General features: G+C 39.4%; 2 protein-coding genes across 2 annotated transcripts; both read left to right on the forward strand.

Moving 5' to 3' along the window:
- The first annotated feature begins 26,947 nt into the window (after nucleotides 1–26,947).
- Nucleotides 26,948–30,217, forward strand: LOC122034659 (wall-associated receptor kinase 5-like). Its single transcript, XM_042593979.1, has 3 exons — nucleotides 26,948–27,861; nucleotides 27,944–28,108; nucleotides 29,048–30,217. Exons 1-3 carry the CDS (start codon nucleotides 26,961–26,963, stop codon nucleotides 30,205–30,207), a joined length of 2,226 nt encoding a protein of 741 aa, XP_042449913.1. The 5' UTR covers nucleotides 26,948–26,960; the 3' UTR covers nucleotides 30,208–30,217.
- Nucleotides 30,218–55,470: 25,253 nt separating this feature from the next.
- On the forward strand, nucleotides 55,471–58,468 carry LOC122035264 (potassium channel KAT1-like). The gene is made up of 9 exons (XM_042594679.1): nucleotides 55,471–55,580; nucleotides 55,650–55,865; nucleotides 55,971–56,187; nucleotides 56,253–56,570; nucleotides 56,651–56,989; nucleotides 57,080–57,112; nucleotides 57,776–57,964; nucleotides 58,035–58,260; nucleotides 58,362–58,468. Exons 1-9 carry the CDS (start codon nucleotides 55,471–55,473, stop codon nucleotides 58,466–58,468), a joined length of 1,755 nt encoding a protein of 584 aa, XP_042450613.1.
- The last annotated feature ends 13,621 nt before the right edge of the window (nucleotides 58,469–72,089 follow it).

Below are 72,089 nucleotides of genomic sequence, written 5' to 3' on the forward strand. Positions count from 1 at the left end.
AGTACCTTCCAAGTTAGAACTCTCTACTCATATAGAATTGCTGAATAGGTGAAAACCTATTTTGAAGCATATTCGGATTCGGGTAATCCAGCACATATGTTAAAGAGAGACAATGATAAGTTGGATAGGAGTTCACTTGTTTGTAAGTTATCCTAGATAAACAAAAGTAGGTTTATAGTCTTAAAAATCAGAAGGTCATTGTTAGCATCAATGACTGATTTTTAGAAAAGGACTATATAATGAACCACGTGCTCATAAGTAAATTTGTTCTTAAGGAAATAATAAAGGACATGTCTAACCTAGTACCAACTGTACAAGATGAGATACCACAAGAAAACTGCAACACGTATCACAAATGATACACAATTGCATAAAGTGTCTTGTCATAGTGGGAGGGTTGTTAGGCAACCTAAATAGGTTCATGTTTTGGGAGAGTTTTTGGACTCGATCCCTGAAGGACATAAACATGATCTCCGGACATATGACGAAGCACTCCAAGATAAATATGCAGCATCTTGGCAAAGAGTAATGAATAATAGAATTAGAATATATGTATTCTAATAAAATCTGGAAGCTTATAGAACCACCAAGTGGTGTAAAAGCCTTTGGGTGTAAAAGGTCTATAATAGGAAAAGAGGGATAGACAGGAAGGTTGAAACCTTCAAAGCAATGCTTGATGAAAAGGAAACTTTTTCATGGTAGCCATGCTTAAGTCTATCAGATTCTTTATCTATTTGGCAAGTGGATGTCAAGACAGCATTCCTTAATGGAAGTCTTGAAGAAAGCATCCATATAAAGCAACGGAAGGGTTCATTGCAAAGGGCTAAGAGCATCTTGTGTAAGCTCAATCGATCTATGGAGTGAGGCAAAGCTTCAGGTCTTGGAACATCCGGTTTATCAAAGTAATTCAGACCTATGGATTTATTTAGTAGCCGGATAAGTCTTGTGTATACAAAAGGTGTGATGGAAGCGTGGTGGTATTTCTTGTACTATACGTAGATAACATTTTTGGTAGTTGGAAACAATATCAAAATGTTGTCAGAAGTAAGGGTATGGTTGTCCAAACAATTAGATATAAAGGACTTGGGAGAATGTATATATTCTTGAGATCAAAGTAATAAGGGATCGCAAGAAAAGAATATTTTACTTATCCCAAGCTTCATACATCGGAAAAATCCTTGCTCGTTTTAAAGCATGCAAAACTCCAAGAAAGTTTTCTTACCTTTTCAGGATGGAGTAACTTTATCTAAAGATATGTCTCTGTAGACATTAAAGGAGATAAAGGAAATAAAGGCAGTTCTTTATGCTTCGGCTGTCGGAAGCCTAATGAATGCTATGCACGAGATAAGAAATCTGTTTTGCCAAGGGCATAGTTGGCAGATATCAAAGTAACTCTGGACAAGGACAGTGGACTGCAGTAAAGCATATATTGAAGTACCTTAGATGCACTAGAGATTATATGCTAGCTTACAAGGCAGTTAATTTGGTCCTTGTGGGTTGTATGGATTTTGACTTCCAATCGGATAGGGACAATAATAAGTCAACCTCGGGGTTTTGTGTTTACTTTAGGAGGTAAAGTCATAACTATGGAAGAGTGATAAGCATAGGTGGTTTTCTGGACTCCACCATAGAAGTTTAGTATATGGCAAGCCTCTGAGGTAGCCATAAAAGCTGAATGACTCAATAACCTCAAGATAGACTTAGATATGATTTCTGGTTTGTCCAAAGATTATTACAATTTATTGTAATAATATTGGTGCAAATAAACTCGAAGAAACCATAAGTCTATAAAGGCAAGTAAACAAAATAGAGCGCAAGTACCACCCAATACGAGAAATCGTATAAACGAGGAGAAGTTGTTGCTGCCTAGAATGCATCAGATGATGACCTATAGATCTTTTCACTAAGGTCCTTAAGGCGAGAGCTTTTGATGGACATGTTGAAGGGTTGGGAATCAGATGTATGGCAGCAGATATGGCAGCTTAGTCTTTTAGTATAAGTGGGAGATTGTTAGAGTGTATACTAAAAGCCTAGCTTTTGGTATAAACATTTATCTAGAAATAAGAATCACATTGGTCAAATATCTACATTTATGATAAATGTAGTTATTCAATTAATTTATATTGTAGATAACATGGTATGTGGTGTCACACACAGAGGATCATGTTATCAGTACCTTATAAATTATAAACAGTAACTCACGACCATAATGGAAAGGAACAAACCATTGGAAGGTCGTAGTGTAAATAGGTATTAGTTTATCTTAACTATATAATTACACTAGTACACTTAGAGTGTATTGAGTAGGACCATTTGAGGTCGTTTCTTTTATACTGGCTTTATAAAGAAACAAAGACCTCAGTTATTATGGAAGTGTGTACTCTTAATCCTAATATAATAACAAGCACATATATTTAATATTTATTTCTTTAATTTATCAATGGGTGAGATTTAGTTCGATAAATCAATAAGCCCGATAAGTTGGGAAATGATATCACTTATAGTGTGTGTTGTTGATTATAGAAGGAAACTGTGTCCTAGAGATACTAGGTTGATAATGTCCTCAAGAGGAGCTCATAAAGATTGTCATGTTAAACCCTGCAGGTGGACTTAGTCCGACATGATAATAAGGACGAGTGGTACTACTCTTGGACTTAGATATTAATTAAATGAGTTGTCAGTAACTCACTTAATTAGTGGACATTCGATATCTTAAACACAGGGAGACTAACACGCTCATAATAAGAAGGAGCCCAAAAATGTAATTTGGGATTGGTGCGGTAGTTCAATAATAGTTCTCTAGTGGAATGAATTATTATTGATAAAATTAAGTTGTGTGTTCGGGGCGAACACGGGATGCTTAATTTTATCGGGAGACCAAAACCAATTCCTCCTCTCGGTCCCTATCGTAGCCTCTTATTTATAGAGTACTATACCCACCTTCATACCCATGTTATAGGGGTCGGCCAAGCTAGCTTGAGGATCAAGCTAGGGCCGGCCAAACCATTGGTTCATGGGTGGCCGGCCCTAGCTTGAACCCAAGCTTAGGTGGCCGGCCCTATTTAATTTAAAAAGAATTTTAATTTTAAAATTTTCTTATGTGAAAGATATAATTTATTGAAGAGATTAAAAATTAAAATATCTCTTTTATAAGTCTCTACAAAAGATTAAAGAAAGAGATTAAATCTCTTTCCTTATTTGTAGATTAGAAAGGATATTTTATTTCTCTTCTTTATAAATTATTCACATGTTGAAAAATTAAAATTATAGAAATTTCTTTTTAACCAATCATAAAGGATTAAAATTATTGGAGAAATTTTTATAAAATTTCTGGAGACAAATTAGGAAGTTTTAATTAATTAAAACTCTCCTTGTTTTGTTTTTTAAAGTGGCCGGCCATTGTGTTTAAAAGAAGAAAATTGTTTTAATTAAAATAATTTTTCTTTACATGGAAAAAGAATTAAGGAAATTTTGTAATTAAATTTCCTAATTTGCCTAGGCCAAGGAATATAAAAGAAGAGGTGAGGGTGCCTTCATGGTAACAACCTCTATTATTTTCCTCCCTCTTTTCCTTGGTGTGGTGGTCGGCCCTCTACCTTTCTTCTTCTCTTTTTGGTGGCGAAACTTATCTCTTACTTGGAGTTCTTGTGGTGGCCGGATACTACTTGGAGAAGAAGAAGAAGAAGGAGAGAAAGCTTGTATCCCTTGGAGTTTGGTTGGTGTTTTGTTCTTCGTCCTTGGTGAAGCTTCTTTGTGATTGGCCGAACCTAGCTAGAAGAAGAAGAAGGTGCTTGGTGGTTTCTCATCTCGGAAGATCGTTGCCCACACAACGTCCGAGGTTAGAAGAGGAATACGGTAGAAGATCAAGAGGTTTTTCTACAAGGTATAACTAGTAAATTTTATTTCCGCATCATGCTAGTTATTTATGGAAATAATACCAAATACAAGAGGCTTACGTTCTAGAATTTCGAATATGTTTTTTCGAAGTTGTGTTCTTTTGTTTCTTTCTTTTCCTTGTGATTTGATTGTTCTCTTTGGTTAACCTAAAATTATTTTAGGAAATTAAATATTAGCTTTCTATTAAAGGTTTTGTCTAGTCGGTGGTGGTTGCTCCCATATCCAAGAAGGTCATGTGCCTCGCCACGTCAGTACTGGGAACCTTTTATGGAAATTAATATTTAATGGAATTAATAACTTAAGGAGACTTGGGTCGAACGTGTTAAGTTCCGCAGGAGATCCAAGTCAAAACCTAAAAGAACAAATAGATTAAGTTTTGGATCAAACGTGTTAAGTTCCGCAGGCGATCCAAAATTTAATTTAAAAGAACACATGGTAGCTAGGAAAAGGTTCAGACCTTTGTACAAAATTTTTGTACAGTGGAACCTATAGGTTTTCCGAGTAGCAACCAACAATGACATCATATTTTACATTCATATTTGTTATGAATCATATGTCATATCATACATGCATCATTATTTATGATAGTTTTTCTTCTGAAAAATATTTATTTTGATATATGTCATAATCATTTCGATGCATTATTTTAATTTTTTAAAATTAAAGATAATAGCATAAATTGTCATCCTTGGTTGAATGATCAAAGTTTAAATGTCTAGTTAGAAATGCATGACTTCTTAGTTTAGGAAAAACCTTTGTTACTGATCCGGTGATAAGGATGGAGGACCCCCTTTCTGAAGGAAGTCAAAGCCACGTGGCGACCCAAGGCCAAGAGGCCGATCGGGAAAGAAGTGCCGATCGGCCTAGAGGAATATAAGCAGAGGCACAGAGCCCGACGAGTTGGGTTTCCGACGCTCAGGGTGAAGAAGCTTGCCTGGCCGAGCGGACGGTCCGCTCAGCATAGGCATAAAGCAACAACTGACAGGCGCAGCCGAGCACACGAGCTAGACTCTCCTAAGAAGATTCGTACTTAGGGCCGGTCGGACGTAACGGTACGATCGAACGGCTGGACCCTCGCCCTAAACAGAAGACAAGAACAAAGAAACATCCTCTGACAGTAGGCATATTCGGAGGACAAGCCATGTACGGAATCTTAGACCGGAATGTTCTAATGTCCCATCATGGAGGTGCTCGGACTGTAGCAGTATGGCGTCAGGCATGCTCTTCTGACAAGCTCATGCTGGGGTATGGGCTGAGGACACGTATTCGTCTCGATATGTGTGCATGAGCTCCTTCCCAGCCCTATATAAGGAGTCTTGCACTTCATCGGAGGTACGCATGCTAGCATATTCGAAGCCACTTCTTTGCTGCCCACTTACCTGACTTGAGCGTCGGAGGATCGTCGCCGGGAACCCCTTCCCGGCCCGATTTCTTTGCAGGTTCATCGGAGCGCCGTGCGACCGGCCGGAGATCTACGTCAGCAACTCGGAGAGCGCCACGTGCCCAGCGTCCGTTGATTCACCTTTCGGACAGGATCAATTTGGCGCCGTCTGTGGGAAAAGCTCCTGCATCCGATCGGAAGCAATGGACGAAGCTGGACGATCGCACTCAGTGATGCTCTCCACAGAGGAGCTCGATGCTCTGATCGAAACTAGAGCAGCCAAGCTAGTGGAACAACAAAGGCAGAAGTCGCAAGCCGAGCGAATGGAGCAACAAGCGACGTCCGCATCGGGAGGCCGAGCGGAAGCACCCGCGGCCACAGTTCCATTTCATCGGGCCCTATTTCGTACTCCTCCTGAAGCCGCAGCAGTTAATCGTGATCGAGGATCTTTATCAGATGAAGTGCCAAGACGAGATAGCAGAAAAGGCAAGGCTCCCCGAGCGGATGCCTCGCCCGAACGGATCAACCGTCAATTCTCAGAGGCCATCCTGCGAGACCCTCTGCCGAAGCACTATGTGCCTCCAACAATCGGTGAATACAACGGAACCACCGACCCGGACGATCATTTGGGCAAGTTCGACAACACCGCTACCCTTCATCAGTACACGGATGGAGTGAAGTGTCGAGTTTTTCTTACCACCCTCTCGGGATCGGCTCAACGGTGGTTTCGGAGACTTCCGGACGGATCCATCACAAGTTTTAAAGACTTTCGAACGACCTTCCTCCACCATTTTGCGAGCAGTCGGCGCTACCAGAAGACTAGCGTGAGCTTATTCGCCATCAAGCAAGAGCCCAGAGAGTCGCTCAGAGCTTATATCCAGTGATTCAAACAGGTGGCCATGGACATTCCAACGGCCACCTCCGAGACGATGATGAACACATTTACGCAAGGCCTCGTGGACGGGGATTTCTTTCGCTCGCTCATTCGGAAGCCGCCCCGAGACTACAATCATATGCTACACCGGGCTAATGAATATATCAATGTGGAGGAAGCCCAGGCGGCCCGGAGGAAGAAAGCTCCAACTGAGCGTCCACCACCTTCCGAGCGGAAGCCGCACACTGCTCATCACCCGCCCAGAGGACCTAGGGCCGAAGCAATCCGCTCCCCCTATACTAGGTCCCAGGTGCAAGAGGTAGCTGCCGAACGGCCCAAGCAAAAGAAGAGATGGACCCCAATGTTCTGCTCATTCCACCGGACGGACACGCATAACACCAGAGATTACCGAAGTCTTCCTCTAATCTCCCACCCCATTCCCCGGAGTGGCGGCCGTCGATCGCCATCATCCGACAGGCGACAAAGACCTCGTGAAGCCGAGCAGACGAAACTCGACAAGCGACAAAGACAGACTCCCGAGCGGCGTCATACTCCGAGGCGTGAAGACAATCCCCGGAGGTCTAGGGAGCTGCCAAGGTCATCCGCTCGGGAAGAAGAAAATAGAAGCAACACTTCCCGAGGAGAAATCAATATTATTGCTGGGGGCCGACCGGGGGCGACTCCAACCGAGCAAGGAAAGCGAGCGTAAGACAGCTCCAGATCCATGCGGTCGGCTGCAGCCAAGAACGGGCGAGCGGACCCGAAATCAGCTTCGGGTCCAAGGACTTGGAGGGAGTCGAAGTGTCGCATGACGATGCTCTCCTCATCAAAGCGGTAATAGCCAACTACACTATTCACCGCGTTTTCATTGATATAGGAAGCTCGGTCAATATCATATTCAAAAAAGCCTTCGATCAATTATAAATTGATCGAGCCAAGCTGCTGCCCATGACAACCCCCTCTATGGGTTTACGGGCAACGAAGTTCTGCCGGTCGGACAGATCCAGCTAGCGATTTCGCTGGGAGAGGAGCCGCTCAGAAGGACACGAACAGCAAATTTCGTCGTGGTCGACTCTCCTTTAGCATACAACGTCATTTTGGGGCGACCGGCGCTCAGCGAGTTCCGAGCGGCCGTCTCCACCTTCCACCAGAAAATCAAGTTCCCGATCGAAGACAAAGTGGGAGAAGTACGAGGAGATCAACTGGCAGCTCGGCGATGATACGTCGAGATGGTACGAGCTGAAGCTAATGCCGCCCGGAAGACGCCACGGATCGAGGTGAACGCTATAACAGAAAAAACCTCCCTCATTTGTTTATGAAGAAAAAGAGGAAGTGCAGATTCACCCAACCCGACCGGAGGCCACCACATTCATTGCGGCCGACCTGGAGGCAAGCCAGAAAGAGGAAGTGATCAAATGTCTCCAGAGAAACTGTGATGTCTTCGTCTGGTCGACGCATGAGTTGCACGGAATTTCACCGAGTATAGCGCAGCATAAGCTCCACGTCCGACCGGACGCTCGGCCAGTAAAGCAAAAAAAAAGGGATTTCAGCGTTGAACAGAATGTCATCATCCAAGCGGAGGTTGAGAAGCTCCTAGAGGTCGGCCATATACGCGAGGTTCAATTCCTGAGCTGGCTGGCGAACGTAGTATTAGTCTCCAAGCCGGGCAACAAGTGGAGAGTGTGCATAGATTTTCGGGATCTCAACAAAGCTTGCCCGAAGGATTTTTATCCTCTGCCTCGGATCGATCAACTGGTGGACTCCACAGCTGGCTGCGAATTGATATGTATGCTCGACGCTTATCAAGGCTATCATCAAGTGTCGCTCGCCCGAGAAGATCAGGAGAAAGTCAGCTTCGTTATAGCCGACGGTACTTACTGCTACAATGTGATGCCGTTCGGACTGAAGAACGCTGGAGCAACTTACCAGCGCTTGATGAACCAAAGTGTTCAAGGAACAGATCAGACGCAATTTGGAAGTATACGTGGACGATATTCTCATCAAATCCGTCCGATCGGCAGATCTCTTTAAAGACATGGAGGAGACTTTCCGAACGCTGAGGAGGTATGGAGTTAAGCTCAACCCTCAGAAATGTCTGTTTGGAGCAAAGGGCGGGCGTTTCTTGGGCTACATAGTGACCGAGCGGGGCATCGAGGCAAATTCCAGCAAAGTGAAAGCACTACAAGATATACCGCCCTCAAGAAATCTAAGGGAAGTGCAGCGCTTAACCGGTCGGATAACTGCTTTGTCCAGATTCATCTCCAAGACTGCCGACCGGAGCCTACCTTTTTTCAAAATCCTGCGCAAAGCCACTAAGTTTCACTGGGACGAAGAATGCAATTGGGCGTTCGAAGATCTGAAAACATACTTGAACTCTCTGCCTGTGCTAGCCAAGCCAGCTATGGGTGAGCCACTTTGTATCTATTTATCTTCAACTGAGCAAGCAGTCGGCTCGGCACTACTAAGAGCGAGCGGAGAAGAACCTGTATATTTTCTAAGTCATATTTTAAAATATGCTGAATCTCGCTACACTGGACTCGAGAAGCTGGCTTTTGCTTTGGTCCTCGCCGCTCGGCGCCTCCGTCCCTATTTCTTGGCTCATACTACATCGTCCGGACGAATAGTCCATTGGGAAGAGTGCTGTTGAATCCAGAAGCGTCCGGACGGCTCATCAAATGGACCACGGAGTTGAGCGAATTTGACATTCAATATCAACCCCGCTCGGCGATAAAGGCGCAGTCCTTGGCAGATTTTATCACCGAAGTACAAAGGCCAGAGCCCGAAGCTATGTGGAAATTATTTGTGGACGGATCGTCCACCCGGCTCGGTAGCGGGATTGGCGTGCTATTGCTCTCTCCACAAGAAGAAAAGATGCACTTATCCGTCCGGATGGATTATAGAGCTACAAATAACGAAGCAGAGTATGAGACCCTTATAGCCAGCTTACAAGCCGCCCCACATGTGGGAGCCGGACGGGTGACGCTGCATTCAGACTCTAAGTTGGCCGCTTAGCAACTCTCTGGTACTTTTGAGATTAACAACGCTCGGCTCAAACTCTACGCTGAGGCCTTTGAAAAGCTCAAGGCCAATTTCAGAGAAGTCATTATCCAGAAGATACGCCGAGCGGAAAAACAGGCTGTAGATGAGTTAGCCAAACTCGCAAGTTCAATAACGCCGGTCACATCCAGCAGCCAATTGAGCAAGTATCTTTGGTGGCGCACGTCGACCGGATGGAGGGCCTCGAGTTTACGAGCGACTGGAGAACAGCCATCATGGAGTTTCTTCGATCGGGGGCAACACCATCCGATCGGGAAGCAACCCAGCAATTAAGGAGGAGAGCCGGTCGGTTCACACCATTGGAGACCAACTCTATAAGAAGACTTTCTCTAGCCCGCTGTTGAAATGCGTGAGCTCGGAAGACGCGGCGTATATCCTCCAAGAAGTGCACCAAGGATCATGCGAAGGGCATCCGGGCGGACGATCGCTGGTTAAGAAGATCCTGCTGGCCGGATACTTTTGGCCAACCCTGCAAGCTGATGCCACTCGGACCTTCGCGACGTGCCTTTCTTGCCAAAAGTACCATAACTTCTCCCACCGACCGGCGGAGGAAATGAAGGTAGCCACCGTGTCCTGCCCGTTCGACCAATGGGGAATGGATATTGTGGGTCCGTTTCCTATGGCGACCGGGCAGCGGAAATTTCTACTAGTGGCAGTCGATTATTTTTCTAAATGGGTGGAAGCAGAGCCGCTAGCCAAGATCACCGAGCAGATGGTCAAGAAGTTTATCTGGCAACACATCATCTGCCGGTTCGGCGTCCCCCGTCGGCTTGTTTCCGATAACGGCCGGCAATTCGCGGGAAAGTTGCTTGAAGATTGGTGCAAAAGCTATGGCATCGAGCAACACTTCACGTCCGTGGCATATCCCCAAAGCAATGGTCAAGCCGAAGTAGCCAACCGGGAAATTCTTCGCATTCTGTGTGCTCGGCTCGACCATTTGGGAGGAAGCTGGGTGGATGAAGTGCCGAGCATCCTATGGGCCATCCGAACGACCCTGAAGGAGGGAACGGGCGTGACACCATTCCACTTAGTCTATGGTGGCGAAGCTGTCATTCCGGTCGAAGTCGGCGTCGAGTCCATCCGGATCCAGAATTATGGTGATGATAACGCCGAGAGGAGGAACATGGAGCTGGATTTGGTCGATGAAGAGCGTGCCAAGGCGTCCGTCCGGCTGATGGTGTACCGGCAAAGAATGAAACAGAACTACAATCGGCGCATGATCCCTAGGGCATTCCAAGTTGGTGACCTTGTCTGGAAGAAAGTAAAGTCGGTCGGCGACGTCGGCAAGCTGGAGGCTCCTTGGGCGGGCCCCTTCAAAGTCATTGAAAAGCTCCGCTCGGGTGCTTATTATTTGGAGGATGAAGACGGACGACGGTTAGATCGACCTTGGAGCGCGAATCATCTCCAGCCGTACCGAGCTGGGTGAGAGGTGCGCTGATGTAATTTTATATATGTTTTGGTCGCCTTTGTCCTTGTAGTGCAGGAAGCAGAAATTATGAAAGGATGGCAAATACCTTAGCCGAAGGGCAGTGTCAAAATTAGCCTTGAAGACCGTCGAGCTCCGACGTAAAAATCGAGAGACGAGCCGGCGTCTATAAACCCTCCGAGCGGAAGACTGTCGAGCTCCGACGTTAAAAATCGAGAGACGAGTCGGCGTCTATAAACCCTCCAAGCGGAAGACCGTCGAGCTCCGACGTTAAAAATCGAGAGACGAGCCGGCGTCTATAAACCCTCCGAGCGGAAGACCGTCGAGCTCCGACGTTAAAAATCGAGAGACGAGCCGGCGTCTATAAACCCTCCGAGCGGAAGACCGTCGAGCTCCGACGTTAAAAATCGAGAGACGGGCCGACGTCTATAAACCCTCCGGCGGAAGACCGTCGAGCTCAGGCGTTAAAATCGAGAGACGGGCGGGCGTCTATAAACCCTCCGAGCGGAAGACCGTCGAGCTCCGACGTTAAAAATCGAGAGATGAGCCGGCGTCTATAAACCCTCCGAGCGGAAGACCGTCGAGCTCCGACGTTAAATATCGAGAGACGGACCGGCGTCTATAAACCCCTAGGTCGGAAGACCGTCGAGCTCCGACGTTAAATATCGAGAGACGGACCGACGTCTATAAACCCCCCGGTCGGAAGACCGTCGAGCTCCAACGTTAAAAATCGAGAGACGAGCCGGCGTCTATAAACCCTCCGAGTGGAAGACCGTTGAGCTCCGACGTTAAATATCGAGAGACGGACCGGCGTCTATAAACCCCCCGGTCGGAAGACTGTCGAGCTCCGACGTTAAATATCGAGAGACGGACTGGCGTCTATAAACCCTCCGGTCGGAAGACCGTCGAGCTCCGACGTTAAATATCGAGAGACGGACCGACGTCTATAAACCCCCCGGTCGGAAGACCGTCGAGCTCCGACGTTAAAAATCGAGAGACGAGCCGGCGTCTATAAACCCTCCGAGCGGAAGACCGTCGAGCTCCGACGTTAAATATCGAGAGACGGACCGGCGTCTATAAACCCCCCGGTCGGAAGACCGTCGAGCTCCGACGTTAAATATCGAGAGACGGACCGGCGTCTATAAACTCCCCGGTCGGAAGACCGTCGAGCTCCGACGTTAAATATCGAGAGATGGACCGGCGTCTATAAACCCTCCAATCGGATAGTTTCACGCATCGCACGACTCCGTGGTAATAAGCGACCAACGACAGATCCTGCTCTTAAGATAAGAATGAGGCCAACGCACGGCCCGGCGGCCCGCTTATCAAAAATAATGTTCACATGGCCAAACGCTGTTCACTTGCCAAACGGTCTCGCGGCCGAGGGCATTTTCGTAAACAATCGATTCAAACTCGAGTTGGAATGGTGAGCTGAACGGCTAACTCATAAAGAATACTTTAGCGTAAAGATGGAAAAAATGCTGGCCAAAACAAAAGTTAGTGGAGGGATACTGGTCGAGCAACCAAATGACAAACAAAAATAGGATTCATTTTCGCCAAATGATGGGCAAACAAAAGTAGTTATAGCAAAAATATTTGTCCCGAACGGCGAGAATACAAAAATGTAACCACTCCTCACGCCTCAAAATCAAAAAGGGCGTCAGGGATAGAGCCCATTATGACAGCCAGATCTTCTGGGGGGATGGACAGCTCGGCTGGTAGGTGGCCCTTAGTCTTGAAATAATCAACCGCCACATTGATAGCCTCTTCAAAAGTTAGAGATAGCTTGTCACTGAACTTCTCACCAAATTCGTCCGAGCGGACGAAAGCTTTTCGCACTTCAACCGAGCGGCTGGGCTCCCCATCTTGATATTCTTTGAGCGTGGCTCTGGAAGCGTCAAGGGCAGCCTGGAGATCTTTCAAATCCCCTTCAGATTTGGCCCGTTCAGCCGAGCGGCTCTCCCGTTCGGTGGTCAGTAGGTCGTCCAAGTCCCTCACGCGTTGTTCCAGCCCTCGGTTTTCCACCTTCATCAAGTCCATATCGTCGATGGCCTTGAGCTTCCGGCTGGTCGCGAGCTTTATTTCCTTATCACGTTGCTTGACCAGAGCCTTGAGCCGAGCCACCTCACTCGCCCGGTCAGAAGATCGTTGCTGTTCGGCTTCCAAGAGCTTCTTGGCTTTCTCCAGAGCAGCTGTGGACTGTCTGCTTTCCCCCGAGGTTTTGAGCTTTTTCAGCTCGTCCTCCAGCTCGGCTAGGCGATTGCTGATGGCGATCTGCTCCACCCAGTCCTGTGAACGGATGTGATCAAGTTAAAAGCTAAGCCAAATTAACCAACAAGACAAAGGATATACCCCAGTCGCCTGCTGCAGATTGCTGTCGCTTAGCTGGCTGGGGTCATAAGCGCGACGCGGATCCGAGCGTCCTCCCAGACTTTGGCTAGCGGCCCGGTGAGGGTGATCTGCTGTTCGGGAACCGATGGCCGATCAGCGGCCAGTAAGTATTCCTCCGAGGGAAACCGAAGGACAGTTTTAATCGCCCTCGGGCCGCTCGGATCATCCTGGGACGTAGCAGCTTGGCCAGAGGGATCACCGGTCGAGACCGGACGGTCGCCTAGTCGCCTAAGGCGACGCAAGGTCCGAGAAGTGGAAGGCTGTGCCTCGGAGAGGGTCAGTGGTAAGTCAAGATGAGTCGGAGTGTGCTCTAAGGAGACCGCCCCAGAGACCACGGGAGCATCGTCACCCCGCTCGGAACTCTGCTCGTTGGATGGGGTTGGCTGAGGGACTTGCTCTTGCCTCCTGCGTTTTCGGGCCACCAGAGGAACTTCATCAGCCGATCGGCCCTCTTCCTCGGCTTGAGCAGAGGAGGTGATATCGCCCACGGCCTCGTTGGGGGAAACAGGGACGGCTAAAGCTTCAGGGACACTTTGAGTCCCTTCACCCCCTTTATCTGTTGAGCCGACCAAGATAAGCCCCCGTTCGGCGACCTCCTTGTTCTTCGCTGCTTCAATTTCAGCAGCTTTCAACTTAAGCCGCTCGGTAGCCTTGGCACGCCACATGACTTCAGCTACAGAAACGAAGAATAAATCAGTTAGAACAAAAGAAAAGGGGTGATAAGAATGCTTACTCATGCTATAAGACAGATCAGCTTGGACGGGGGACAAGCCAAATATATACATTACTCCCGGGAGGAGTAGCTTGTCGATATTGTAGCGCTGGCCGACCAGTTGGTTGGCCGCATGAAGATACGCCGGATGGCTCTTGAATTTGCCAAGTCCCGGTTGGTTCGGCACCGCTGTCTGCCACATGGTTCGGAAGGCCGGCAGTTCGGGAAGACGCAGATAGAAAAAATGCTCCTTCCAGTGCTTATTGGAGGTCGGCATGTTTTTAAAAAGAATAAAGCCTGCCCTAGATTGGAAAAGGAAAGTTCCCCACTCGGATTGTTTCGGGTAGAAGAAATAGTGGAAGATTTTTGGATCCAGTGGGATGTCATTCAGCTTAAAGAGAATTATCACCCCGCTCAGCAGCCTAATGGAGTTCGGAACTAGCTGGCCGAGCGGGATACGAAAATAGTTGCATACTTGAAGGAGGAACTGGTGAGGAGGAAATCGCAGCCCGGTCAAAAATTGGTCCCGGAAAAAACAAATCGTGTCGGTCGGTGGGTCATGGGGTCGATCGGAAGGAGTAGCTAAAACTATTTCATGGTCAGTAGGGATCTCATATGTCCGAACAAGACGTAGGGCGTCTTCCTCGTCAAAATGGCTCTCCATGGTCATACACCAAAGACCAGGAGCGCCAACTGATGGTCGAGAGGTACTCGCCATAGTTGAAAAGAAACAGGAGGCAAAAAAGAAAATCGGGAAGCAAATGGAGGGCGACGATAAAATGAATAGGACAGACAATGAAAAAAGGCGAGGGATGTAGTAATAAAGCTTACGAAGGAAAAGATGATTGAAGAAGGAGGCTGTGGAGGCGCCAGCAAGTCGAAGAACAAGATCACCGGAGCAAAGACAGTAGCAGAAACTCTGAGCACGAAGAAACGAGAATGCGGCGGAGAGGAGAGGATTAAGTTTTATAGGGTGGGGGCCGAGCGGCCTCCACCGTCGGATTCAGATCGCAAAAAACAAAGTTTCCATCAGACCATCCATTTCAAATGGTGGCTGTCCCATCAAAGGTAATGCCACTGCCGTACGCTGATGATAGCTAGTCCGCCACGTGTCGGTCGGACACAGGGCGCATTTAAGAAAAGCGTGCTCAGCTTTAATTATAAAGATTTGGCATAAATTCCAACGTGATATCGAAGAAGGCATCCATGGAATAACGTCGAACGGGCATGACAGAAAAGAAGAGCCGAGCGGAAGAGCATTCCATGGGCTGGTTCAACGAGCGTTATTCAATCAGACCGGCGGTCCAGTCAGTCGGACTTCGCCTCCTTCGACTAGACTTGAAGAGGAGGCAAGTGATCCGGTGATAAGGATGGGGGACCCCCTTTTCTGAAGGAAGTCAATGTCACGTGGCGACCCAAGGCCAAGAGGCCGATCGGGAAAGAAGTGCCGATCGGCCTAGAGGAATATAAGCAGAGGCACAGAGCCCGACAAGGAGTTGGGTTTCCGACGCTCAGGATGAAGAAGCTTGCCTGGCCGAGCGGACGGTCCGCTCAGCATAGGCATAAAGCAGCAACTGACAGGCGCAGCCGAGCACACGAGCTAGACTCTCCTAAGCAGATTCGTACTTAGGGCCGGTCGGACGTAACGGTACGATCGAACGGTTGGACCCTCGCCCTAAACAGAAGACAAGAACAAAGAAACATCTTCTGACAGTAGGCATATTCGGAGGACAAGCCATGTACGGAATCTTAGACCGGAATGTTCTAATGTCCCATCATGGAGGTGCTCGGACTGTAGCAGTATGGCGTCAGACATGCTCTTCTGACAAGCCCATGCTGGGGTATGGGCTGAGGACACGTATTCGTCTCGATATGTGTGCATGAGCTCCTTCCCAGCCCTATATAAGGAGTCTTGCACTTCATCAGAGGTACGCATGCTAGCATATTCGAAGCCACTTCTTTGCTGCCCACTTACCTGACTTGAGCGTCGGAGGATCGTCGCCGGGAACCCCTTCCCGGCCCGATTTCTTTACAGGTTCGTCGGAGCGCCGTGCGACCGGCCGGAGATCTACGTCAGCAACTCGGAGAGCGTCACGTGCCCAGCGTCCGTTGATTCAGCTTTCGGACATGATCAGTTACATCTCACAAAAATCATAAGGTTGACTTCTTTGTGTATTGAGACACATTAGATACAAGTGAGATGTTAGAAAGATGAACAAAACTCAAGATATTGATTTAGTGCATCTTTTTGGAGTTTTAGCATCATCAAAACATAAGATTATGTAAAGTCACATGGGGAAAGCAATTGCACAAGTTATGTGCATTTAGTCCAAAAATCTTGGTTGGAAATTTATTTTTGAAAATAATTTCAAAATCATTTTGAAAAATCTTGGTGAAGTCTATCTTTTGATAGTAATCACCATTGATTAGTTAGATACAAAGTAGAGTGAAACATTGAAGTTTTTCAAGGTTTTCCAATTTTATATCAATCTTTGAAAATGAGAGTTATTTTTATAGTCAACTAATTTTTGTTGATAGTATATGACATAAGGAATGTCTATGTAAAATTTCATAATTTTTTGATAATCGTAGAATTATTTATGAGTTTATAAAATTGAATCTGAAATTGAATTCAAAAAAATAAAAAACTCCAATCGATCAGGTGATAGATTGGGACATGTCAATCGGTTGGGTGATTGATTGATAATAGGATTTTGATGAGCAAAGCCCTATGGATCGATTAACTGATCTATTAAGGTGGCAGTAATTGATTGAAACTCAATTTCAATCGATTAAGGTATGTCAGAATTGATTGGTAGTTGAAACCAATTTATTAGGAAGGCTATTTTTGGTTTGAGTGGTCTTATTTTAGTTCATTAAGCCACGTTTAGTAAAGTTAACCATCCCTAACCCTAATAAATGCATTGATAAGTATTTAAGGGTAATTTTTCTTACTGAAAACAAGAAAAAAATGGTTAAAGGGGGATAATTTGAAGTTTAGGAGGAGATTTGGATTTGATGTTGAATTTTCAACCTCAAAACTTCAATTTTAGATTTCCTAAAGGTTTAGAAACTCCAAGTCATTGTTGGTGCAATGATAGAAGTTTGGAGCATGTTTTGAGGGGGAATTTCTCTTTAAAAGCATGATTTATTATATATAAGGATGAAAAAATAATAGAAAGTAGGGAACCTCGAGGATGAGCATTGAAAACAATGGAGGATTGAAAATCTTCATTGTGATTGAGTTATGCTCAAGGTTGAGCATAAGATACAATGAAAGGTATGAGCCTTTCATTGAGTTCTTTTAACAAAATTGACTCTTAATGTAAAGAGTTTTTGATGTGTGTCAAAGGGAGAGAAAATGTGGAGTTTAAGTTAGAAACTCACATTCATGCATTTGGCATGGGAATTGGGCTAAACTAACTTAAACATATTGTTAAACATCAGAAAGGGAGAGATTACTGGAATATTATTGGTGTAATCATCCCTGGGTTAAGGTTGACCAGTTTGACTAAGCTCGAGTGGATTCGAACTTGAGTTTCGATGTTTGGACAATATGTTTGAAAAATATCTGGAAGAAGTCAAGTAGGTAGCGGAGGACCGAATACTTTACTCGCAAAGTCCTAACTCGAGGATTAGACAAGGGTAAAGTTCTAACTGGAGGTTAGGAAAGATAAAGTCCTAACTGGAGGTTAGGCAAGGTAAAATCCTAACTGGAGATTAGGTAAAATCCTAACTGGAGGTTAGGCAATGGAAAGTCCAAGTGGGTCAAGGAGAACCGTACGTTGGCAAAGGTAAGTCCTAACTATGATTAGGTAAAGGAAAGTCTAAGTGGGTCAAGGAGGAGTGCACATTGACAAAGAAAGTCCTAATTACGGTTAGACAAAGGAAAATCCAAGTGGGTGAAGGAAGACCGCACGTTAGCAAAGGGAATTTCACGTGGGTCAAGGAGGACCACACGTTGGCAAAAGAAGTCCTAACTGTGGTTAGGCAAAGGAAAGTTTATGTGGGTCAAGGAGGACTGCACGTTGGTAAAGGAAAGTCCAAGTGAGTTAAGGAGGACCGCACATTGGCAAGAGGAAAGTTCTAATTGTGGTTAGGCAAGGAGAAAATCTAAGTGGGTCAAGGAGTGTTGGAGGATCGGTGGCCGGCTTGAAGGGGGGTTGGATAGCTAGGCCACCCCCAAATCGATTTCTTCTCTACAATACGTTAGTTTGCGCAAGCGGAAATATATAAACTAAAATAAAGAAACACAAACAAGAATACAAATGCTAACACGCTCGATGTAACGTGGTTCGGCGATTGCTTGCTCCTACTCCACGACGTGTCCTTGAGGTGGACGAGCCCTTGATCCTTTGGTGGATCAGTCCCCGGCAATCTCCGGCTAAAGCTTCTCCTTCTCGGTGGAGCAAACCTCTCACAAGAGCACTCTTCCTCTTTACAAGATGGAGTTATAATTAGGAGGAAGAGAATTGTCTTGGGAGCTTTGGGCAAGATTCAGAAGGTTTACAATGAGTATCAGTAACCTACTCAATGCCCCAAAGCTCCCCTTAAATAAGAGGAAAGAGTTGATCATCAATCAACTCAAACCCTGATACCAGTCGACTGGTCCATGTACCAGTCGGCTGGTGCTAGCCGTTAGGCAACACCAACGGCTCTCTTTAGAGCCCGTTTTCTGCCAACGGTCATGTACCAGTCGACTGGTCTTAGGACCAGTCGACTGGTCCCCTTAGTCGACAAGCACAGAATGCTTCTGTGCATTCTGTGAAGCTGGATCAGTCGACTGGTCCCAGTACATTCACTCCTCTCATCCTTTCCGGAGTTGCCTTTGAAGTCCTCTTCCTCGGCCTTCGTCCCTCAGATGCACCCGAGCCCGCGGCTCCTCTCCGTGCCATCCTTCACGCTGCCTTGAAGTCCACTTCCTTCGGCCCCACTCCATTGCTCCTCGTCCGCGCGGTCCCTCGGATGTCTTCCACACCATCCTTCACCGACTCAACGATCCGAGCCCTTGGATGAGCTTCCCACACTTGGCCGCACCAAGTTCTCATGTGTTCCACAAAGTCCTGCAAGACTCAAACACATATCAAATACATATGAAAGCCTAACTTAAACTCTTTGACACACACATCAAAACCTAGGTCGATTGCACCAACAATCTCCCCATTTTTGATGTGTGGCAATATGTTTAAGTTAGGCATAAATAACAACTTTGAAAAGTACAAGCAATATGTAAATATGAAGCATAAAACCCAAGCTCCCCCTTAACACATGCTCTTAATCTTAACTTTCAAAGATTTGCACCCAAGTAGATTTCTAACTTAAACCTACCCATTTCTCCCCCTTTGACACCATCAAAAATATTGTACCAGACACGTACACATACTATGGTATCAGTTCTAACCAAATTTGAACCGAAAATTTGATTTTAAAGACCAACAGAATGCTGAAAGGCTGGTACCAGTCGACTGGTATCTGCACCAGTCGACTGGCACAAACTGAACATCAATTTCAGCCTACGGCAGCCAACTTCAGAAATCCATAAAAAATTCCAGAAAATTCGAAAAATCATGAAATTTTGAACACATATTCCTTATAATGTTCTTTAACTAAGAAAAATATGTTTTCATGAAAGGTCAACCTATTTTAAAAAATTTTGACCAAGTTTCAAAAATATCGAAAACATGCAAGTTTGTATCAATTTCAAGCTCAGTTTTGAAATCATATGTTTTAAAATAGATAGACCACAGTAAATAACACATAGAATTATTTTCAAAACATTTTAAATGTCCAACTATGATCTATGGGCAAGATGTCCATTAATTAAACATTTGCTTTCCCCATAGTTGGTCTATGATCACTAAAAATTGATACATTTCATAACTCATCAAAATGCCATAAGCATATGTGAATTATTTGTATCATCCTAGTATCTCACATTTATTGTTAGAAAATAATGCAAGTCATTGTGAGATAAAGATAATCTCTACTTAGCCCTTTTTATCATGAATTTCTATCAAGGCTAAGTACTCCCCCTTAAGGTCTCAAGTCAACCAAAAAAAATTGGAATTATGATTTCTATGGTTGACTTGACCTAAAATCCTCTAACCCTTGAGGATTGATTTTGGCACCCAATAGAAGTTCTCTCTAATTGGGTTGACCAAGTACTCCTTAGGGATCCATTTCCTATCTATGGTCTTTCTCTTTGATTTCCCCCTAGCAAGTAGACAATGATAAGTCTTTTCATTATTGGGTTCATTGTATCCTAGCCCATTTTTCTTAAAACTTGCCCTTTGGCTCCCAATAATCATGTTTAAGGTATTTGAGCCAATTTCAAATTTTCTAAGGGCATTGGTAAGGTATTCTACTTTTTCCCTTAATTTCCTATTTTCCTCTTCTAAACATGAATCATTTGAACTTGTAGAGGAAGCATGCAAATCATCATCCCTAATAGGCATGGATTCTAATTTTTCTTTAAGCATGCAAATGTCATGTTTCAAAGACTTGTTTTTCCTTTTTGCCTCGAACAAGTCATCATTTGTGCTTGAAATAATTTTAACTAAGATATGGGGAGGAAGATTATGTACCTCACTTACCGAGAAGTCCGAATCCGAAGTTTGAACTCCCCCTTCACTTGAGCTCCCCTCTTCATCTTCACTTGAGCTCCTTCCTTCTTCTTGCTCGGATGAGGTGGAGGCTACATCATCAATTCCCATTAGAGCAAAATTGACTACATGGTGCTCCTCTTCCTCCGATGATGATGATGGATCATCCCATGTTGCTTTTAGGTTATGAGCCTTCTTCCCCTTTTCTTTTGTCTTCTCCTTCTTCTTCTTCCCTTCCTTCTTTTTCAAGAGAGGACAATCATCTCTTATGTGTCCTTCTCCTTGGCAATTGTAGCAAATTATCTTCCTTGTCCTACTTTTGCTTCTTGAGCTTTTCCTATCACGAGATTTGTTAGAAGAAAAGGATTTAAATGCCTTTCTCATTCTCCTTACCATATATGCCTCTTGATCGCTATCCATTGAGGCACTTGATTCTTCGGAGTCGGAAGATGGTGGTGATGAAGATTTCTTCTTCTTTCCCTTTCCCTTGTTTGCCACAAGGGCTACTCCTCTTGATTTATGAGCTTCTCCATCTAATCCTTCAACTCTTGTTTCGTGAAGCTCCATTGTTGAGAAGAGTTCATCTAGAGAGGATTTCTCTAGGTCCTTTGATATGTAGTATGAATCTACAATGGAGCTCCAAGTTGTGGTTCTTGGGAAAGCATTTAGGGCTTTTGTCATCATGTCTCGATTTGAGAGTGTCTCACCTACACTTGTTAGTCCATTAATAATTTCTTTAATTCTAGAATGTAAAGTTGATACCTTTTCTCCTTTCTCAAGTTTGATATTGTTGAGTTGAGTTCGAAGGAGGTCTCTTCTTGCCAATTTTGCTTTCGATGTCCCTTCGTGAAGCTCCACTAGCTTTTCCCATAATTCCTTGGCGCTTGAGTAGCTTCCAACCCTTGTTATTTCTTGTTGGGGAAGAACATTATGTAGATGATGGATTGCCTTGGCATTTGCTAGATGCTCTTCTTTTTGCCTTTTGGTCCATCTTGTTATGTCGATTGTCTCATTGTGTTCATCCTTGGGCTCTTCAAAACCACTCCTCATGATTAGCATAATGTCAAAATCGGTATTAAAGAATACCTCCATTCTCCTCTTCCACCAAGAGAAGTCTCCTTCGAATTTGGGTGGATGAATGTTTGAGCCGGCCATTTGATGATGTTGTTCTTCTTGGCGATTAGTCCGTTGAAGAGCTTCCTTGCTCTGATACCAATTGTTGGAGGATCGGTGGCCGGCTTGAAGGGGGGTTGGATAGCTAGGCCACCCCCAAATCGATTTCTTCTCTACAATACGTTAGTTTGCGCAAGCGGAAATATATAAACTAAAATAAAGAAACACAAACAAGAATACAAATGCTAACACGCTCGATGTAACGTGGTTCGGAGATTGCTTGCTCCTACTCCACGACGTGTCCTTGAGGTGGACGAGCCCTTGATCCTTTGGTGGATCAGTCCCCGGCAATCTCCGGCTAAAGCTTCTCCTTCTCGGTGGAGCAAACCTCTCACAAGAGCACTCTTCCTCTTTACAAGATGGAGTTAGAATTAGGAGGAAGAGAATTGTCTTGGGAGCTTTGGGCAAGATTCAGAAGGTTTACAATGAGTATCAGTAACCTACTCAATGCCCCAAAGCTCCCCTTAAATAAGAGGAAAGAGTTGATCATCAATCAACTCAAACCCTGACACCAGTCGACTGGTCCATGCACCAGTCGACTGGTGCTAGCCGTTAGGCAACACCAACGGCTCTCTTTAGAACCCGTTTTCTGCCAACGGTCATGTACCAGTCGACTGGTCTTAGGACCAGTCGACTGGTCCCCTTAGTCGACAAGCACAGAATGATTCTGTGCATTCTGTGAAGCTGGATCAGTCGACTGGTCCCATGACCAGTCGACTGGTCCCAGTACATTCACTCCTCTCATCCTTTCCGGAGTTGCCTTTGAAGTCTTCTTCCTCGGCCTTCGTCCCTCAGATGCACCCGAGCCCGCGGCTCCTCTCCGTGCCATCCTTCACGCTGCCTTGAAGTCCACTTCCTTCGGCCCCACTCCATTGCTCCTCGTCCGCGCGGTCCCTCGGATGTCTTCCACACCATCCTTCACCGACTCAACGATCCGAGCCCTTGGATGAGCTTCCCACACTTGGCCGCACCAAGTTCTCATGTGTTCCACAAAGTCCTGCAAGACTCAAACACATATCAAATACATATGAAAGCCTAACTTAAACTCTTTGACACACACATCAAAACCTAGGTCGATTGCACCAACAAGGAGGACCGCACTTGGTGATCGAAAGTCCAATAGAAAGTTAGCACGAGATGGAAAGTCCAAGTAGGTCAAAGGTTGACTGGACACTTAGTAAAAAGTCTCAACAAGTCACGGTTGACCGGATATTGGGCAAAGGAACCCTAAACTGAGATTAAGTGAGTTAGGGTTAGAGCAATTGATTGGGTAATCGATTGTCCCAAGTTTAATCAATTAGTGGATTGATTGGAAGCGTTGTCTTATGGAGGCACAGTGAATTGATTGGGTAATTGATTCAGCCGAAAGCCAATCGATTAGGTAATCAATTGAAGCGAATTTCACTAGAACAGAGAGGCACTGAATCGATTAGCTAATCGATTCAGCCCTCTTCAATCGATTGGGTAATCAATTAAGGTGGGATTTTTGACGAAGCATGGTAGCTTCCTCGCGAGGAGTTTAATCAATTAGGTAATCGATTGGGAGAAATTAGAGAACGCACAGTAGGCTTCGTATTGATTAGGTGATTGATTGAAGCCATTTAATCAATTGAGAGAAGAAGAAAAGAGTCATTGCAAAGTTTGGACGACTGGATTTGCTTGGATCTGACGTGGCAATCAATTGGAGGTAAGGTCAATCGATTGGGAACCCTAATATGTAGGATTGATTGGAGGTAAGGTCAATTGGAGGAGATCAATTGGAGGTTCCAATTGGGTTCCCAAATCAATAGATCCCTTCTCCACTCTTCACCACCGGTTCTTGGAAGACTTCGAGAGAAGTGTTGCTGTATTTTTAAGTTTACAAGAGACATTTCATGCAACAAAAGATCAAGAAAGTAAGGTTCTCAATTGTATTATGTATTTACATCTTGTTTTCATTATTTTCTTATATGTGAGCTTGTATGAGGTTTCTTCACCTTGGGATTGTTTCCAAGAATGAGTGTTTTTCATAGTGAAGTGTGTGCATTGTATGAATTCTTAGATTAGTCATCTCAAGGAGGTGAATACCAAGTAAATCTTAGTGTTAGCGATTGTTTCAAATTTTTCACTACAAATCATCATTAACGAAGCGATTTGATTTAATCATCCCATTCTATCTCCCAAAATGTTCTAATAGGTCGTAATAGGGATTTAGACTCAAATGGTGTTGCTACTTTGTGTGTATTTATTACCTAGTTTTTTAATCCTCATAATTATATATTTTTTCTAATTTTTAATCTTCTATTTATATGTGTATTGCCTAGTTTTCTAAATAATTTTTATGTGAACCATTGTGTAGAATTATTTTCACTTCAAGTGACTTTGAATGTTATATTCCGTTTAAGGTTATTTCTTGTTATCTTTGCAATTTTTTTAAAAAAAAATTTCTTGCTTTATCATTAAAATTTCAAAATAAATTGGTTTTGTAGAAGCACATTTGTAAATGGTCATTTAGACCACATTTTCTTATAGTGATCCTCCAAGAATGGGTTTCACATAAATATTTTTTTATAAAAATATCATACCATACAAATATAGTTGATAACAATGCTTTTACACTTAATATTTCTCTTTAATATATAAGACCAAAATATATATTCTATTCTTCTAATAAGTTACCTCTAGATCACTTAAAGAATAATATTTTGATTATAAAAAAAGGAATTGAAATCGTTAGGAGGCATTATACATGAATAAAATTTTTAAATTATTTTTAAAAAATCTATAGAACCTCAAGAGGATTTTAAGAAATACCTTAAATCACACTTGGATAAATGTCACATCAGTACTGAGTCGTGTATATTTGTCTGATATATACGATTCGCTGGTTCCAATTAATTGAATTATTATAATTTTGCTGTTGTGTGTTCGGAATGAGAACGTATGCATGAATCATGATCAATGACGCATATGCATTTAAGTCATCTATGGCACATAGAAAATTCGACGAGATAGAAATTAAATACCAATAATGGTGACACTGTCTGTCAAATTTGATTGTCCCTACGCCCATAAGTATTTGTCACTGCGTGGATAATAAGGATGGTATGTTCTTACGTGAGGTGCACGAGTCCAACTTGACTTGGTCATTTGAGACGTGCGACAGTTGAGACATAAAATATTATTTTATTGTATAAGATCTTGAGTCGAAATTTGGTATATGTTTAAATATGTCTTTTTTTATGTCTTAATTATCTCCTACCCATAACATCATATTTGATATAATTATTCTCTTCTAGTGACTAACACATGAAATATTACTATCAATAAAATCTAAGGTTCGAATCTCGATAAAATCGAGGAAATATCTCCCTTATGTGCTAGTCATTATTCCAAAGGCTAGTAGCCATCCGTGATTTACCTCCTCTGTATTGACCTTGGGACGGATTGACGGGGGCACTGAAGACGAACGTATTTACCTTTTTTATCATCAATATTTGATGTAATTTTCATACCAAAAAAATATAATTTCAGTTCCAATCTGCCCACATCATATGATATTTAAAAAAATATTTAGTAGAATATCCCATTTTTCTTATTCATACACTGTGTATTTATATAAATTTGACATTATTTTTATTTTTATTAATTTTATATAACTTTTCATTATAAAAAAATAATACAATATTTAAAATATAATAATAATTATATAAACAAATAGTGTATCAAAATTATATTTAGATAATTAAAAATAATAATTTATATAATTTAACAGTATGTTTTGTTATTTAACTAAAAATTAAATTTGGAAACAATTATTCATCAAATACTCCAACTTATTTTATATTAGCTTTTAATTTCTATTTCTAAATACTTCATACTTTAGCTTCTCACTAACTTCAAAATAATCTCTATAAGAATTACTTTTAAATAAGTAAAAGCTCTCTCAAACACTTCCTTAATTATAAGGATCAGCGTAGTATGCATTTATGAAATATGTACTTATTAAATGTTTACTTCTTGAATTTATTAAATAGTCATAAGTATCTATGAATTTTTAGGCTATGTTTACCTCAAGGAGTGGACGATGGATGGATGAAATAAATCTATGGGCATGAGAAAGAATGAAAAGAGAAAGAAATTTTTTCCTCTTCATGCTTGTTTACCTTAACTACGGAAGGTGAGTACATGCGGCGTAATTTTTATAATTGAAAAAGGATACATGCGTTATTTTTTGGATATATGATGTAATTTTATGAGTTAAAAAGGGTACATGCGTCATTTTTTTTACATGGGAAGTAATTTTTTGAATGAAAATGAGTACATGCGTTATTTTTTTTCTATCTATTGTTTTCTGTCAGATTTTAAGATGGTCGATTTTAGCTCTAAAATTATTTGTAAATGGATTTCGTTTTTATTTCCTTTAAAAATTTTAGGGGGTGTTTGGTTGATGAGTTTAGGAATAAAGGAATGGAATGATAGTAAAAGATAGTGTTTGGATTGTGGGTTTGGGAATGATATTTTGAGAATGATTACTAGATTTATGGGAATCAACCAAATCCATATAACTTAATGAGTTTCATTTCCATTTCTATTCTCATTCTCATTCCACCCTACTATCAAACTCATACCCATAGTCATTCCCATTATTTAACCAAACGTCCCCTTAATAAAGTAAATAATGAAAACTATTTTACTATAAAAAGTTTTCCTTAGTTTTACTTTTCACTTTTCCAAATAACCAGAGCATATTAAGGTTCAAACCAAGTTTAAATGGATCGGATATCCACAAATGCTTAATTATAATAGAGCACTAACTATTATATATCATCCCAAATTAATTAGGATTAATATTATTTAATTATTCTCATGGTCAACTATTCTAGATGATGATTAGTATTTAACGAATGTATTTTATATATTCGGCGCAGGAAGTTATACGTTGACATGGACTTATCGATCAATTGAGTCGGGGCCGGGATATATAGAGATTGATGATAACTCATGTCTCAATCTAGTTAATTAGTAGTTGCAACCATATATATAAACAGGGAGAAAAACAAGATGAGAGGTTGTAATCATGTATATGAGCCACAAGCAATGTGGAAAGATTAGCTAGACCAATTCAAAAGATAACAACTGTACATGAAGAATCTGACAAAGTTGATTGAGTCTAACACGGTAGTACGTAGTGACTGATTATATAGATATTAAAATTTTGAATTAGTAAATATGCAAGTATATATATAAGTTTTAATAATAAGAATTGAATGAGCATTTATGAAAAGACAATAGGAAGGATAATGAGGCTTCCATTCCCCGAGATAGAAATTGGACACCAAGAATATTGCGGTACTAGCTACTTGCCAACTTGCAGTAGTCAAGTCAATAAATATCTGTCTATATATGCCTCTGCATGGATAATGAGGATGGCATTGGCTTATTGATCAACTAATTCATTAGAAGCTATGCATTCAGCTACACCAGCAATCGCCATGTCTTTGTTCCTCTCCCAAATGTTACTACTGCCGCTGTTGCTACTTGCAGTTGCACCTGCTGTGCCTGACAGCGGATGCCAAACGAGATGCGGCGACGTGGAGATCCCTTACCCCTTCGGCATCGGCACAAACTGTTCCAGAGAAGGCCAAGCTTATATCTGCAACATCACAGAAAGTGGCCTCCAGAAGCCATTCGCTGGCAATGTTGAGGTCCTCAATATTTTGTTGGAGATGGGCCAAGTGCGCATGCTCAACCCCGTATCCTCGGCCTGCTACAGTCCAAATTACAACAATGTCAATTACAACCGCTGGAGGTTGAATCTGGAAGGCACCCCATATAGGTTCTCTAATCTCCTCAACAAGTTCACCGCCATCGGCTGCGATACCCTTGCCTACATAATCGACGACCACTGGAGCAGTATCAGCTACCAGAGTGGCTGTGTGTCCATGTGCCGTGATGAAGAGAGCATCGTCAGTGACTCCTGCTCCGGCATGGGTTGCTGCCAGACTTCCATACCCAAGAATCTCAGATACTATAGAGTCTGGTTTGATGGGAATTTCAACAACGCGGATACTTGGAGATTTAGCAATTGCAGCTACGCCGCCTTGTTGGAGGCCGATTGGTTCCAATTTAATACATCTTACATCACCACGAGCCAATTGATGCAAATTAACGGTGATGGCAGGGTGCCGGTAGTCTTGGACTGGGCCATCGGCCACGAGACGTGCGAGGTAGCAAGTCACAACCTGAGTTCTTATGCCTGCATCAGCAATAACAGCGCGTGCATCGACTCTTCCAATGGTCCTGGTTATCTTTGCAACTGTTCGACAGGATACCAAGGCAATCCATACGTCTCCAACGGATGCCAAGGTCCGTCGTGCACGTCTATACCAATCGATTTAATTATTCTGCTTTGCTTAATGCTACTGTATCTTTTGCCCTTCAATTTTAGACATCGATGAGTGCAATCAACAATCAAATCCATGCTCAGATGGAATCTGCCAGAACCTGCCCGGTAATTATAGTTGTCACTGCCCCGAAGGCACGCACGGTGACGCTTACAATGGAACATGCACCCCAAATCAGAAGCTTTCCTTGGCGGTGAAAGCGGTTATAGGTAAGGTTCTTTCTCTCTTTCCAAGTCCCTAACGTATCAATCAATCCTTCAGCGCTTTTTTGTTCATCTTTTGATCCACTCAAAAATATGATTAAGATAAGATATCATGATTCATGAGTGATCCTCTCTATAGTCTCCTCGGGGCGGTGCGATGATTAAGATATGGGATGTTACCACATGAGGTCTTGGGGTCGAAACTCGACGTGACTGAGCATAACCTCCCCCATACCTTGACCATTTGCACTAATGGCTAGTAGTCATCCGTGATTTACCTCCTCCGTGTTGGCCTAGGGACGGGTTGACGGGGGCGTTTGGGGCGAGCGAATCGCCTTTTGTCACATGAGTGATCCTCTCTATATATTAGCAGCTCTGGTCCTTCTACCCGGGGCGGAAAAAAAAAGGTCCAAAATAAATTTGGGCCCCAACTACTCAAGGCCCCAATTACATGCCTAAAAAGATAAAAGTAAAAATATCAAAAGATTCTGAAATATGAATTTGGGTCCAACCCCAATTACATGTCTATAATACATAATACTAAAAAAAAAATTTAGGTCCTCTCAAATTATGGGCTCAGGGTCATCGCCCAGTGCCATCTTCCTCCAAGGCCGGCCTTGTATATTAGCAGTAGAAAAAGAAGAGAATGAATATGTCCAATTTTCATGTCTTGTAGCTTTGAAATCCACCAACTGAGGTTGGGTTTACATAGCTGGAAATACAGGAGGGAGAGGGAATTAGAAAACGTACAAAAACAAAATAAATAGCACATAGAACATGAATCACTCATTCACTCTCCTACCTTTCCATCCAACTAAAGCACCAAACAGAAAACAAAAGGTTACGTTAAATATCTGTGAAAGAATAATAAATTACAGCATCTTAATTTTCATTGGTTTTATTTAGTTTGGATGCTCACGTTATGCGATGTTCATGGTTTCACAGGCACCTCCATCAGCTTGATTTTCTTACTAGTATTTGGCATGTGCATCTGTATGATTTATCAGAGAAGAAAACTTATCCAGTCGAGGAAAAGATATTTCAGTGAACATGGGGGCATGCAATTACGGGAAGAGATGAGACTACAAAGTCTTGCATTTAGGATCTTTTCAAAAGAAGAATTAGAGAGGGCGACAAATAGATTTGACAAGAACAGAATCCTTGGGCAAGGCGGCTATGGAACTGTTTACAAAGGAGATATGGGAGACGATCAGTTTGTCGCCATAAAGCAGCCAAAGGTTATAAATGAGAGACAGAAGAAAGAATTTGGAAAGGAAATGCTTATTCTTTCCCAAGTCAACCATAGGAACATAGTCAAGCTCTTGGGCTGTTGTTTGGAAGTGGAGGTTCCCATGTTGGTCTATGAGTTTGTCCCTAATGGTAACTTGTTTGAACTAATCCACAGCAGGAACATAGATAACCTCCCTTTGGCTGTGCGTTTAAACATTGCTCGTGATTCTGCTGATGCTCTTGCTTATTTACACTATTCGGCTTCGCCTCCAATCATTCATGGAGACGTGAAGTCTGCTAACATCCTCCTACATGAAAATTTCACTGCAAAAGTTTCTGATTTCGGAGCTTCGAGGCTAAATCCCAAGGATGAAGAGCAATTTGCTACCTTGGTTCAAGGGACCTGCGGTTACTTGGACCCCGAGTACCTTCAAACATGCAAATTAACTGAAAAAAGTGATGTTTATAGCTTTGGTGTAGTGCTCTTAGAATTACTGACACGAAGGAAGGCAATTTATTTTGGAGAAAATGAAAGAGAAACGAGCCTTGCATCAAACTTTATTTTGGCCAAGAAAGAGGATCGACTCCAGGAACTCTTGGACAATCAAGTGACAAGTGAAGGAGATGCAGAGTTGATCGGAAGGATTGGAGAACTGGCAGTGCAGTGCTTGAGTGTAAGGGGAGAAGAAAGACCTACGATGAAGGATGTGGCCGACCAGCTAAACAACATGGGAAAGTTACATCCTGTTCCATGGACACCACCAAATGCTGAGGACATTGAGAGTTTCCTTCCTGTTCCATCAGATGCTCAAACGTCTACCGGTAACACTAGTTATATTCAAGAGGTTGCATTGCTCATTGAATATGCAAGGTAAAGATATGGCCCTTAAAGTTGGTATTAGAAATAATTATTATAAGTAAATAATTATGTATTTCTTAGTTATTAGGAAATAATTATTATTAGAAAATAATTATTTGTTTCTTAGTTATTAGAGAATAATTATTATTAGGAAATATTTATTATTTTCTTAATTTATGTATTTTTCTATTTTCATTTGTAATGGTATTTATAAATATCATATGCTATCATAAATAATATATAATATATGTGAAGTCTATTGTGTATAAGAATGATAAGTTTAACAACAATTTTTTTTTTCTTTCTTTTTCTCCTCTCTTTCGCGTTTCCTTTTCTCATGATTAAAAAAAAAAACCTTAGCTTTCTTCTCCTTTCTTTGCCACTGACACCAACGGGATTTGCCGCTGTCGCGTCTTTTCTACTATTCACTTATTGCTGCGGCCAGAGGAGGCATCGTCGTCCAAGGGCAGCTCACCATCGACCTTATCGTCGTAAAAAAAAAAAGTTCTTGCTGTCCCTCCGCCGCCGACGTCATTGTATTACCAACCTCCATTTCCCTACAAATTAAGTGACTCCACCGCTTTCTCCTTCACGGGTTCAAGTCCATCCTATGACACCTCCTTTATTGGTGTCGCCTTTTCTCGGACTTTCTGTCTGACCCGCTTCTGTGATCTTTTTAACTTTCTTTGAATTTTCTTTCTCCCCTATTTTCCTTTCTTATGTTTTTTTTGTGCGAAAAAAAATTATATTTTCTGACTTCCTCTTTTCCACCGTATAATAATTTTGTTTTCTTCTTTCAAAAGGTCCATTAATAGCGAGGTTCAATTCCTCCTCTTTTCTCTTTCTCTTCTTGTTTTTTCTCATAGCAAGAGCAATATTATTATTTTTTTTTTCTTAAGTTTAAAGACATCAAATTCCATCCTTCTCTTCCTCCTCTCATTTGTTTGTTTGTTTTTTTTTTAAGCAGGAGCCGTATTATAACGGTCTTTCCTTCATGAGTATTGTTTTAGCCATCTTCTGATAGGTCAAATAGCAAGTTTTTTTTCCAAGTTTTGTTCAATAACAGATTTTCTACATCTGCTCCAGCATATGTAGCCACCAAAATGCAGTCTTCTCTCTCTACTGCTCATATTCCGATGACAAGTCAGATTCCAGCCGTCAAACAACAACACCTCGTCTCCTTCTAGTTGTCTTCTTTCATCAAAGATAAAGTTCAACAAATCATCGTTTCGTTGATCGCACTGATGGATTTTGCTCTAAAAGAATACACATCGGTCGCCTTCTACAATGATTGTCGCTGACGACATCACTCGCCGGCTATCTCTCACAAATACTCCTGATTCATCTTCCAAACAACGCACAGTTGTGTGATCTTCGACTGAGGCTGAATATCGCGTCATTGCCTCTGCGACATTTGAGATCCAATGGATTTAAGTCACTTTTGACAGATCTGCTTCTTCCGGTTACCACGTCTGTCATGCTTTTCATTGATAATTTGGGCCTCCGAACTACGAGTTACTTATATTTCTGCTGAAGATCAGTTGGTTGATGCACTTACCAAGTCGTTTTCTCAACCTCGGCTGTTTGATATTTGTAACAAGATTGGTGTCATTTCTGGGACACCATCTTGAAAGAGCGTATTAGGAAATAATTATTATAAGTAAATAGTTATTTATTTCCTAGTTATTAGAGAATAATTATTATTAGAAAATAGTTATTTGTTTCCTAGTTATTAGAGAATAATTATTATTAGGAAATACTTATTGTTTTCCTAATTTATATATTTTTTTATTTTCACTTGTAATGAAATTTATATATACTATATGCTATCATTAATAATACATGTGAATTATATTATCAATAGTTGTTGTGAAGTGTTCCTCCCTAGTTTTATTATCAGTTCTAGCAATTATGTCTTCTAGCTAGTGAGAGTTACTTTTGTTTACTAATTAATTAGCGGTAAGAGAAAGTAGCGTCTGCTATTGTTCAAATCTAAGATTTTCTCAGTTCCAAAAGTTTCCAGATTTTAGAATTATTTGAGACGGAATAGTGATTATCCCACGAGTTGGATTGATTCTGTTGATTTAACTGTGAACGTCAAAAATAATTTTCTAAAACCTATTAATTCAGAAAATACAAAGAAATAGAAAATTAAATGGTATTGCAAAAAAAATTATTTTCTTAAACATCAACTAACTTTCTTGAGTAATGCTTCTCTCCCTGAATTCACCGTCCTTTGAATTATAGTTTGGGTCAGGATGAATCACTAGAGGCCGTCGACGATGGGCAAGTGGTCAGGCTGTCGGGCGCCGAGCAGAAGTGGACTCCGACCATCCGTCCCGATTCAAACTATAACTTGGGGGGCGATGAACCTAAAGCCAATTACGATCAAATTATAGTCACGATCTGACTGTAATTGTAAATGATCCATCCATTAATCCACTTTTATGTGAAGCAAAAGATCTAACTTCATCCATTGGTGAGACATCAAGCGAGCAAAGATCTTCAAGGAACTTTGGAAGAACTATAACAACAAAATAAGTACTAGCTTTCCTGACTAATGCTTCATTTTTGCAATTTCCTCTTGGTTGCCTGCCAGTTTAAATTAGTAAACACGTTTGGCTTGAGAAATATTTCATCGGGTGATGAGCTCTCAGTCGGAGTAATTTTTAATTAGTCTGACAAAAGTTTCTTATTTAGGCTCTTTTCTAAGAATATCTAAATCAACATACTTGTAAACACCATTAACTTTCATCTACTGAGAATATCTAAATAACTTCTGTAGGTTTAGATGTCTCCGATTCAGGTCCAATAAAAAAAATAAAAATTTTCAGGTACAACATCTCTCCTTGCAATTTGATTGTTCATAACCAAATCATCAACATCATCATCATTAATAACTTCTATTTCATCATTATCATAAATCAGATCATTGATTATATTAATCTTGTTGTTCATGTCTTCCTTATAATAAAAAAAAATTCTTCTTTCTCATCAAACCAATTAGAGAATTCCTCAATCCACAATGTACCAGAAAACTCGAGAAGTTCCATCGGAAATCCGATATCTGCGTACAGTTAATCTCGATCACGGTTCTCAGGATTGTGATAGGGTTTTGCAAAAGTAGAATCTGAATTAAGATAAGAGAATTTACGACCTTTAAGGCTCTTGCATCGTTAGATGCTAAGATACTTTTGTGACTTGTTTCTGTAGATCTTCAAGTATTTCGTCTTGGGTATGATCACTGTGTGAGACTTCCTCAGCCGAAACTACTGGTTGGATATGATGAGCTCAAATACCAACTGATGTCGGATGAGATGATGATTTTCCTACGAGCTATTTTGATTCCATTGATTGGACTAAAAACATTATAAATAACTTTTAAAACTGGTTCCTTCATAAAAATACTAAAAAAATAAAAGACACTTCAAAAATATTATTAATGTTGAAAATATAAATCAGAATTAAAGTTATGTGCATGAATATTGGAAGATTCATGAATGACTCTTTGGATAATGCATGTACCACATTTAATATTGATTCATGTATTTATATAGATACTGTTGGTCCCCGTGGGTGTTTTGATGTGATCAACCAAGTTGGTTAGGTCCTGCTTTGTGTTTGATCCCTGTGTCTGAGTGTACAGGAGCGCAGGAAGTCGAGCGGAAGACGCAGCTAGCGAGAAGGACGACACGGGAAGGGAGTCGAAGGGCTCGGTGAGTCCGAAGGACGAGGGAGCTACGGAAGAGTACTCCGGTGGACGAGAAGAACGTGCACGGCGTTCGAGGGATGAGAAGACGGACGGAAGCCTACTCGAGGAGAAGACCGAAAATTGGGTTCGGGTGAGCCCTATTTCGATTGGCCGAAATCACCCAATCGCATGGAGCTACGGAAGTCAAAGCAAGGCGAAAGGATGCTGGAAATAGAGCTTAAGGCACCTCAAGCTTGAAGGCGCCTTCAGACTTGATGAAGGCGCCTTCAACTAGTCAAAAGTGACCGTTTGTGCTGCGGATAAAGTTTTATCCGCTGACCGAGTTGGAGGCACCTTAGACCCTCGGGATAGACTTTCCAGGAGCTATATAAAGGCCCCTAGAGCTAGGAAATAAACAATAATTCAAGCAATCAACTGTGTAGTCTTTCCTAGCAATAATTCTAAGCTTCCAAAGTGTAAAAGGCTTCTGCGCCTTCAGAGAATGAGACGTTTTCGAGTGCACTTTTCATCGCCCTGGATCAACAACCCTCTTGGTTGTAACCAGGTTAATTTCTGAGTTCCTTTTTCAGTTCTGTTTCTTTACTTCTGATATTTAATTATTGCTATTGCACTTTTGAGTTGAAAATTTATTGGAGGGTATATGTTTTATTTTTCAGAAGCAATTCACCCCCCCCTCTTGCCGGCCTCCGCTGCATCTTCAATTGGTATCAGAGCCAGACCGCCTCAGAAGGACTAACCGCCGACTGAAGCACAACGATCAAGACGATGGCTGGAGCGAATATTCATCCCCCGAAGTTCGACGGAGACTTGGTGACGTGGAAACGCCGAATGGAGGTATTCTTTAAAACTGACTTCGATATTTTACTAACTATGAAATATGGTTTTGAAGTTCCGAAAGACAAAGCAGAACATCAGTGGAACAAGAAGGAGCAGGCCGAGTTTGTTGCCAACAGAAAGGCAGAATTTCACCTGCTAAGCATGCTGCCACCACAAGAGGTAAGTCGAATCGGAAGCTACTCCTCTGCGAAAGACCTCTGAGAAAAATTCTTGGAGCTTCACGAAGGTACCTCGGAAGCTAAGCTAGCGAGGCGCGACATCCTCCGGACCCAGTTAACGAACCTTCGGATGAACAACGGCGAGAAGGTAGCGCAACTCCAAGCAAGGATCAAAGAGCTTATCACGCAACTAACCAATCTTGGAAAAGAAGTAACTAACCGGGACTCAATCCGGTACACGCTCAACGCCTTCCCCAGAACTCAAGAATAGGCGTCCTTAGTAGATGTGTACTACATCTCTAAGGACTTCGAGGTAAGTACTCTAGAAAATCTATTTTCAACTTTTGAACTTCACGAATCTCGAATTGTAGAACCCATTGGAGTAGAAAAGACAAGTCAGAACATTGCTTTGAAGACAAGAGCAAACAGTTTTGACTCCGAAGCCTCGATTGACGAAAACGAGGCTGCATTAATGGTAAGATGATTTAATAAGTTTTTTAAATCTAACAAATTTAGATCATAGAAGCATGAGCGAAAAAGGAGAACGGTTCGTTGCTACAACTGCAACGATGAAGGGCACATCAAGGATGATTGCCCGAAATTAAAGAGCAAGCAGAAAGAAAAGGTTAAGTACAAGAAGCCAGAATCCTCCAAGCACAAGAACCTGAAGACCACTTGGTCAGATTCATCGTCTTCCGAATCAGACATCGAAGCCTTCTCGGGGTTAGCGCTAATGGCTAACCATCAGATAGAAGAAGAGTCAAGTTCAGAGATGAGCATAGATGAAGGGGGAGGAACATCATCAGCAGAAAGCGACGATGAAGGGGGAGCGTCACCGAGTCAGGTACGCAATCTAACCCCAACTCAGTCTTTTCGCTTTATTAAGTCTCTTTCTAAAGACCTATTCAAATTAGAAAAAGAAAATGCTGAATTGAAATTGAAATTAGTAAAAACATGTCCACTTGAGATGTACGATAATCTAAAATCAGAAAATGATAATCTAAAATTAGAAATTTAAAATTTAAAAACTGATGCATGCTTAAATAGATTTCCAAAATCAAAAATAAAGTTATATGGAAAATTAAACTGGTATATAAGAAAACATCAGGGCTAACTTAGAAGAATACCTAAAGGATATGTACCCCCTAAGTTTTTGACCAACCTTGTAGGAAGGAACCTCTATTGGATTCCGAAATCTGTGCTAAATTAATTTATTTAATTAAAAGCTTACAGTAAGAAAATTAAACTTTGAGTTTCTTTATAGAAGCTTTGTCTAAGGAAGTAGTTGTTGCTCTAATAATTAAGAAGGCCTAGTGCCTCGCCACGACTTGGAAGCCGAAATATCAAAATAAAAATGTTTAATTAACTTTCTGATAAAAAAATTAAAATTAGAATTAAATAATGTTTTGAAAAGTTTTTAAACATTTCCTTAAAAATTCATTTTGTTTATTATCTAGAAAAATGTTTCTTGAAAGTTTTACTTATATTTTTTTTTTAAATTCTAAAAATCAATTTTTTTTACTTAGAAATTATTTTGAAAAATTCAAATAAATCATTTTAGTTAGAATTCTTTTGTCACTTAGAAATTTTTTTCAATTTTTTAAAATTCTATAAATTCAGCTTACTTAGACATTTTTTCATCTTAAATTAGAAATTTTTCTAACTTAAAAATTTTTTGCTAAAATTTTTTTTCTGTTACCCCGTTTTTGCTGTGATCAAAAGGGGAGAGAAAGGTACAAGTTTAGAGAAGTGCATGTTTAGAGGGAGAAATTTTTTTTTTAAATTTAAAATATTTTTTTCTGATTAACCCTTAACTTAGTAGTTGCAATTTTATTTATTGAAAACTAATGCTTAATATGTTAGTTTAGTAATTTTCTTTTAAAATTACTTTTCTATCTATTTTAACCCTAACTTGAACTTGGGTTGATGAACATCAAAAAGGGGGGAGATTGTTGGTCCCGGTGGGTGTTTTGATGTGATCAACCAAGTTGGTTAGGTCCTGCTTTGTGTTTGATCCCTGTGTCTGAGTGTACAGGAGCTTAGGAGCGCAGGAAGTCGAGCGGAAGACGAAGCTAGCAGGAAGGATGACACGGGAAGGGAGCCGACGGGTTCAGTGCGTCCGACGGACGAGGGAGCTGCGGAAGAGTACTCCGGTGGACGAGAAAAACGTTCATGGCGTTCGAGGGACGAGAAGCCGGACGGAAGCCTGCTCGAGGAGAAGGCCGGAAATTGGATTCGGGTGAGCCCTATTTCGGTTGGCCGAAATCACCCAATCGCATGGAGCTACGGAAGTCAAAGCAAGGGGAAAGGATGTTGGAAATAGAGCTTAAGGCTCCTCAAGCTTGAAGGCGCCTTCAGACTTGATGAAGGCGCCTTCAACTGGTCAAAAGTAACCGTTTGCGCTACGGATAAAGTTTTATCCGCTGACCGAACTGGAGGCACCTTGAACCTTGTTGAAGGCGCCTTAGACCCTCGGGATAGACTTTCCAGGAGTTATATAAAGGCCCCTGGAGTTAGGAAATAAACAACAACTCAAACAATTAACTGTGTAGTCTTTCCTAACAATAATTCTAAGCTTCCAAAGTGTAAAAGGCTTCTGCGCCTTCAGAGAATGAGACGTTTTCGAGTGAACTTTTCATGGCCCTGGATTAACAACCCTCTTGGTTGTAACCAGGTTAACTTCTGAGTTCCTTTTCAGTTCTGTTTCTTTACTTCTGATATTTAATTATTGCTATTGCACTTTTGAGTTAAAAATTTCGAGGAGGGTATAGTTTTTATTTTTCAGAAGCAATTCACCCCCCCCCCCCCTCTTGCCGGCCTCCGTTGCACCTTCAGATACATCTTGGGTACTCCCTATAAATACCTTATGTATTTAACAATTTAGATATGAAGAAAATAAGAAGAAGTAGTTTTCTCCCATCTTGAGTGTTATAGTTTTTTTTTATGCTCTTCATCTGCTAACAAATTGATATCAGAGCCACCATTTGTGTTTGGAGACAAAGCTTGAAGGAAAATATCGAATGGAACCTCATTTGTTGTTCCATCTCTCACCAAGGAAATTATGATAATTGGTGCATAAGAATGAAGGCTTTGCTTGGATCATATGAAGCTTGGGATCCTGTGGAGAATGACATTGATGAAAATGTAGCATCCTCCAAGAAGAAGGATCAAATGGCGCTCACCCTCATCCATCAAAGTTTCGATGAAAAGATGTTCGAGAAAGTTGCTGCGGCAACTACTTCCAAGCAAGCATGGAAACTCTTCAAGCTTCATTTAAAGGTGTTGATAAAGTGAAGAAGGTGTTGGATCGTGATGTTTCGATAGAGGTGGGGGGGGGGGGTGAATATCGATTACGAAAAATTCTTTGATAAGAGTTAAACGCAGCGGAAAAATTAAGCAATGCTAACACAGACCAATTTTACTTGGTTCGGAGCCTGTGTCGACTCCTACTCCAAGGCCCACACTCTTTGAGTGCTTTCGATGGGCAATCACTTGAAATTCGAAATTTATTTCAAACTACGTACAGGAAATGCTAATGAAACTAAAAGAAATACTGACAAAGAAATAGATCGAAAAGGAGAATTGTGTTGTCGGAACTTCGTTAGCGTCGCAGGAGCGCAGAGTAGTAGAGCAAGCAGTAGAACATCTTCTTGTCAGTTGTTGTTTGAGCTCCACCCCTGTCCCTCCTTTTATATGAGGCTCGGGGCGCCCCGGATCCCTTCCGGGCGCCCTGGTGAGACGTGGCAGGTCCAACCAGTGAGCTCCACGTGGCGACGACGCGATAGGATAAAAATTGCCTCCCGGGCGCCCGGACCACCTTTCTCCAGGGAACATCTTTCCTACAAAACAAGGTTAGTCCGAGGCAAATAGATAATGTATATCCTGCAAAATCAAGTGTTAGCACAGTTCATTAGTTCAATATAAAAAGTATGACTTACATTCCGTCTTTCCGAGACCGGAATCTAGTCATGATCTTGACTTAGATATCCGAAATGCATCTAAGTCGGATCGACGTCTAATGTTCCCTTCCCGGGAACGCGTCCTCACAGTCACTCCCTTCCAGTGACTTACCTTTACTCACCTGCCAGACGTCCGTTCAAACCTTCGACCTGTCTGGACTTCTCGCCAAACGTTCGGTCAGCCCGTCGACCTAGCTGAACTTCTCGTCAAGCGTCCTGTCAGCCTATCGACCCGCTTGGACTTCGTGCCAGACATCCGGTCAGCCCGTCGACCTGTCTGGACTTTGCCTGCACACTCAGTCAGAGTGTTAGATCACGACAAACCTAACTTAACCTGATTTGTCATTCATCAAAACCTGAGTTAGACCGTTAGTGCTAACCGTACCAACAGAAGGTACGTCTTCAAACATTGAGAGGAGAGTTTGAATCTCTACGCATGAAGGATTCCGAATCCATTTCAGATTATTTCTCAAGAGTATTGGCTGTCACAAATCAATTGAAAAGATACGGAGATGATATGAAAGATGATCAAATTGTTGGGAAGATTTTGAGATATTTGGATCCAAGATTTAATTATATCGTGGTTGCCATCGAAGAGTCTAAAGATCTAGACACCATGACCGTTGATGAACTTGCCGGATCTTTACAAGCACACGAAGAAAGATTGATAAAACCGGTTCAAGAATCGGTTGAACAAGCTTTGAAAGCAAAGTTATCATTGAAGGGCACAAACCAAGGCACATCCCAAAGAGGTCGTGGACGTGGAGGATCTCGAGGTCAGGGCCAAGGTCGAGGTCGTGGTTATGGAAGAGGTGGACGAGGTGACAAAAACACCTTATATAATAATGAGAGGAGTCAAAACTTCAATCAAAGAAGAAGTCGTGGAAGAGGTAGAAGTCATGGAGGCTATCAAATGAGGTATGACAAATCTGAAGTTGAGTGTTTTACTTGTCTTCGTCTTGGCCACTATTCTTGGGAATGTAGAAATAATATGGAGGAGACAAATAATTATGCGGAGAGAAATGATGCAAAAGAAGATTTGGGCCTACTTTGCTTCTAGCTTGCAAAAATGATAAAGATGAGAATGAGAGTACATGGTATCTTGATTCCGGCGCAAGTAACCACATTTGCAGAAGGAGAAATTTGTTCGTGGAATTTGATGAATCAACCGATGGAGATATAACTTTTGGTGACTCTTCGAAAGTTCAAGTGAAAGGAAAAGGTACGATTTTGATTCGTTCAAAAGATGGGAGTCATCAGTTAATTTCCAATGTGTTTTATGTGTCGGCCATGAAAAGTAACATTTTGAGTTTGGGCCAATTATTGGAAAAAAATTATGATATTCACCTAAAAGATAAATACTTGACGTTGAAAGATGATAGTGGAAGATTGCTTGCTAAGGTGCCCATGACAAAGAACCGAATGTTTTTGCTAAATATTCAAAGTGATGTTCCTATGTATTTGAAATCTTGTTTCAAAGATTCATCTTGGCTATAGCACATGAGATTTGGGCATTTGAACTTCGATGGGCTGAAAATGATGAGCAAAGGAAGAATGGTGAAAGGATTGCCTTCCATAAACCATCCTAATCAACTTTGTGAAGGATGTCTTCTTGGCAAGCAAGCGAGAAATTTTTTTCCCAAGGAGTCTTTAACAAGGGCTCAACATCCATCGGAGTTGATACACTCGGATGTGTGCGGACCAATCAAGCCATCATCACTTGATGAGAATAATTATTTTGTGTTTTTCATTGATGACTATTCTTGGAAAACTTGGGTGTATTTTTTAAAGGCAAAATCAGATGTGTTTAGAACCTTCAATAGGTTCAAATTAATGGTGGAGAAACATAGTGGCTATCAAATCAAAGCTCTTCGGTCCAATAGAGGTGGAGAATTCACATCTAATGAATTCAAGGTTTTCTGTGAAGAAAATGACATTCATCGCCCCATGATGACTCCATACTCACCACAATAAAATGGATGGTAGAGAGGAAGAACCGAATTATTCTCAACATAGTGAGGAGTATGTTAAAGAGTAAGAATATGCCGAATAAATATTGGGCCGAAGCTGCCTCTTGTGCAGTATACTTGATGAATCAGTGTCACACCAAAAGTGTTCATGGTATGACTCCTCAAGAAGCTTGGAGTGGATACAAGCCAAGTGTTTCACACTTGAGGGTTTTTGGAAGCATTGCCTACACGCATGTTTATGATGAGAAAAGAACAAAGCTTGATGATAAAAGTGCAAAGTATCTCTTCATCGGCTATGATCAAAGCTCTAAAGGGTACAAGTTGTATAATCCAAGCAATGGGAAGATTGTCATAAGCAAAGATGTGGAGTTCGATGAAGCAGGTGTTTGGGAGTGGAGTACTACAAAGAAAGAGAGGGGATATAGTTCTTTCCTTGATGATGATGAGGGGGAAGAAGGCATGGCACCACCTAATACTCCACCACCAACACCACCACCACAAGATTCACAAACAAATGAAGCAAGCTCGAGTGAAGGGCCTCAAAGATTCAGAAGTTTGAGTGACATTTATGATGCCACTGAAGAGGTAAATTTTAGTGATTTTACTCAATTGTGCTTACTAGCAAAACCGAGCCTGTAAGTTATGATGATGCCGCTCATGATAACAAATGGAGAAATGCCATGAATGAAGAAATAAAGGCAATCACAAAGAATGATACATGGGAGCTAGTATCATTACCGAATGGCAAGAACACAATTGGTGTGAAGTGGGTGTACAAAATAAAGAGAAATGTGCAAGGCGAGGTTGAAAAATACAAAGCAAGATTGGTTGCCAAGGGGTACAAGCAAAAGGCCAAAATTGACTATGATGAAATATTTGCACTGTTGCTCGTCTTGAAACAATTCTATTGATCATTTCTATTGCAGCTCAAAACTGTTGGAGAATTTATCAAATGGATGTAAAATCCGTATTTTTGAATGGAGACTTGGAGAAAGAAGCCTATATTGATCAACCTTTGGGTTATATAGTGCCTAACGAAGAAAATAAAGTGCTAAAATTGAAGAAGGCTCTATATGGCTTGAAGCAAGCCCTCGTGCTTGAAATAGCAGAATTGATAAATATTTTCTAGCAAATGGTTTTATCAAGTGTCAACATGAGCATGCTCTCTATGCAAAGAATGATAAAAATGGTGATATGTTACTTGTTTGCTTGTATGTGGATGACTTAATTTTTACAGGGAATAATCCAAAGATGTTTGAAGATTTCAAGAGAGCTATGACAAAGGAGTTTGAGATAACGGATATTGGCATAATGTCCTACTATCTTGGGATTGAAGTGAAGCAACGAGATGACGACATATTTATTTCTTAAGAAGGATATGCTAAATAAATTCTCAAGAAGTTTGATATGAAAAATTGCAAGCCGGTCTGGACACTCGTGGAGTGTGGAATCAAGCCACACATGAATCAAAATGGTGAAAAAGTTGATCCAACTTTATTCAAGAGTCATGTTGGAAGCTTGAGGTATCTAACCTGTATTAGACCAGATATTCTTTTTTGCGTTGGACTTGTGAGTTGTTACATGGAAGTTCATACTACTTCACATTTGAAAATTACCAAAAGAATTCTTCGCTACATCAAAGGTACAATTAATTATGATATCTTGTATACTTTCTCGGACGACTTTATGCTTGTTGGCTATTGTGATAGTGATTGAGCCGGTGATATTGATAGTCGAAAAAGTACTACTGGGTTTATTTTCTTTATGAGAAATTCAGCTTTTACTTGGAATTCTAAGAAGCAACCTATTGTTACTCTTTCTACTTATGAGGCGGAGTATGTAGCTGCTACTTCTTGTGTTTGTCATGCTATTTGGCTAAGGAGTTTGTTGAAAGAATTGAATCTGTCACAAGAAGATTCAACGAAGATTTATGTTGATAATAAATCTGCAATTGCATTGGCCAAGAATCTGGTGTTTTATGAAAGAAACAAGCATATTGATACAAGGTACCATTTTTATTCAAGATTGTATATCGAAGGAAGAAATGAAGCTTGAATACGTAAAGTCACAAGATCAAGTTGCCGATATCTTCACGAAACCATGGAAATTTGATGTTTTCAAGAAATTTCATTTTTTTACTTGGAGTAATGAATCTGGTTTAATAGGGGATGTTGAAAATATAAACCAGAATTAAAGTTATGTGCATGAATATTGGAAGATTCATGAATGACTTTTTGGATAATGCATGTACCTCATTTAATATTTATTCATAGATACATCTTGGGTACTCCTTATAAATACCCTATGTATTTAATAATTTAAATATGAAGAAAATAAGAAATAGTTTCCTCTCATCTTGAGTGTTATAATTTTTTTTTTTTACGCTGCTAACAATTAATCTAAAAGTCTTCTCTTTAACATCAACTAAACAAACTTATATAAACCTAAAATTAGAAGAAAAAAAAATCTCTTTTCCAGTTTATTGCCCTCAGTTGACTATTTCTATTTGATTAGTTTATTGCCATTTGTTTTCTAGTTGATACCTTATTTCTTTAAAGTTTTCTTTTGTTAATTGACCAAGATCATTCATCTCTTGCATAGCTTGCATCTGAGAAAGCTATGAGTTTGTCCCAAATTGAACCTTGTCTAATTTAATTCATAAAAATGAGAACCAAGCTCCAATTTACTTGGATACTCGACTACAAATTTCTTATGAGACTACTGATGCTTTGACTACTTGCACTCAAAAGTTTCACCTGAAATCATGTTGGACAAAAATAATATGCTACTGGAGATTTATAAGATATTAACTAAATTTAAATCACACCAAATTAAATTTAACTTACAGCCGAGATGACCTGAGTGAATAATCTTAGCATGTCAGTAGGAATTGATTTATGCTACGTGTCGAAGAACAACAGAGCGGTCTGACTTGTCGAGCAGGCAGATCGACCGAGTGGGTAGATCGGTCAAGCAACAAAGTGGATTGAGTCGTCGAGCAGCAGTTTTCGGAGAGAGGTTGTCAGAACGGGTGGCTGCCCGAGAAATCTGAGCGAGAGACCGAGTGGACCGGGTGCAGTCAATCGGATAGAACAGTTCGAGTAGGCGTAGCAGCCGAACTGGATAGTGGCCGGTCGAGCAAATAGTAGAGCGACCAAGCGACTGAACGAGCAGAGGAGCCCGAGCGGGAGAACAACCGACTGGGAAGCTCAGTTCGTGAACATTGTCGCCCGAGCGGGAAAGAGGACCAAGGTTGCCGAGTAAGAGTTGCACGACAGAGAGGAGAACTTCTGCTTATGTTGCTATGGCCTGTGTGTGTCTTCTGCCTGTGATCTCTGCCTGGTTATATTGATCCAGAGTGTTTGATGACATATGACTTGATCTATAAAAGTGATGCTTATAGTTTTGGAGTAGTAGTTCTCTTCGAACTATTTACAGGTAAGAAGGCCGGCCATTAATTTTGAAGAATCTGAAGAACAAAGGAGCTTGAGATAGAAACAATTAGTTTTATGCCCATGGTGTGAGATAGAAACAAGAAAATTGGAAGGTATGCATAAAAGCTCAAACAGAGCAAATTAAAGAATTCCTTCTTTACTTTTATGTCTCCATGTTGAAATATTCACAAGTACTTGCAAGTAGCTATATACACACAAATGTTCAATTATAGAGCACTAATTATAATCATCTGCTGTCCTAGATACCAAGAAGTTTTTTTTTTCTTCAAATATAAGAATGAAATGCTTAAGAATATACGACAATTTATTAGGGGGCAAAAGCTATTGTCTTAAGCAGGTTCTAATTCCACAAGTATTCTCAAACTCAAGATAGCATTACCTAGTTGTCTTTGGAATCAAAATGGAGAGAAATCTTGAACAAGTTCAGCTTATATATCTAGAGAGATTTGGCTACGCCGATGATATTCTCCACTGTGATGTCGAATTCTTTGTATATCCTCCCAGCAGGAACACTATAGCGCCGAACCGGTCAATGCCGATTGCCTTGCCTTTGCTTCCCACATATTTCTCCCATCCAAGCGTGGCTCCAGTTCAATGTTAATCCTAGAAGTGACATCGGAAGGCAGGACACTCTCCTTGTACTTGACTATTTGCTCATCGAACAACTCCCATCAAACAAGAGATATACCACACGTACAGCCTTGCCCTCCTTCTTTAGTTCATCATAGTTTTGGCTGTCCTCCTTTATATGTTAGTCATTATTTCAAAGATTAATAGTCGTCCGTAATTTACCTTCTTCGTATTGGTCCTGACATGAATTGACAGGGACGCTAGGAACGAACGTATTCACCTTTTGCCATCATCATAACCTTGCCTATGATTAAAATTTTAAATGATTTTCAATGTGAAATTTGCCAAGTCACAAAGCATGTTCTAAATGCTTATCCTAACATACCTAAGAATCACAATCTTTTTCATTAATTAATTCACAAATTTAAAGTGAAAATGAGACTTGCTAATCTAATGTTCAATAAAATTTGTTGGAAAATATATATATGTTTTTATTCATTGTAGGAAGATTAATAATGTTTGAAATTGATCTTAAACAATGTTTATTTTATTTGGAGTGGTTTTATTATAAGATTAGTCCATTGACATAATCAAAGCAATAATATTCCTAGCTTATATTGATTTTTTTTTTTAAAATGGGTCAAATAAAATAGTAGAATCAACACCAATCAAGTAGAAGATTAACAATAATTTTTTTATTTTAGTAGTTCCACATCCCACTCATCTAATCTGCAAAAGTAACATAAATTATTTATTGAACACTTGTTCTTTTGGTTCCACTACTGGTATTGTGAACTGACTAATGATATGAATATGAATGTAATAAGATGTCATTGTTCTATAGATAGTTTACATTTAATAAATATGAAGGGAAGCTAATGGTGTGTGTTGATTCAATGTATGTTCTTAAAAAAAGGTAGATCCGCTACCTTAGCGGCCCCCCTAGTGCCGGCCCCACAGATATGGAGGGAGGTTCATGCAGGTACACAGGCCATAGGCGCATGGCGGGGTAAACCCCAGGTCGTCAGTTCCTGAGAATCGACCCCTGACCATTACGCCAGAGATACCATGCGCCCACCGTCTGCGCTACGCCCTGGGGGCTCAATGTATGTTCTTAAAGATATTGCTTATACTCTCATTGACTGATATAGTTGGTAATTATATTGATGATTACTCTAATAAATTTTAAGATCAATTTTCAATAGATATAAAATGTTCTGTTGGATACCTGACCTTCCTCGTACCAAGAGTGGTTGTACTAAGGTAAAATGTTTCCCTATAATTTATCTATCTATATCTACCTTACTATAAGCAAATGCAAATGAGTTTATATTCACTTGATCATATTGCTTCTAATACAATTGCATGTCAAAACTTTGTCCAAGTAGTGTCTACCTTACTATGAGCAAATGCAAATGAGTTTATATTCACTTGATCCCCACTGAGCATTATTCTAAAAATTATAAACTTATACAATGATGTATTAGACGACCTCATTTACTAGTATAAAACTTAATTATTGTCGTTGTTATACAATGATGTACTTTCACAAATAGTCACCTAAATGGACACCATTGGATATGTATTCTTGTATGCACATTGACATGGAGGTAAGTTGACCTCTCCTAAGAAGTCTTCCGAACAAAGATTGACCTCCTCTATTCAGCTAACTCGGCTTGGTCTTGTCGTCCCCTCAACTTAGTAAGCTTGTCTTAGGCTTGTCGGCCTCCTTAGTTCAGTAAGCTTGGCTCGATCATGTTAGTTTTCTCAGTCCAGCTAGTTCAACTCGGCCTTGGCAACCCCTCATCTTAGCCATCTCAGCTCGACCTTGTCAGTCCCCTCAGCTTAGGCAATTTGACTTAGCCCTATTGGCCTCCAAAGCCCAACCAGCTCAGCTTGGCCCTGTTAGCCCCCTCAGTTTAGCCAACTCGGCTCAGCCCTGCTGGCCTCCTCAGTCCAAACATCTCACCTCGGCCATGCCGACCCCATCAACTCAACTAGGTCGATTCAACCATGTTGACCCTAATTAGCTCAGCCAGATTGGCCCTACCAGCCCCCTCAACTCAGCCAGCTCAACTTGACCCTGCTAATCCAACGCCTCTTGCTCAGCCAATTTGGCTCGGCCATATCAACCCCTCAGCTCAGCTAGCTCAACCTTACCAGCCTCCTCAGCCCAATCAGCTCGGCTTGATCTTGCCAATCTAATACCTCTTGCTCAACCTTCTTGGCGTTACTAACCCGACACCTCCCACTCAACTCTCTCAGCCCAACCGATCTGACTTAACATACCAAACTCTTCAGCCCAACTACCCTAGTTATGTTGAATCGAGACGCGCGTGAGAGGAGATGGATCACGTGATTTTAAAAATCTTATCTTTTTGATTTTGAAATCAAAGTAAGTAGCGTGGAAAGAAGACACTAACAGAAAAAGATAAGAACACAAGTAGTTTTTGCTTAGTTTGGAGCTTTCGGCGACTTCTATTCCAAACCCAGGTCTTGCGGACCTATCGATGGATAATCTACTAATAATTTTTTACGGAACCGCCAGAAGAGGGGATTGAGTACAATAAAAAAATAGAACAAGTGTAACACGCTACACTTTTCCTTTTGTAGAAAGTAAGTACAATATTTAATTTTGTTACCCAACACTTTCAAAAATAGTTAGCTCAGACTCGGTGTCGGGCGGCTCCTCAGCAATAGTTGGACACAGTAATGTCATAGTGGAGTAACAGTAGGAAGCCGGAGCAGTTGTAACTTCAATCGAACACATGGAAGCTCGTAGAAGAGTTGGTAAAGAATGCTTGGTTGAGCAGCATTTTTATAAGGTTTGGAAGACAACTTCCATAGGGCTAAAGGTGTCTTTCATAGATAAAAGTTAATCCCAAAAGTGTTGATCTTTATCGCCGACGAAGTCAAATTTAATTCAATGGAAGACGCCTTCCATAGCATCGAAGGCACCTTCCATGAACAATACTGAAGGCGCCTTTCATCACATGGAATGCGCCTCAGGTACTATTCACCCGAGGTCTTTTTGCTCATTTTGCCCTGCAAGGTAGGTTAGTCCAACACGATAATATCTAAACTGTAAAATAAAGTTAGCAGAATAAATATATGATTAATTTATGACTTAGACTCTGTCCTTCAGATCAGGATCTAGTTAGGGTCTCAATTTAGGTTTTTGAAATGGACATAAATTGGACAGACAACTACTGTCCCCTTAATCGGAACGCGTCCTCACTTAATCATTCTCCTCCAGTGACTTACCTCACTTACTGAGTATCGAGTTACTTTCTTGACGTCCAATCTGACCCACTAGGTCTTTCTGCTGGAGTTGCACATCTAGACTTCGCCAACCGGGAATCGAACATCCCGATCTCTTGTCGAAATTGTACATCTGGACTTCCTCCTACCATTCTTGAAGTTACACGAAAGAACATCTGAAGCAAAGCTAGCGAGATGGGACTTGCTCCGGAATCAACTGATGAACCTCCGGATGGAAAAGGTGAAATAGTCGCACATCTACACTCAAGGATTCAAGAACTAATCACTGGAGTCACGAACCTCGAAGAAAAGATAACAAATTGAGGCTCATTAAGATATGCACTGAATGCATTTCCAAGAACTACTGAATGGACGTCGATCATAGACGTCTTCTATATATCTAAGAACCTAGAGGTAAGTAGTTTAGAAAATTTATTTTCTACCTTTGAACTACACAAATCTAGACGTGCAGGAATCAGAAAGAACTAGGAGCCAAACAACAACATCGCACTGAACATGATGTCAAAATCAAAAGGTAGAGGAAAGAAAAAGTATAAAGTGTTTTGATTAATTCTTATTACTAAAGTCAATAGGCTTATTTATACAAATTATCCAAAACAATAATGAAAAGATTAAATAAGGCATACAATCATAATAATTATAAACATAGTAATATAATAGACTTGTAAATATTATTTTTCCTATTTGATTCATATCGATCCTGATTGTGTGCCAAATATAATAAATCCCAATTAATTGAAATTAATTAGAGATTATTTCTATTATTGTCATTCCCCCCCCCCCCCCCCGACAAACTCAACGGGAGTGCCTCAATGTCAAGTTTGAGTGTTAACTTGGTGAAATGTTGTCTAGATAATGGCTAGGTAAATATATCGGCAATTTGATCTTCCATAGAGATGTAAGAAACAGAAAGTTGTCGAGTCGCCACATGCTCGCGAACAAAATGAAAATCAATTTCTACATGCTTGGTACGAGCATGAAAAATAGGATTTGCCGCAAAATAAGTTACTCCAATATTATCACACCATATTTTTAGGTGTAGCGGTTGGAAAAAAAATGTAATTCTGAAAGAAGAGATTGTAGCCAAATAATTTCTGACGTTGTGTTAGCGATAACTTTATATTCAGCTTCAGTACTCTAGCGAGAAACTGTAGGTTGCAACTTTAAAAGCCAGGAAACAAGATTTCGCCCAAGAAATATAGCATATACACTAATAGAACGTCTATCTTCGGGAGATCCACCCCAATCTGCATCACTGTAGGCAATCAACTCTCGTGAAGATTGACGATATAAAAGAAGACCATATAGAATAGTATCTTTGAGATATCGAAGAATTCTCTTAACACCTTCCCAATGATGAGTTGCTCCAGAATCCAGATGTCATCCTGGGTTCTCAAGAGTCGATGAAACTATATTTGGAAAGAGAGAATGTGAGAATGCTCTAGAATGAGATGACTGGGCCATAGAATGCCAAGAATGTGGTGGTCGATTTGAATATGCATGCGCTCTTTGTGAAATAGTTGGTTGTCCCAATGCTGCAGGACCACTAGCAAAATTTCAGTCAAACCTTTTAGGACATTGAATACCAATATGTCCAACTCTGAGATAAATTTGACTTCTTCTCCGACTATAAAACCAATCAGATCTTCTAGAACAATGAATACCAGTATGACCAACAATGTGACAAATTTGACATCGGTCTAAACTTTGCTTTTAGCCACATTGATGTCGTCGAGTATCGGACATCGAAAATAAAGAACTCGTCCCTTGATAGTAATAGATATTGTTGGAAGAATTTTTTTGGTGGTTGGAAATAATATCTAGCACTGGAACTTTGCTTTCTGACGGCAGTGGCGATTCCCAGCAACAGATAAAGGAGAAAGTAGGTGATGTTGTGGGCTAGAAGAAAAGGCTATGTCTCCTTTGGCCGAAACAGTTGCTAGTGCCAACAAGGCTGGGTGGAAACTATGAATCCGGTGACGTCGAAGTGTAGTTGTTGAAGTTCCTGAGGTTGTTGCTCAAAATTTACAAGAATGGACATTGGTGGTGAGACTGCTAGATGTTGCTGGAGTACGCTGATCTCTGGGTTGCTCCAATTTGTTGTTGTACTCCAAGATGTTCACGTTGTTGCTGACTAATGTTGTAGAAATCTGGTGCTGAAATTGAGATGCTGGAAGAGGAATTAAAGAAGGAATAAGCTAAATTTTGAGGGAAGATAAGGAAAAGGAAGGATCATGGCTATGATACCATGTCAAAATCAAAAAAAAAGTAAAGGAAAGAAATAATATAAAACTTTTTGATTAATTCTTATTACTAAAGCCAATAGACTTATTTATACAAATTGTTCAAAACAATAATGGAAAGATTAAATAATGCATACAATTATAATAATTATAAAATAGTAATATAATAGACTTGGAAATATTATTTTTCCTATTTGATTCATGTCGATCCTGATTGTGCGCCAAATATAATAAATCATAATTGATTGAAATCAATTAGAGATTATTTTCATTATTGTCATTACATGAGAAGGGTCGAGTTAGATATCAACACTTCTTTTGAAGAAGACGAAAAGGCTTATGTGGTAAGAAAATTCTAAAAAAAAATTAAAACTTATAAATTCAATAAGTCTCAGGCTAAGAAGTTTACTCAGAACAAAAGATGAGTTCGATGCTATAACTGCAATAAAGAATGGCACATCAAGGGTGATTGCCCAAAGCTGAATACGAAGGAGAAGAAGAAAGAACCGACCAAATCAAGGCACAACAACTTAAAGGCAACATGGGACGAGTCATCATCGGAATCCGAGGTTGAAGAGTATACCAGACTAGCACACATGACAAGTCACCAATAGAAGAGCATCGACGATGGGGAGCCACTTCAGAAGAAAGCACCAGTGAAGGGGGAGATTCAAACTTTGAAGCTAACATGGTAAGTGAGGTATGCTTACTTCTTCCAAATCAACTTTATGAAGGTATTAAATTCATGTCTAAATCACTATGAAAATTAAAATAAAAAAATAATAATTTGAAAAAGAAATTTTAGATCTGAAAGTAATTTAGCACATTCATGTCCATTAGAAATGTATGAAAAATTAAAGTAAGAAAATAAAAAAAATTGAAGGACCGAATTGAATTTTTTTTTGCATGTGTTAATCCAAATAATTCAAAAAATTATAAAAGCCTAAATTGGTACTTTTAATTTCATAAGGTCAAATTAAAAATATATCACAAAAATATATGCTGAAGAAATTTCTTGTTAACTCAATAGGTAAAAATTTATTTTATGTTCCCAAATCTTGCTTAGTATAAATAAATAATTATGCATGTATTTTAATTTTTATTAAAAAATTAATTTCATATACTTAATTTCCATAATTTTTGTATTTTTTTTCTTTCGCAACAATATATAATCTGTAGATATACAAATTTTTAGAATTTTTCATTAATTAAATAATTTTCTTTTAATTCTTGATTAAAAATTATAATTTAAAATTTAAAATTTTTTCTGAGACTTATCTTGAAAAACCTGATTTTTTTTTTATATATATTTACCGTTATATTTTGAACATATAAAAAAATTAGCAAGATTTTTAGGAAAGAAATATTTTTTTTGAATATTCATTTTTTCTATCGCAACAATACATAATCTGTTGATATAAACTTTTTAGAATTTTTCATTGATTAAATAATTTTCTTTTAATTCTTGATTAAAAATTATAATTTAAAATTTAAAATTTTTTCCGAGACTTATCTTGAAAAAACTAATTTTTCGTATACTTACCGTTATATTTTGAACATATAAAAAAATTAGCATGATTTTTAGGACAGAAATATAATTTTTTAATATTCATTTTCAAAAATGAATGTTATCTGTTTAAAATATTTTTCGTACGAGTTTTTCTTAGAATTTCTTTTTTTTTTTAATAAAAAAGTTGGTTATGTGTCTATAAAATTATTCTTTAAGTTTACTGATAAGTAATAATTTTTTTATAGATTATTTACCTAAAAAACTTATTTTTAAAAAAAAAACTTTCTCGTAAACTTATTTTTTGAATTTTTTTTTTCTTTAGTTATGCATTCTATTGTTAATACTTAAAAAAATTGAGAGATTTATTTGGATAAAAATCTATTTTTAAAATTTATTTGGTAAAAACTACGTTTTTGTATAAAATACTTTATTTTTGTTAAAATCCTTAAAATATTTTTTTTTGAAATTTTTTTTTTGCCTATTCATATAATACTGTTGAATTTTAAGAAAAAAAATTCAAAATTTTTTGTAGAATTAAACTTATTTTTAAATTAAATTTGAACAAATATAATTATTAAATCTTAATTCAGACTTTTGGAAAAATCTTTTGTAAAATTTTTTTTTCTCTGAATTATGCTTCCTTAGCCCTTAGAAATGTTTCAAAATTTTATTGGTTTCTTTTTCCGACTTTATTTTGATATCATCAAATGAGAAAAATTTAAACTTAAGTTCAGGGGAGGGGTACGTTTGTAATTTTGTACTTAACAAAATTCCCGTCTTGTTAAATTTTATGTCTTGTTTTTCCCTAATTCTAACTCGAGTTGATGCATATCAAAAGAGATAGTTTTGATGTGATCAACCGAGTTAAATTAGATCGTATGTATATTTGACCCTTGTATTTAAGTGTGCAGGAATTTAGGAACACAAGAAGTTGGGTGGAAGACGCAACCAGTGATAAGGATGACACAATAAGGGAGTTGACGAGCTCGGTGCATTCAAAGGATGAGGTACTACGGAAAAGTACACCGGTGGACAAGAAGAACGCGTACAGCGGTCTAAGGGACGAGAAGCATGGGAGGAAGACTACTCGAGGAGAAGGCCGGAGTTAAGTTCGGTGAGCTCAATTCCGTGCTCCCAGAGCATCACCCAAGCGAGTGGAGCGAAAAATGGTTAACAGTGAAGTTAACCTTTTTCAGATGAGCAGTGTCAAAGGCACCTTTCATGAACAGTACCGAAAGTATCTTCAAAGGCTTGGAAGGCACCTTCCATAAACAGTGTCAAGGCACCTTCAATGGCTTGAAAGGCACATTCAGTGAACAATGTCAACCTTAAATGACCATTTGTTGTCGTTGAGTTGTAGAAAAAATTTTATCCACTTGAAGGCGTCTTGAACCCTTTTGAAGATGTCTTTTACTCACGGATAGGATCTCCCAAGGGCTATAAAATGACCTTTGGTGCTATGAAATATTCAACAACTGGACTACAACTTGTGCATTCCCTTCCTAGTCTTTTTCTGAACTTTCAAAGAGTGTAAGAGGTTTTTCCACCTTCAACTAAGGAGAATTTTAGTGCGCTTATATTTACCTTGGATTAACAACTACCTATATTCTAACAAAGTAATTCCTTAGCCTCTTTTTCATTAATTGTTCAATTTTACTATTCTGTGCTAGTCTAAGCAAATCAAAAGAAAGAGAAAGGGTTAATTTTTTTTAGACAATTCACCCCTTTAATTAAGGGGCCCCCGCTGCATTAACATGTCTCACATCTGGACTTCACCAATCGGGAATCGCACTTGGTTATCATTTGTCATTTGTCATTTCCCTTCCAAAATTAAATCAACAATAAATCTAACTTTAACCCTAACACGATCTTTTATAGTACAGTACCCCCTTGCTATTCCCATGTTCTGATACCAATTGTTGGATCGAAAAGAATTTAGATATCTTCACAATTACATGATATTATCCACTTTAGGCCTAAACCCTCATGATTTTGCTCTTGGGCTCTACCCAAAAGACCTCGTGCCAATGGAGATATTTTTTTCTCTTATAAACTCATGTTTTTTCCATGCGTTTTCAATGTGAAACTATGTTTATAACCTTACAACCCAACATCTGTTTCCACATGTTGAGACACGCGTGCACATACCCTCTCACAAACTACCATCATCATCTTCTCGCTTGCTGTTCTTTTTCTCCATCTCCCTTGCTGGAAACTGATTTGAATATCGGAATAATTGAGTCAGGGCATCCCTTCCTCCATTCTACTGTTTCTCTCTTTCTCAATCTTCATAAGCGTTCTAGATGGCCAATCTTCCCTCGGTATTCGACGACTTCATCAATATAGAAGTCAGCTATCCAATGACTCGTTAATCAATTGTCTCAAGCACGAACACACACAATTGGTGTGTTCCTTAAACTATGGCAATGAAAGTTTGCAATAAAAGTTTACAAATGAAAGGTTACAATGAAAGTTTCTATATAGATGTTTAACAATAAAATAAAATGATTAATCAGGTTGGGTAACATTTAGTTTGGATGATCGATTCGGTTTTCATCGACCACCAGGATAAATCGGGAAGCGTTCGCAGCGAATAGCCTAGGAGCCTAGTGTACTTTAGTTGTGTGCCCCATTTGGAGGAAAATTCTTACAAATTCATCATACCTGAGGCTCGAGCCACGGATACCTAGATGATAATCTAAATATCCTACCGTTGTACCATAACTTTGGAGGCGACCGAATGAAATCAAGCTTCGACACAAAGTTTGATTTCACTCCAATCAACATAAAAAGCTCTGTACATACAGATTTATATACAGTATTTAAAAAAAAAAGAAAAAAAAATACATTTATTTAAGTTATTAAAGCTAAAATTTCTTGTGGAAGAAATCCAATTACTTGATCAAACATGTGTATTTACTGACTCTAGCTATAACTGGTAATATATTTTCTTTATAAAATTTTGAATTAGCAGACGATTTTATCTTTGCCCTATTAAAATGAATTTTTAAATTGAAAAAAAAACAATTCGACGAACCTTTATTCAGTGACGCCGGTTAGAGTTTAGGGTTTAAATTTTTAAAATACATTATTTTCTACACACCTATATCTACGTGTATATATATATATCCATATATTTTATTTAATTAAAAATAATAATTCCTATAGTAATTTAAATTTTAAACAAGTAAAATATGCATAATTTTAAAAATATATTAAAAAAAAGAGTCCAACATAAAAGCGGATCACGTACAATTAGTTTCTTTCTTTCTTTAATAAATACGAAGCGAATATTCAGAGTACAATTTTATTTTTTTATGGAATAAAATCATATTAATATATATTTTTAATTAACCAAAGTGGATCACATAAAAATCCATTTCACATATGGAAAGACGCGACCAAATACTTTGTTAAATCTTTATATATAGAAAATTATTAATTATAAAAATTTATTCTATAACCTGATCAACCCAATAAAATTATTCCATATTATTCCCTCTAATCCATTATATACATATAATAGTATCCTCCCACGCATAAACAACATACAGATCATCTTTAATCCAACACTATACAAAGCATGCTCCACAACGACGACGGCGACAGCAGCAACTCCAGTTTCTCCGACGAATTCTCGCCGTCGGCTAATCTGAGGAAGTTCATAATCTCACCTTATAATCCACGTTACAGGTACTTAAACCTTTCTCACAAATATATTTGATGATTTAATGAATAAGCACTCTGTTTTTATTTGCTCAGGGCATGGCAGATGTTCCTAATCCCGCTTGTTATTTACTCGGCGTGGATTTGCCTCTTCGAACTGGCATTCTTGAGATACTTGCCTGGAAAACTCTTGTTGCTCGAGCATATCTTGAACAGCTTGTTCGCCATCGATATCGTTCTGACCTTCTTCGTTTCTTATCTCGATCCCAGATCCTATCTCTTGGTTGATGATCCAAAGAGAATTGCAGCTAGGTTAGTGAAAAGATCACGGATTCGAATCCTGGAAACAGTCTCTTGTTTTACTAATTAATTAATACCTTGTATATTGTTGAGGTCCAATTACTAGGCATTTTGCAGATACTTGTCCTCCGGGTTCATCTTGGACCTCTTGTCTACTGTTCCATTCCATGCGATCAGCTTTCTGTTTGAAAGAAATGACAATGTTAATTTTGGATTCAAGATACTGAATCTGCTCAAGCTATGGCGGCTCTGGAGGGTCAGTTCCTTGTTCTCCAGGTTTGAGAAGGATATCAAATTCAACTATTTCTGGACTCGATGCACAAAGCTAGTCTCTGTGAGTTAGCACTCCAAACTCTTCTTGTAGATCAGATTGCACGCCTTATAGTTTTTGCTGCTCAGGTGACTGTTTTCGCCGCGCATTTCGCCGGGTGCCTCAACTATCTGATCGCCGATCGGAACCCGAACCCCAGCAGAACATGGATAGCTTTGGCGATGCAGGACTTCCGATCGCAGAGCCTGTGGAGAAGATATGTTACCGCGATGTATTGGTCCATAACGACCTTAACAACCACTGGCTATGGAGATTTGCACGCGGTGAACACTGGGGAAATGCTGTTTGACGTCTTCTACATGCTGTTTGTTCTCGCTCTGACTTCGTACATCATCGGCAACATGACCAACCTCATCGTCCATTGCACCAGCAGCACTCGGAACTTCGTGCGTGTCTCATGAACTACACGGTTTACATGAAACTTTGGAGATTAATTTAAATAATCTGGTAGCTGATTTTGTAACAGAGGGACACAGTGCAGAGTGCTTCGGAGTTTGCAGAGAGGAACAAGCTGCCGAAGCAAATGAAGAACCAAATTCTGTCCCACATTTGCTTCAGGTTCGAGACGGAAGAGCTGAAGCAGCAACAGATTTTGAGCAATCTCCCGGAGGGGATGCGATCCAGCATAGCCTGCAACTTGTTCTTCCCAGTCGTGCAGCGGGCTTACCTCTTCCATGGAGTTTCCTTCGACTTCCTCTCTCAACTCGTTCCCAAAATGGAGGCTGAGTTTTACCCTCCGAGGGAAGATGTTGTACTGCAAAATGAGGCTCCCACTCACCTCTACGTATTGGTATCCGGAGCAGTCGTAAGCAAAGAAAGCTTTAGTTGATTTCATTACACATTCATCGCCCATTAATTGTAAGTTGGGCTGATTGGTATTTGGCTTTGATTACAGGATTTGAGAATAAAAACTGATGGAAGTGAACAAGTAAGGGCATCTCCAATCCGCATTAAATGAGATTTTTTTATGATTTTAATATGTCATATCAATATTATAAAATCTTATTGAAGCATCTCTAATGGTTAAAGCTCGGAACATCTCCAATGATTAAAACTTTAAATGAGTTCTTTTCAAGATCCTAATATGTCACATCAATATATGAAAGTTCATTGAAATATCTTCAATGGTTAAAACTCTAAATGAACTTTCTTATGATCCATGTCATAGCATATGTTGTATGGCTTCATGCATATTGTATCAAATTTGACACAAAAGAGCAGATTTGTGTTTTCACTACTGCTCTTAAATTACAAATCTCAAACCTCATCTCTATAATGGTTAAACTTTTTATTTAATTTTTTTGATTTTACAAACCTCTCATAAATTTTACATTAATGGAGATGCCCTAATTCATAGCATGTAGTTAAATGGCTCCATGCATATACATTAATTTCAATACAAAAGAACAAGGTTTGAGTTTTTATTATTGCTTTTGAACTATAAACCTCAAACCTCATATCTACAGTGATTTGAATTTTTTTATTTAACTTTTTTTATTTTAAAATCTCTCACAGACCTTGCATTGGAGATGGTTTGTTTGGTGCAGTTAATTTCTCCCTATTATTTTAATATGCCTAACTACCCCTTTAGCAGATTTGCGCAAGGCTCACTAGAGGAGATGTGTTTGGGGAGGGAGCAGTTCTAGGCGGCACGCCACAGCCGTATGCTGCACGCACCGTTGAGCTCTCACAGATTTTGAGGCTGAGCGGCATTACATTCTTGACAATGCTCCGAGAGAATGTGGAACTGAGTAAAGTCATAGCAAACAACCTTTTAGAGGTACCTGATTTCTAAACCCCTCTCGTCAACCTGCAAAAGTAGTTTCTCATGCTCCTTTTGCGCTCTGCAGAAACTGAAACTCGAACAAAGATCGACAAAGAGTATTGCTCAAGAAGAACGAGTTCAGAAATCTATCCGCTCAAATCTTCATGAAAAGATCAACAAAGGATATTGCTCGAACGGCGTTGTTACTTCAGCTGCTGGCAGAAAACGAGCCGTCATTCACATTGCCAGAGAACGGATTGGGAAGCTCATCAACTTACCGGATTCTTTGGAAGAGATCTTCAAAATTGCAGGCAAGAAAAGGACGACTTGAAGTGTGTAATACAGTGTTTGTTTGACTAAGCTAGGGCAGATAATAGTTCCATGTGTTTAAACTTAGTTCTGCCTGGTACAGGTGAAAAGTTTGGCTGTCTAGAGCCATCGAAGGTGATGAGCCAAGATAACGCAGAGATCGAAGACATTGATGTCATTAGAGACGGAGAGCATTTGTTTCTGCTATAGTTTTGATGAGTAACACACTGGAGGGGAGACAGATGTGATATTTGGGGATGGAAGAGGAGTATAATAATTTATAAGAGGAATATAACTAAGTTAGAAATGTATCTTTTGCTATCAATATGTTTTTAATGTCACAACTTGGCTTATATAGCCATGACAAAGGAAGTCCATAAATAATTTGGTTCTTCCTACCGTAAATATATTATTATATTAAATACATATACTTGACAATTTAACTCATTATGCTAACTTAATTAGCCACTAGATAATTCAATCCAACTTGATTTGCTCTTCATTCCGAAGCTTGCTATATTTTTTGTGAAAGTAGGTCCTCTAAGTGGTTTAGTGAAGATATCAACATTTTATTTATTGGTCCTGCATTATTTAACGTGAACATTATCTTCGTTCACAAGCTCCCTTAAGAAATGATATTGAATTTGAATATGCTTTGTTTTCCCATAAAGAATTGGATCCTTTGCCTCTTGATCATGCTTGAGATTCTCTAAATTTCCATGCAACCAATGTAAATGGCATCATGCAAAAGAAGCAACAATGTATTATGCTTTTGTAAGAGAAAGTGTAATAGTAGATTGCTTCTTTGAACACCATGCTATAGCTTCACTTCCAAGGTCAAAAACATAACCTGATGTGCTTTTGCTATCATTGATACTTCTTGCTAAGTCACTATCAGTATAACCAATAAGATTAACTAGTATACTTGTTTATAGAAGATATCATAATCAAAAGTTCCTTTCATATATCTAAGGATTCCTTTTGCTGTCTTCCGATCATTAGAGAATGGTTTCTCTATAAACTTACTCACCAAATTTACATCATATGTAAACTTTAGCTTTGTAACAGTCAAATACATTAAGTTTCCAACCAAACTTCGAAACATAATTGGATTAACCAATTTCCTTTCACCATACTTGCTCAACTTTAATCCTACAAGACAAGGAGTTGAAATTAGATTTACATTCTCCATTCGGATTTTTTTTTCAAAATTTCTTTTACATAACTCTCTTAAGTGATGAAAATTCCATGCTGGGATCTTAGAACTTCAATTCCAAGAAAATGGTGTAACTCTTCCAAATCAATAATCTCAAATTCATTCTTCATTGAGAGTTTGAAATTATCTAATATCTTTAAATCATTACTAGTAAAAATAAGATCATCGACATAAAGACTTACAAATATAAAGCCTCCAGATGAATTGGATTTGGTGTAGAGAGTATGCTCTAATGGGAATTTTAGCAAACCATTCTTCTTAAGTAATTATTGATGCAATTATACCAAGCCCTTGGAGATGGCTTGAGCTCATACAAAGCCTTTTTCAACATGTAGACTTTATCTTCTTCTCCTTTTTTTAATAAAATAAGGAGGTTGTTCAATATATACTTTTTCTTAAAGAAGATCATTTAGGAATGCCGACTTGACATCCATTTGAAAATTTTTCCAATTATTTTGAGCTGTAAAAGAGATCAGTAATCGAACAATATCAAGTCTTGACACCGGAGCAAATACCTTTGTAAAATCTTCTCCTTTTTGCTTGTATCATTTTACTACAAGCCTTGCTTTATGCATGTTGATGGAGCAATCTGCATTCATTTTTATCTTGTATACCCATTTAACGTCAATGGATTTTTTATGTTGAGGAAGAGGAGTAAACTCCCAAGTTCCATTTTTTCACTGGCAATTATCTCCTCTTTCATGGCTTTTTTCCATACTATTTCCTTATATGCATCATCAAAGGAAATTGGTTCTTCTCCTGCAAAAAAAAGCAAAGAGTACAAATTCATCATATTCTATAGGCCCAGTTGAATCTAGGAGTTCCTACACATTTTGCATTTTCCTTAGAGGAGGACTTGTTGAAGAACTTGGTGAATTTCTTGGTGAATGAGAAGAATTGTCTTCTTCTGATTCTTGTTCACTAAATGAAAAAATGTAGATCTCAATTGCTTTGCCTTTTGAATCATCAAAACTTGCATCTTCATCAAAAAGAACATCACAACTTATCACAATCTTTTTGGTCTTTGGATTATATAGCATGTAGGCTTTGCTTCTTTCACTGTATCAAATAAAAATGCACTTTTCAAATTTGTCATCAAACTTGTTTCTGTTTTCTTGTTAAATGAGTGAATAAGCAATGCTCCCAAACACCTTTAAATATCGAATGTCAAATTTTCTTTCATAGCATATGGTGTGCAATTTTTCATGCTTTTTTTTGGAGAATGATTATAAGATAACATGCATAAGAAACAACTTCTGCCCAAATTCATTTGGTAATTTTTTTCTTTTAAGTATGTATTTCATACTTTCAACAATAGTTCTATTTTTTTCTTTCAATTACACAATTGTGTTGTGGTGTAAAATGAGCTGTCAACTCATGCCTTATATCATGTCCTATAAAATATTTCTCAACTTCATTTAAAATATATTCGCCACCACGATAAGTTCTTAAAGTTTCGATACGAAACCCATTATAATTCTCAACTTCAACTTTAAAATCTTTAAAAGCTTGAAATGTTTGTGACTTTTCTTTGAGAAATTTAATTCATACCTTCCTTGTGAAGTCATCAATGAAAGTAATAAAGAACTTACTCTCATCAAGTGATTTTGTTGGCATATTTCCACAAAGATCAGAATGAACAAGCTCCAATGGCTTTTTTGCTCTCCAAGTTGCTTGTTGTGGGAATGGATCACTTGGTGATAACAGACTTTTTCAACTTGTTTAATCTTTGGCAATCCTCTAACCATCTCTTTTGTTGATAACAACTTTAAACTTCCATAATTCAAGTGTCCAAACCTATCATACCACAACTTTGAAACCTTTTTATCAATGGTAGCAAAACAATATAAATTTGTAGTTTCGAGTTTGAGAGGAAATAAGTTATTAGAGGTCACATCAATCTTTGCAATAACCTAATTGTCTTTTGATATAGTGCAAGCATTATGATGCATATACAAATCATACCCTTTCTTCATAAGATGACCAGTAGCGAGAAAGTTACTTTTTAAACTAGGAACAAAATAAACTTCAGACATTTTCTTGATATTTCCAAACTTAGTTTTAAAGCAAATCTCACTAATTGCTTCAATTTTATGAGTACTAGCATCACCAATCATCACGACACCATAATCAATTTTAGATAGACTGAAAAATATTTTTTTATTACTTGTCATGTGTTTGCTAGCCCACTGTCTAGGTACCACATTTCATTAACTTTGTTGGCATTAGAAGCAAGCAACAAAGTTTTGTTCTTTGATGAATAAGGTCACTTTCAGTTTGCTTGCCATCTTCTTGCTTAAACCAACAATTTGTAGCTTTATGTCGAGGTTTGTGGTAGTGGCTACACTTGATGTAACCATTTTTTTTTATCATCTATTTGTTTGTGCCAGCAATCTTTATCTTTATGTCTTGATTTTTGACAATAGCTACATTCAATATAACTATGTTCTTGACCTCTTTGATATCCACCATCTCCTCTTCCTCTTTGAAACTTGAAAACTTAGTTTTCATTATTGTTATTTTGATGGTATTGTTGAATATTTCTTCTCTTCTGCGAGAGCTTGAATCACCACTAGGGATGGCAATTCCACCCGAACCTGATGGAGGATCCGACATCCGACCCGAATGGAGGAGGGTATGGAGGGACTATCAATACCCGATACCCGACCCGAATACCCGATTAAATAATATATATACATATATTAAAGAAAATTTTCTTTTTCTAAAATCAACTTACTATTTTTTGTTGATATTAGTAGGCCTATATAGATGTTTAATCTATTTTTTTAATTATATATATATATTTTAATATGATGTTAATTTTAATATGTTTTTGTTGAATGATAATAGCTCGATAGAAAGAAGAAAAATTACACGTATAGAATATATCCGGTCCTTTAATGGGTATGGGTATACCCATTGGATATCCTATACCCGATGGGTATGGGTACGGAGGATATAGAATCCGACCCGAACCCGACCCATTGCCATCCCTAATCACCACGTCCTCTGAAATTTTTGTCCCTGTCATGATAGGATGAACCATGGACTCTAATAGCAAATTGGGATTTAAGAACTTGATCAGATTGTTATGATTGGAGAAATACTAAATTAATCTTCACTTCGTTGACTTTCAGAATATCTTGCAAATCCTCTAAAGTCATGCTTTTTAAATCTCTTATCTACTTAATAACAGTAACAAGACTAAGGGGGCGTTTGGTTCTTTCCTAGGAATAGGAATCGGAATGGGAATCATTGTATTGTGGAATGGGAATGAGTATGAGCATGGATATCACTCTTAAAAGCAATGTTTGGTTAGTTGTATATCTTCTATCGGAATAAATCAAAGTTTCCTTTTTTGCCCTTAAAGGAAAATAAGAGAAAAAAATTAGATGTGAGAGAAAGATGAATGTGAGAGAAAAATATGATGAAAGAGAATGATGAGAGAGAAAGTATTATGAGAAAGAAAGTGTGATAAGAAAGAATGAAGAGAGAGAAAGTGTGATGAGAGAAAATGAAAAAAAAAGAGTGTGATTGGAGAGAGCATGATGAGAGAAAATATGATGGGAGAGGATGAAGAGAGAGAAAATATAGTGAGAAAAAATGAGGAGAGAGAGTTTGATGAGATATATTGAGGAGAGAGAAAGTATGGTGAGAGAAAAAGAGAACAATGAATATGATAGGAGAGATTGAGGAGAGAGAAAGTATGATGAGAGAGAAAGTGTGTTGAGGAAAAAAGGAGGAAGTGTGATAAGAGAGATTAAGGAGAGAGAAAGTGCGATGAGAGAGAAAGTGTGATGAGGAAAAAAGAAGGAAGAGAGTGCGATGGAAGAGATTGAGGAGAGAGAAAGTGTAATGAGAAAAAAAGAGGAAAGAGGGTGTGATAGGAGAGATTAAGGAGAGAGAAAGTGTGTGATAAAATGATGAGAGAGAAAATATAATGAGAGAGAACAAGGAGAGATAAGTTATATGAAAGAAAAAATAAATAAATATATTTTTGATATTTGATATTAATGGAGAAAATTTTAGTTTTAAGCCAAGGGTATTTTTGGAATAAGGGAATATTTTGATTGATGAAAATAGGGTAATGACTCATTGAAGTGGAGATACATGGGAATGAGTTATTACCCAATTTCAAGGATTCATTCCCTTATTTGTATTCCTATTCCTATAATCCAAACATTAAGCGGGCGTTTGGTTTGGGTAATAGGAGTGGGGAATGAGAATGAGAATCATTGATTCCCATTGTTAATGTTTGGATTATAGGAATAGGAATACAAATAAGGGAATGAATCCTTGAAATTGGGTAATAACTCATTCTCATGTACCCCCCTTCAATGAGTCATTACCCTATTTTCATCAATCAAAATATTCCCTTATTCCAAAAATACCCTCGACTTAAAACTAAAATTTTCTCTATTAATATCAAATATCAAAATATATTTATTTATTTTTTCTTTCATATCACTTATCTCTCCTTAATCTCTCTCATTATATTTTCTCTCTCATCATTTTATCACACACTTTCTCTCTCCTATCACACTCTCTTTCCTCTTTTTTTCTCATTACACTTTCTCTCTCATCATACTTTCTCTCTCCTCAATCTCTTCCATCGCATTCTCTTCCTTCTTTTTTTCCTCATCACACTTTCTCTGTCATCATGCTTTCTCTCTCCTCAATCTCTCCCATCACACTCTCTTTTTTCTCATCACACTTTCTCTCTCATCATACTTTCTCTCTCCTCAATCTCTCTTATCACACTTCCTCCTTTTTTCCTCAACACACTGTCTCTCTCATCATACTTTCTCTCTCATTATACTTTCTCTCTCATCATACTTTCTCTCTCCTCAATCTCTCTTATCACACTTACTCCTTTTTTCCTCAACACACTTTCTCTCTCATCATACTTTCTCTCTCCCATCATATTCACTGTTCTCTTTTTCTCTCACCATACTTTCTCTCTCCTCAATCTCTCTCATGACACACTCTCTCCTCATTTTTTCTCACTATATTTTCTCTCTCTTCATCCTCTCCCATCATATTTTCTCTCACATCATATTTTCTCTCATCATGCTCTCTCCAATCACACTCTTTTTTTTTCATTTTCTCTCATCACACTTTCTCTCTCTTCATTCTTTCTTATCACACTTTCTCTCTCATAATACCTTCTCTCTCATCATTCTCTTTCATCATATTTTTCTCACATTTATCTTTCTCTCACATCTAATTTTTTCTCTTATTTTTCTTTAAGGGTAAAAAAGGAAACTTTGATTTATTCCGATAGAAGATATACAACTAACCAAACATTGCTTTTAAGAGTGATATCCATGCTCATACACATTCTCATTCCACAATACAATGATTCCCATTCCGATTCCTATTCCTAGGAAAGAACCAAACGCCCCCCTAACAATGGGAATCAATGATTCCTATTCTCATTCCCCATTCCTATTACCCTAAACTAAACGCCCCCTAAAATATTTTACAGAAAGAAAACAAAATACTTTTTGTATAATTCTGAGATCATCGAAAACTTCACTTTTCCTTGATTTCTTGTGTATTCTCTTTTTCCTAATCTATCTTGTATATAACGTAGAGATAGGTCTAGTGCATAATATTCAATGAAGAATATTTTCCAAAATTCTCTTGTCTTCTTATTTCTTTACATTCTATACATAAAAAAAAATGGTGCTTTCCAATTATTCTATTTATTGAAGATAAAATAATTATTCTATTATATATTTATGGTAATAAATTTTTCTTATGAAATTATGAATTAGTAAACGATTTTATTTTTTTGTCCGCTTTTTAATAATAAATGCAATTATATAAACCCCTAAGTATTTGTAACCTTAATTGAGTTTCTTAATTTTTTTTAGTCTCTTTTTGGTCTTGTCTTCATTTCTAAGACAAATTATGTCTTTTGCGGTATTCCTTCACATAATAATTTATTATTATAATAATAATTATTATTTTTATAATTGTTAAGATTATATATCATTTTTTTTTATTACTATATGCATCATAATATTTTCATCTAGATAAGTTGTATAAAACAATAATAAATTAATCGAATAATTATTTTATCTTTTTTCTTTCTTTCGTTTGTATTTCAACGCAGCTTGAGTTTTATGGTATTAAGTAATTTAATATTAACTTAATTGATATATTATATCCTTTTAGCATCTAGACATGCAAATATTCATTAGATATATATCATTATACAGATGGATTGATTAAGGGGAAAGACAAACGTTATTAATATGTGATCAAAAGATTGATTAGTAGCTAATTTTCTCGATCATAGTAAGTATTTTCAAAAGAAAGAATAAGAGTTAAAATATAACCTTTCTTTCACTCACCAAATTACCAAACAAAAGAAGAAGAATTAATCCACCGCAAAAAAAAGCGAGCAAGAATAAACTTGTTCTCATCTGTTATGTCTTTTTTTTTTCAATCCTTTGAATGAATAGATTTTATGAAGACCATGAATTAGAGGGGGAAAAAAGAGAAGAAATTAGAGCAAATTTGTACCTGTCCCAAGTCAATGCTAATCCTAGTTAGTCAGTGACATCCGAAATTAACGAAGACAGTATTCTCCAATCCTTACACTCAGACTGACTGTTGCTCATCAAACAACTCCAAGGAAACAAGAGATATCATCCTTTATAGTTGATGCGATGATGAAGAAAGGTCCTATGACTACGGTGGAGGTTAAAGTTAAAATGATAAATGCTCATATGTCCACGGGCAATCAAGCGACCATGCCCTGACCGAAGGGAGAAGGTCCTAATCTGCCGCCTCCTTCGACACGGGGAGAAGTCAAACAACTGACGCTCAAGGGAGATGATGTGCAGAAGTCGAGCCGAGCGGTTACCCTGCTCGGTCAAATAGCAGAGCTTGATGTGGGCAGAGTTCGACTTCGACCGAGAGGCTACCCCGCTCGGCCTGGCAGTAGGCTTCGGCAGGGACAAAGTGGACCTTCGGTCGAGTAGACACACACTGAAGAATAGCGAGGTTCTGGCCGACCGAACGGAGCACCAGAGTAGCGAGATCCCGGCCGAGCAGCCAACCCGCTCAACCTAGCAGTACACACCCTCTGATATCCAGCGACATCCTTTTGGGAATTGGTGCCACCGACATTGGGCATGGACAGCCAGAAGATCGTACGGCGGAACTTCCACTGTAACTTCAGAGATATACTCAGCATGTTAAGGTATTGTATCGGAGACACTTTACTGACAAGTCTTTTCAGAAAAACTTTGAGAAGCGTGCTCACCGTGGGAAGCGTGCGCGCGCGCAACCGGAGCTCTATATTAAGGAGGGTCCAAGCATCAATGGAGGTATGCGATATTCACTGTTTGTGATATAGTCCTCTTGTTGCTAACACTTGTGCGCTTTTACTTTTCTGTTTGACTTCATCTTTCTGTGTCTTCATTACTGTAAAGAGGCTTCTCCGCCTGAAGGAGATTTTTAGCGTGCTTTAACTTCCTTGGATTAACAACCTCCCCGGTTGTAACCAAGTAAATTTTCGGTGCCTCTTTCCTTTTAGTTTCTTTATTATTCTTTTATGCAAGTGTTTATTTTAATTAAATTATAAGTCCGAGAAATGTTTGTTTGCTTGATTTATGCATAGGCTATTCACCCCCCTCTAGCCGGCCGCCGAGGGTCCTAACAAGTGGTATCAGAGCTAGGATGCTTCAGGAGGACTAACCGTCGATCGAAACACCAAATTATTGACCGGAGCTAGCATCTACCCACCAGTATTTGAGGGGGAGTTCGCATTTTGGAAGCGACAAATAGAGGTATTTCTTAAAACAGATTTTAATATTTTATTAATAATGAAATATGGTGATGAAGCACCAAAGAACACAAATAGAGAAGAAATTGAAAAACACCTCTGGACCAAAAAGCAGCACGACGACTTTACGTCAAACGGTAAGGCTGAATATCATCTAATAAGCGTACTACCAGTGGAGGATCTCGACAGAATCGGCAACTACCAAAGTGCGAAAGAACTTTGGGAAAAGTTCTTAAAACTCTACGAAGAACCAATTGAAGTCGAATCCAACTCCTCGATGGACACTGAGTCGTCATCAGAAGAATCCGAGACAGAAGAAATTGCCGGTGTTGGAACCCCAAGGTTGTTTTTGGTGTAATCAACCAAGTTTAGGTTAGGTCCTGTTATGTTTTGATTCCTGTGTCTAAGTGCGCAGGAGCTTAGGAGCACAGAAAGTCGAGTGGAAGACGCAACTAGCGAGGGACGAGATTGAAGGCACCTTCAACCAGCTATGGAAGGTGCCTTCCATGACCATGGAAGGCGCCTTCGACTAGGTAATTCTGGCTGTTGCAGAAAAAAATAAAGTTTTATCCTTGGCCTCGCTGGAGTCACCTCCCAGCCCTATGGAAGGCGCCTTCAGCTTGTGGATAAGATTTTCCAGGGGCTATAAAAAGACCCCTGGACCTAAGAAAGATGTAACAACTTCTGTATTCTTTTCCTAGCAATAGTCTGAGCTATTAATGAGTGTAAGAGGTTTCTCCACCTTCACCAAAGGAGACTTTTTAAGAGCTTTCATTTGTCTTGGATTAACAACCACCTAGGTTGTAACAAAGTAAATTCTAGTGTCTCTTTCTTTAGTTTCTTATTGTTTAATTTTATTTGCTATTGTTGTAACCTGAGTTGAAAGATAGAGAAGGTGTTTGTTTTAGTGTTTCAGGCAATTCAACCCTCTCTAGCCGGCATACCCGGTCCAACAAGTGGTATCAGAGCTAGGACGCTTCAAGAGGACTAACCGCTGAACGAAGCACACAAGATGGTCGGACCGAGCATCTACCCACCAAAGTTCGAGGGGGAGTTCGCAAGCTGGAAAAAGAGAATGGAGGTATTCTTCAAAATAGACTTCGATTTATTATTAATAATGGAATTTGGTTTTGAAGTACCCAAGGGCAAGGAAAAATTTCAATGGACGAAGAAGAAACTATTGTGACATTGACATTCGCTAGAGGGGGTGAATAGTGTCTCACCCAAAATGTCGCTTCCTATAATGGTTAGTACTCATAGCGGAATACGAAAATAAATACTAACAATAGAAAGCAAACCTAACACGTTGATTTAACGTGATTCAGAGATAAACCTCCTACTCCACGACTGCCTGTAAGTTGGACAATCCCGATCTGTCAATGGATGATTCCCCGGAGAACTTTCGGCTAGCTTGTGTAGCTCCTTGTGGGTGGAGAAACCTCGCCACAACCTCGTACAAGCACACTAGATCACTTGGGTACTTGGAGATTTTAATTAGGGTTAACCACCACTAATTTCATCAACCTTGGCCAAGCACCCTGAGCTCCATTAAATAGAGCTCGAGAGGAAAACACCTACTATTTTCCCCGCCACCAGTCGACTGGTACAACCATCAGTTGACTGGTCCTAAGTGAAATTCAATCGTTATAAGCCAACAGTCGGCTACTAGTCGACTGATGAAAACACAGTCGACTGCTATAATAACGCTACAGTAATGCTATAGTAAAATCCAAATCCTAGGATTTAACCCCCGAGTAAATTCACTCAGTACTCGTCCTCGCCCGACCAACCTAGACCTAGTCTTCTAGCCTCCTCCATCAGCCTTGCATCCCTCGGATGCCTCTCCATCCTTCATGTCTTACCTTCTGGAGCTTCCATTGGCATTGTCATTGTTGTCGGGTCTTTCTTTGCCAAGAGGTCGCGCCTCTGGGACTTCATCCATTGCCAAGTCACACTTGAACTTACGTTGCCAAGACTACATGCTTGGACTTACACTGCCAAGACTCATCCTTGGACTTTCCTCTTTTGCCAAGATCACACTTGGACTTTCCTTGTTATACCTATATCCTGCACACTCACAATGCATATCAAATACAATAATAAATCTAATTTAAATATTTGCCCAAACATCAAAACCTTGGGTCACTAAATTGCTCCAACAATCTCCCCCTTTTTTGATGTTTGTCAACTCGTTTAAATTAGGGAAACAATATAGCAATAATAATGCAAATAAACATGCAATCTACATATTCATAAATCATGGAACTTAATCCTATGCTCCCCCTTCACCTAAGCTCCCCCGAAAAAGGCAAACTTTTCCCCTACAAATAAATGAGCAATTGCTCCCCCTTCACCTAAGCTCCCCCTTGAGTTAGGATTTCTTGCAAAGGTATGTAGGTTTCCCACTTAAACCTAAACTTCTCCCCCTTTGCCATACATCAAAAGAGCTCCAACAATATCTCAATTATTAGACTATTTGACTTCTAATGACCATAAATATCATGTATTAATCCCCCCATAAGATTAGATACATGTTCTTTACTCTTTTGGTCATTTTCTAATGCTGAAAAATATTTTCAGACCGTATCAGTCGACTGCTATAAGTCCCAGTCGATTACCATCAAAATGAGCTTACAGAGACATTCTGTGCTCAAAATTACTATTACCAGTCGACTGGTAACTGTACCAGTCGACTGATACTCTATTTCTACAAAAATCAGCCTTTCTGATTCAACTTCAGGAATTCCATAGACCTCCAAAAAATTCCAAATTTTATGGAGAGGTTTATTTTATCTATGTCTAGTTGGGAAAAATATATATATAAATATATTTATCACAGATCCTAAAAATGACACAAAATTCAAAATTATCTAAATGATTCAATTGAACTTTGACCTAAAGTTCTAGTTTTGACTTCCTCTTGATGTATTTGCCCATACTAAACCACAATGCATCCCTAACATTGGTTTATATGGCATATATACATCCAAAACTAATTTCCATGCAATATGAAATCTTTTTCATTTTTCATGCATGATACTCAACTCAATTGTGTCAATTTCTTGAATTTGAGATTCAAGTCTGTCTCTAAACCACTTTGGTACATTTGATGATCCATTTTGAGTCTCAAGAATGGTCCTCTTGAGATTCATTTACCATATATCCCAGAGACTCTTTGAGCCCCCCTAGAGCTTTTAGTCTTAGCCACCTCTCTGGGTGACTTATCCACTATGGCTAGGCCAATTCGGTGTACCTCGGGTGACACTTGGCCTACAAAACTCACTTTCTTAACTTTAGACACCTTATCTTTGGTTAATTTCTTATTGTCCTTAACCTTGGACACCTCATCCTTGTCGTAATTATATGTCACCCTAGCATATTCTTTCTTATTGGCCTTAGATGGCTTTCTCTTGTCCTTGGTCATTCTTCCCTTACCAATGTCATGTGTCACCTTAGCACTTGACCTCCTTTTGGTTTTGGAGAGATCTAATTTGACATTTTTGGATCTTTGACCACCCAAATACATGTCAAGTCCTTTAGGTACAATAATGAACCTCTCTAGGACTTTCTCCATTTCCTCAAGCTTTGCCTTCAAGACTTGATTTTCTAATTCTAGGGTTCTAACCCTAGAATCAACATGTCCATCATGGACATTCCTAGACCTACCTTTCCTAGACATGTGTCTCCCCTTCTTGGGATTAATGTCTAGGTTTTCAACCACCTTCTTCTTTTTAGGCAAGAAAAGTTATTTCCTTTTAGGTCTATCATTTGAAAATGATTTCCTAGGGCTATCACCTACATTAACCCTATTTCTATTGATCCTGTTTGAGAAGCTTGACAAAACGGAGAGCCGGGAGAAAAAACCTACTTCTGGCGAAGAATAATACCTATGGAATGCCGATCCGAGAAACCCAAAGCGGATCCAAGAAGATGAAACCCCGGAATGTCCTTCCGATGTAAAGTACCAATTGCGATAAAGATACCCTGGTCGAAGCAAACCCAGATCCGGAGCTTCCAAGGCTTCCTGCGCACAAGAGACCAACCAACACTATCGTCAGTGACCTAAGACCGGGGTGAGAATCCCTGGCTAGGCCCTCCGACGCTCAAGTCAGTGATCTCTCTCGGTGTGGAAAAAGGAAGAAAACAGAAGAAGATGAACAGTGGTTGGAAATTAGGGTTATGAATGTGCGCAATGATGTCAACTTACCTAGCCAACGGAGAGAATTCCCCTTTTTATACCACTTCATATAACCTCCGTAGTCATGAAGTGGACCCCGGTTTGTTAGAGTCTGTTATGAGATGACGTAAGCTGCGTACTTGTGGTAAATGACTTTTAAAGAATCTTTTTTTACCCCAGATGTACCTTCTTTGTCATCTAGTACCTGTAAAATAGTCTAAAAACACATTTCCCGTCAAATATATAACACCTGTTATACAATCACATACTGCAAATATCTTCATAGACTACTTTATTTGACATATTTACTTCTATCCTGTTTCACAAGTCCTTTCAAAGTGTTTCTATCGTTCCTATTTGTCTCTCCTGTTTTTGCTATATCATAGATATCTTAATATAACATTGTTCCTTGTGTCAGTCGAGGCTAAACTTAGTTAGGTTTGGTCAATTATCATTACCTCTCCTGAGGCTCCTTGGGTAATGCCTGTCCGTGCCCTTCTGAGTTTGTTATCCCAGATAACACTGGACTATATTTTGTCAAGTATGTAATCTTGATCAATATTGGTATATCTTTTCAAGGTATTATTCAGCCCAGCTGATATTGGCCTTCCTCCCTGAAGGCATGTCTCGATCGATA

Source organism: Zingiber officinale, chromosome 11B (assembly GCF_018446385.1).
Source record: "Zingiber officinale cultivar Zhangliang chromosome 11B, Zo_v1.1, whole genome shotgun sequence".
NCBI classification, from domain to species: domain Eukaryota; kingdom Viridiplantae; phylum Streptophyta; class Magnoliopsida; order Zingiberales; family Zingiberaceae; genus Zingiber; species Zingiber officinale.

Excerpts from the sequence above, each read along its gene's own strand:
- LOC122034659 (XM_042593979.1), top strand. The coding sequence starts at position 26,961 with ATGCATTCAGCTACACCAGCAATCGCCATGTCTTTGTTCCTCTCCCAA. Across the intron at positions 27,862-27,943 it reads CGTCTCCAACGGATGCCAAG|ACATCGATGAGTGCAATCAA; the intron begins GTCCGTCGTGCA and ends CTTCAATTTTAG. Across the intron at positions 28,109-29,047 it reads GGCGGTGAAAGCGGTTATAG|GCACCTCCATCAGCTTGATT; the intron begins GTAAGGTTCTTT and ends ATGGTTTCACAG.
- LOC122035264 (XM_042594679.1), top strand. The coding sequence starts at position 55,471 with ATGCTCCACAACGACGACGGCGACAGCAGCAACTCCAGTTTCTCCGAC. Across the intron at positions 56,571-56,650 it reads CCAGCAGCACTCGGAACTTC|AGGGACACAGTGCAGAGTGC; the intron begins GTGCGTGTCTCA and ends ATTTTGTAACAG. Across the intron at positions 58,261-58,361 it reads AGAGATCTTCAAAATTGCAG|GTGAAAAGTTTGGCTGTCTA; the intron begins GCAAGAAAAGGA and ends TGCCTGGTACAG.